Source organism: Seriola aureovittata, chromosome 21 (assembly GCF_021018895.1).
Source record: "Seriola aureovittata isolate HTS-2021-v1 ecotype China chromosome 21, ASM2101889v1, whole genome shotgun sequence".
Classification (NCBI taxonomy): Eukaryota; Metazoa; Chordata; class Actinopteri; order Carangiformes; family Carangidae; genus Seriola; species Seriola aureovittata.
In genome coordinates, this window is record NC_079384.1 from 6,500,470 (window position 1) to 6,572,558 (window position 72,089).

Sequence of the window (72,089 nt, forward strand, 5' to 3'; positions counted from 1 at the left end):
CTGTAGCTTTATATTTAGCAGAGATATGAGTATGGTATCAAATTTCTCATCTAACTCTTGGCAAGAAATGAGCTCATTTCCAAAATGTCAAATTATTCCCTGAACAAAAAGAAAAACAAACCGTGGAAAGCTCATTGTCATGCCTGGGGTATTACATTTATTACATGAATTTGTGTAACAGCTGTTTTTGTTTCCACCACACAGTGACTATGCCCTGCTGTCTCCCATCACTCTATCTGTCTGCATGAAAGCTAAGCTGAAAAACAGGTGTCACTGGACAGTGGGAGAGTGTTCGGAGCCACGCCTTCCACCTTGGGCTATACATTCCTCCACATAAGCATGAACTGGAGACCTGACGAACAGCAAGACCTTGTGTGGGTCTCAAACCCCTGCTGCATTTCCTTCCTGCTACACACACACATCAGACACACACCAAACACTCCAAGTACACACGCACATGTGGATGCTGCCATACAGCCCCCACACCCAGATGAACAAATGTGAACATATGCTCACAGATATTTCCACACATACACACACACACACACACACACACACACACATTATGTCTATACTGTACACATGTATGCAAACACTGGGAGAACAAATGCTCAGCAACCTTGAGAAGTCATGAAACAGAGACTTATGGAACATTATGGAGAGATATCATATAACATCAGGCCAGTTGTTATATAGCACCAACATATTAGGCCCGATGTTGCTATAAAGCTGCATATTACTGTGTGCATGTGTGTAAATGTACGTATCTTTCTGTGGTTAATTCCTGCTTTAGTGGACAGATACTGAGTAGATCATGTTTTATTCCTGTGAAAGGTCATCTGAGCCCAGCAAGAGTCCTGGCTGGAGTTTAAACAGACCACACTGTCTTCCTCCACAGACGCTACCACCACTCAGAACATACTGGCTTCATAGCAACTCCCAGCTCCATGGCAACGGCTGGCTCTGTCGTCGCCGTGCAGCGAGGACTCGGCGTGAGAGCGTGCTGTGTTTCAAATTCGACCAATGTCCTGCTCTGTATGTCAAGTTTAGCTAATGTGGATTAATATTCATGGAAATTCAATGCAGAGCTAGTTCTAGTTATTTTGATGCCTGGTTTATTTTCACGTTTAAAAGGCTGTACTGTGCGGTTCCCACATTGATTTCTTCTTTTTCTTTTCCAACCCACTGGCTGAAGATTTTTGTGTAATTTTAGCAAAGATAAGCATAATGGGACTATAATGGGACATACTGACGCTCTGCTTTCTCCACAGTGCTCTACAATAGCATGTCCATTTCTGTTATCACACATTCACATCAGGAGCTCCACATAGCATCCCACTCACCCACCCCATCCCATCAGCCCTCCGTTTCAAAGGATGCCTTGAGAGGACTCTGAGGAGCCATTCGCCATATACGACGGACCACAATGCAGCAGGAAAGTTGAGCAGGAACATGTTATAATTATGTAGGATTAACCTACTCAATTAAATGGTGGATATTGTGAGGCCGAAAGAAAATCCTTGGAGTAATAAGAAGAGGAGGAGGAGGAGGAGGAAGAGGGTGGGGGGCTTTTTTTTTGGGACAGTATGGTGATGGGGGAGGATGGTGGTGGGTTTGGTAAGGAAAAAAACAGGAAACTGGGAGATAAATTGCAAATTACATTCCATGTGTGTCGTGTGGGCTAAGACTGGAAGGATCCAGAGCAGAGAGGACTCCGAGGGCAGCAGCAACTGCATTCGGGTCTTTGTCCCCATGGCTGGTGTTGGTTTACAGTTGGGTCTGGGGAATACACAGTTAAAGGCCAGAACTGGGACTTTTTTTCTCTCTTCTGGGCAGGGACTGAAAGGGAACTCTACTCTTGTGTGAAAAGTTATCAGATACAGAGTCTGGTACTTTCTGATTACTAAGCAGGTCTAGTATGAGTATAGAGCCATAACAGTGTTTTACACTGCAATTACACGCCTCGTGGAACTACACTACTCTAGAGAAGAACATTGTTCGTCTGTATCATCTGTCACTTTTCAAGAGTGACACTTTTCAGTTGTTGATGGGTGGGTCTAAGACCTAGAGGGGTTAAGGATCAGGTGCTCTGCATGAGAACTGGTCACACAGAACGAAATAAGTGTGGAGGTCAGATTGCTCTTCTATTGTGGTTTGGTTGCTTTAAATTCCCCTCTGCTAATGTCTCTCAAGACATTTGTCTAGTGCCGAGTCAGGGCAGCCAAGATCTGTCTTTATTTGTACAATCGCAAGGATCTGTTCAGTGTCAGTGCTGTGCCAGATGCATGCCTTGATAAGAACACAACAGGATGTTGACACTGTATACATTGGCATGTTGTGCGCTCACCTTTGGGCTGAAAAGCATTCACTTGCATGATAACATGTGAAATAATAACACAAAGTTTAAGCCTGGATTAACTAAGAAAAGGAGTTCACATGTACAATCCAGGGTCGTTAAATTATAAGGAAGATTTGCATTGTTTTACACTCCTACCTGCTGATTTCTGTGTGTTTTCACTTTGTTTTGTTATATACATACTTTTTGTTTCCTGGAATCAAAAGGTTGGGTCCCATATAATGACAACTTTAAAATAGAAACACCTGAGCAGAACGTGTTTACGAGCATCAATCCCTCTTAATACAGAGTCAGTGGAATGTGCACAGTGAACTACATTCCCCATTGGACATTATTTCACTTGGGATGGAGGAGAGAGCGTGAGGAGATGCAGAGTGGGAGCTCAGCTCATCAATTAGAGGAGGTCAGAGATGCCAGATTTTAGCTAAGAGTCAGCCAATAAAGCCGACATGATGAAAGATCGCACTCTGTCTGTGGAGATACAAGCGAACGGGGAGGAGAGGGAGCTGCAGTTGGTCTCTCGACACCAGGGGGTTCCAAAGAAAGACAGGGTGGAAAAAATAAAAAGTGGGCACAGGGGGGGATTCATGGAAAGGAAAGGATACTTTTAAAAACTCTGGCCTGTTCCTTGAACTCTCTAAGGGGATTAAGGATTTAATGAACTGCCCACTGGAAGCCAGAAGTTCGAGCGATAGGCAGGGGAGCAGGGAGGGGGGGGTTGCTGTCACAAGAGTGCTCATGTGAGGGCGGGCCATGCGTCTATTAGTGGGCTTGGAAGTCTTTTATCAGGGGGGCTGACTCTCATGATATAGACCCTCCTACACCAAATATCTTGCACTGAGGTAACTCAATTAAAACATTGATAATTCAGTTCAAAAAAGCTTCTCAGTGCTTCTTCTTGAAGGTGATGAGTTTAATATTTCTGAGTAGGAGACACTTTCCCACAATCCATCTCTGTCCTGATGTTTCTTACATGTAACATGTAATGATGTGAATTTACATTTAAATTGTTGTTTAAATTGATGTTGCTAGTAAAAAAAATAGGCCAGTTGAAAGAAAATTAATGTTTGTTTGTTTTTTACATTAAATTTCAGCTTCAAAAAAGTCGGATGTTGTTTACATTGAATAGCCATCAGTACAGAGTTACCCTGCAAACAGTAACTTCATATGGTAGCTTACAACAAGCTTTATGTAACTGTGGCACTGTGCGTGCTCCTGCCAGTGGCATTGTGATGCATTATTTTCAGCATTGTTTTCAATATCGACACCCTCTTAAAATAATGGCCTAAGTCATTTTTTCAGGTTTTTCAGGAAACACAAAAAACTCAACAAAAGAGTCACACTTTTGACATAGGCCATTATACAACCGGGGGTAGAATTGCATGTTCCCCTCAACTGAGGATTCAGGCGATTTTACCAGAGGTGGCCAGCATCATGAGGGGGTGATTTAGGCAAAAAAAACATTTTTGTCAAAACATGACTTAGGCCATTATTTTAGGAAGGTGACAATATATTGTTGACAAAATACGCGCATCAATAATAGTTTTAGTTGTAGTTATTGTGTTGCCTTCCAGTGTAAGTTCAGAGCTTCAACAGGTGGAAAATGTGCGTGTGAGAAACAGGGAGGGAGGGAGAAAGAGAGAGACGATGGTTTCACACGGCTAACCGCAGATCCACGGAGTGAATGCTGAGGCGATGAAGTGCACTTGTTTCAAATGGGTGTGGAGGGCAACGAGGAAGGAAGGGAGAGCGAGGGAGGGCAGCAGGGGGAGGCAGAGGGAGGCAGACACCGACACCTCGGCAGTAACACTCTGAGTGCGAGGGGGCACAGGCGGCTCTCAATGGGGAGGTCTCAGTGAAGCAGCAGTCTACCTGTTGGAGCTCAGTGCGGGAGAGTGCCGTGCCGGACCCACGCTGATCGTGGATCTGCGGGAAGCCCACTGCACTTAGGAGGCAAAAGCAGCCTAAACAATGTCTCCGAGACTGTTACTCTGCGCTGTTTTGGCTGTGTACCAGGGGACGCCAACCTGCACCGGATTTAATGTAGATGAACGGTTTCCTGTGATCAAAGAGGGGAAAACCAAAGGGAGCTTCTTTGGATTCTCAGTCGCTCTGCATCAACAGACGGGGGGCTCCAAAAAATACCTGTAAGTCACCAGCTGCGCATGTCAAAGACAAAAACTCCACTTCTTTTTTAATTCAGAGGTTAAAATAATGTCCGCAGTCAAACCGGCTACGCACCTGCTTTAGACCGGGAGGCGTAACGAAAGAAAAAACAACCATTGTGTCCGCTCACTGAGCTAAAAACCCCGCGATGAAGCCTTTGGAGTGCACAGCCTTTTATGTTGCGTTTTAACACCTATATCTCCCGTTTGTAAATTGCGCTTCACACACTCCTTAAACGCTTCGGAGGGTTTCCTTCGCATCACACACTTTCCTTTTCTCCACGCAAAGTAGTTCCTGAAGTCCACCTGTTATACCGGAGCGGTTCAAATCCGTGCGGATGTATTTAGGCCTGTATACCTCAGAAACAATACAAATCAAAATATGTCAGATAGGTTTTTCTGCAGCCTTTTGTGTTTCTGTCGTAACAGAGGAGGAATCGCTGTAATTTGCCCGTCGGAGGTTGTTACCTGGGTCATTATGAATAAAGTTAGTAGGCTACGTCGTGCATTTCCGATAAGACGTCAAACAGACGTCAAACTGAGTGTTTCAGTTTTACGCGAATCTCTCTCTCTCTTGTTTTGACATTTCTGTCGTTCATCTTCCATTCAATCATTGCAGCAATCTTTCCCCCAACCTTGACTGACTCCTCTTGTTAAAAATGCATACATGGCTGAATGAGATACGTCATAATTCCCATTACACACCTCTTTGAACTGGACTGTATAGCTGCGGGTGCAACAGCTGCATCAGGTGAACTGTGCAGCAGCTTGGGGCTTGTCTGGGCTGTAGCTTCTAAAGTGACTCAATGCTATTATGCCATGGGAAAATTAAGTATTAATACTGTGCATTTAGGAGTTCAGTGAACATATCCAGCCAGTGTGGAAGGAATGCACAGAAAGTCCTGACATAGCCTGCTCTACTTTCATTCCTCCTATCCTCAGGCTATTACATTCACCTGAGACACAAGTGAGCTTGTGTTTCGCAGTAAAGGTGTTCATTGGCCTGTAACACTCCTAGGTTGTTATTACCAATGACATGAATGCTCGTGTGGATTTAACAGTGTTTGGGAGGATTTACATAAAAGTAAATGCTTTTGTTTTTTTTTAAGGACTAGTTCATGTTCGAGGACAAGAATGTGTGCATCTTTCCTGTCTATAATGAAAGCTCCTCAAACTGTATCATTGTTTAGGGTAGGATTTCCCTCAGCCAATTACCGCCGAACCCCCCCCCCCCCCCCCCCCCCCCCCCCCCCCCATCCTTCCGCATCCATGATCACACAGCATGTTCATAACTTGCTGTTATCTGTGTCCTCGTTCTGCTTTGAAGAATATTGCAGGAAGAAAATTGCAAACAGGGGCCCACTTCCTCTGTCTTGTCACCCCAGTGAAGTGAATCTGCGTGTACGGCTTATCTGCCTACTCTGTGAACGGGTGGATTGATGTGCAGTACAGAGATTTTCCCCAGTTAATAGAACTGATAGCAGTGTCCATCTGACACAAGATCAATGTGCCATCATGGCCCTGTCCCCAGAGGGAGGGAGTCACTGTCCACAGACTGCAACCCAAGAAGGGGAGCACATGGCTGTGGTAATGAGACTCTAAGGCCTATAGGGAAAAACAGTCTGTAAAAAGCCTCATTGGTCAGCTGCAGTTCTGTTTTATAAGGATATATATTTGACACTAACTCCCCATGAACCTGCCCTGCCGCTGGCTGTAGGTTCCTATTTAGTGTACAGTTGTTAAACGTTCCCCTTCAGTGTGGTTGTGAACCTCTCCCACTTATTCTGAATTTCATGAGAAAAAAAATGTTTCTTGTGAAATGTGTCAAGTGTAGTATGTGTTTTTCCTTCGGCAGTGCCTCCTGTTTCACCTGTGTCCTCTCTATCAGCCTGAGCTTGTAATCTGTGGAGACACCAATGCTCACTAAAGACAGTCTTTCCGTACTCAGACCTAGCTGAGCGAGTACTCTGTGATACTGTTAAGGCATATACAGTAACAACGTCCTGATGGTGTGTCCCATGTTTGGACTGGTTTTACAGTCCTGTCCGTTTCCTCTGTGTCGTCTGGCTTCTTTTGTGGCCCCAGATTTGTCTCACTGCACCTCAGAGCTGTTTCTCACAGGTTTTCTCATTACTGGTGCGAGCTGGAGTGTGAATATTTAAAAAATGCAAGACCTTGGCATATAAACCAGTCGTGACATGATGAACATGTACATGTTTCCAAGAGGCCGTCCTTTTGTGCGTGCATTAGTCAGACAGAGTCTAAGATAAAAGTCAAGGCAGGAGGTTTCCACTCCCAGTTGTGCAATTAAGTGAGTGCAATAAAATTTTTTCTTAACCTCTTAAGATGCAGGCTATTATCCAATTAGTCTGAATCTAGCAGTGTGTCTTGGCTCGGCTGAAGCAATTTAAGAAATTTATTTTGAACTGGGGGGGCAGTTGTATATGGCTAATTAGTATACCAACTTGGTTGTGGGAGGGCCGCTCCTGAAGAATCTAGAAGCTACCTGAGGCCAATTTGTACAGGGTATTCACCTCTCCACTCCCATTCTCTTTGAATCACCCATTTAAGGTCTCCAAGAGGTTTTTTTTTCCTGAGAGGGCTTTTTTGTTCTCTGTTGTAGCAGGGAGGAGGGACTGGGCAGTCAGCTGGCCACCTATTGGCTCTTCCAGTCCCCTGACCCCATGGTATGCCTGGAATGTATTACCGCTCTCTGCAAAGTCACAACCTGGCAGGTTTCAGGTTGAGACAAGACAGGAGTGAGAATGATGACTCTGAGGACTGTTGAGGAACACGTATAATCTTACCAAAACTCTCAGATTTAACCTCATTCTGTTCCCTCTGCGGAAGACAAAAACCCTTTGTTTTATAGATGGGAACCTCTGCGACCTGAGTAAAAGAATTTAATTCCTCTGACTGATGAATACTTAATCAGAGTTGAAGTGCTTTTGCTTTTCCAGCTCATCTCTGTCTGACTGCTGTGGCCTGAGGCCATGAAAGTCAGCCATTTAATTTGACGGGGCCTTCGCGTTTCTGCTGTGACGTGCAGATTAGACCGGTCGAATTGCTGGAAGGTTTATAGTCACGAACAGTCTGATGTTCAGTTTGAATATGCACAGGCGCAGGCTCTGCTTTTTCTTTACAGTGATGGAATTAAGTATCTGATTTGCAAAGTGAACAATAATGCAACAGATGAGGATGGTGTGCTGCAGAGAACCTGCATAGTCATCTTCTAGTATTAAACTTTGACTTTCATCATGTTAAAGACAGGGATTAGTGCCCTGGAACGACACCAAGGTGAAGCTCCATCCAAAACATTTGCTCCCTTAACTTTGTAGAGAACAGCTTCAATTCATGTCAGTTCCAATGTTTTCCAGTGGCTGTGGGTTTGCACAGCAGGAAGAAGTATGAATGTGTGTATACCCTGGTATTTTTGCTGTATTGTGTGCTGGGCTGTGAACTCTGAAAAGTCGTTCAGCGGTACTGTGAACTTTAAATATCTGATGCAGTGTAGACACTGAATGAGGACTCCCAGCACTGATACTCAAAAGTAGATTTTGGGAGTATAACTTCAAATGAATGACCTAATGCATTATATGACATTGCATTCTGTAGTGCAGGCTGATGTAAATGATGCAGGTGGGTATGTCCAACTTGGCCATGATCCAACATTCCTTGTCATGTGAATACTAGTGGGCTTTGTCTGTGAAGTAGCACTATCAGAGCACTAGTGTCGGGCCACAGTGAAACATTTTCAGATAAGAGTCCCGTGTTGTCCATTGGACCCTCATACATGTGTTACATGAAAGCCAGCTGTGGTTGTTGTTACTGACGTGTCTGTGGGAAAAGTTACAGTTTTTTCTACATTGTCCTGCTATTGCATATGCACTGAATTTAGTTTTAGATCTGTTGAAGATGTATTGCAGCTAACTATATTTTATTAAAACATAATACTCCTTTTACTATGTTAATGTGTAGTAAACAGCATGAAATATTGTATATCTCATACTTATTACTTATTACTGGTCACATGACAAAAATAATGATAGTATGAATATGTTGGATTTGTTTGATTTGAAAGGATTAAACTGAAAGAGCAGAGATTCAAGTATATTAAGCAATACAATAATATTTAGCTGGTAGGTCAATCAGTCAGTTTGGCTTTAATGTTATTGTTTTTATTGTCGGGTACTTTTTCACTCACAGAGGGTTTATACCGTGAGTTGTAATTCATCAATGATTAAAGCGATTAAAGAAAGGATGGCTTATTAGCAAGAGAGAAAGCCATAACCAACCTGCCAGTCGGCCCAAAATCCATCAGTTACATCTTATAAATCCTTTATAAACGTGTATCCCAGCAGTAAAAACTATGAAATAAAAAAACTGTCTGACAGGCAGAAACTCCAGAGGCTGTTGTGAACAAAGAGGTTTGTTGGGAGTTATTAAAGGTTTCAGGCCAAGCCACTGCAGCAGCACCAGACCTCACTAAAGTTACATGCAAGTTTGTCCACGGTGACTGGCCCTAATCTTTAAGCTGTTTATTGCCTGTATCCAATCAGTTGGTAATGGCATGAGTTGCATTTTGTGTAGCGGCAGAATGAATGACAGCTTCTAATAACGTGTTGAAATGGATCCCAGCGGGACCCCGGGCCTCCTGCTAATCTCCACAGAGGAGATTCTCTACGGTGGGGCTTTCACTGGAAGTACCTGCAGTGAAGACTGTTTCTATCCTAACAAAACTGTAAGAGATCCCTTTTTTCTCTCCCCTGGTTGTACAAATGCCCCCAAACGGCATGTAAAAGAAGCTGGCGTAGCTGGCCTCTGGGCTAATGAGGGTTACCTGTAGCTAGAAAAACGACATGCTTCAATTCTTTTCTCTCTTGATCCCATTTATCACCATCAAGGGGAAATGGTGAAGTATTGGTTTACACTTGTTCATGTGAATGTGGAAGTCAGTGTTTGTCTGTCCTTAGCAATACAAATCCTGCTGAAAATGGTTTTTAAAATGTCCTCTGACTCTTTTCTACACAGTTTGCTAATAAAAGTAGAATCTGGGGAGATTTTCCAGGCAGGTGAAAACAAGCAAAAACAGATGTTTCATACCCGCTCTGCTTTTATATAACCATGCAGGCACGCTAACAGTGCTGCAGTTGGCTCTGTTACAGCTGTGAGGTAGTCCACCTGTAACCCCCCTCCCTCCCCCCCTCCTCACCCTTAATGTACAGCAGGGTCAAATGTTAATGGGAACACTGTTACTGATACTGTGAGTCTCTGGTGTTTTCTTCTATAGCTGCATGGTGTGAGTTTGAAGCATGGATGTGTGCTGGTGTGGCGTCCAGCTGTGTGTGTGTGTCTGTGTGTGTGTGTGTGTGTGTGTGTGTGTGTGTGTGTGTGTGTGTGTGTGTGTGTGTGTTTCTGTGCATACATTTGTGTGTATTTCTCCCTGTCAGCTCGGTGTGTGTGGGGGGGGTGGGAGCCAGTCTGACATCATTCATCCAGCGACAGCAGACACTGGGTGGGCTTAGTAAGCGGACCATCCTACAGACATGAGCCAACATGGCATTGTCCTTGTCAGGTTTTACTCGTTGCTAATGAAAAGTGAGTTAGCTTATTATCAGGGGATGACCTGCCATGTTTAATTTGTCACACTGGGTTTAAATGAGTTTGCTCTCTTGTTACTGTTTCACTCAGGGCAGATGGTGGGCTTCAAACAGGATGTTTGCCCAGCTGAGATACTCTGGTAGACCTGCCTTCATGTGTGTCTATCTAGAACATAGGGGGACAGTAATATTTCATTTTATTTAACACTACCCAGTTGCTCTGTGCCGTTTCCTCTTTAGATCAGCAGTAATGCATGCACTGCATTTCATATCAGTCATATGTTTTTCCCTTAGGACTAAATTACAATTTATCAGATTGATGTCAGCATTTCATTCCCTCTTTTTATAATTTCTATGCATAGTCTGCTTCGCTGTTTAAAATCTCTTGCGTCACCATCAACAGCGACGGTATGAAAAGTCATACCAGGCTGAACTGAAGGGCAAGGACTTTTAGAAACAAAAGAAGAGATTGACTGTGATGGGCTGCTGTTCGTGAGATTACATTTTAACCACAACCGCCCTCAGTGGTGCGTATATGATTGTGCAGGTGTGCCCACAAATCACCACCAACTTCTTTTCACTTTGTGCATGTTTGCTCTGTTAGTTTACGCCCTCTGACAGTTATACTGAAGGATTTGTCTTAATAGAACAGGTATAGTGCGGGTTTATTCCCCTTTGGTGCGATGTAAAGCCTTAATGTAGATCATGCTGTATGCGGATGGTGGTGAGGATTACATTTTTGTGGTTGGATGCTGTTGTTTGGGATGTGTGATAGTTTCATGTTATTGTTTATTGACTTTCATTTGAATCATATTGTGGTGGTAAGATCTTATTCTACAAATAAATATTGTCCAAAATTCATCATTTGGAAGCTTTAAGCTTTAATTGTAGTTGCATAACAGTGGAACAGAGATTAGTTGGATTATTTGATGTTAATTTGCATATTTGTCTTGATATATAAATATCCTTATTGATATCTCAGTGATTATATACATATATATTGTTACACAGTACGTGAAAGCCCAGAGAAGCACAGGTGCTGTGAGGGCACGTCTGGGTGACCAACACTGTTCTACTTGCAGCAGGTCGATACCGTCCGGTCGCTGTTTGTCCAGAGACGACTCATCCGTGAGCCATGTTCTGTACAGGCACACACTGGAGTTAGTGTGTTAACAGCAAGGCGTGCTCACTGTGAATAGCCTGATAGAAATGTTCGTTCTCCCCACCCCACCTACTGCTTTGTGAGAGTGTTTCCTGGAATTACAAAGAACTGGATTTATCAGAGTGCTGCTGTAGTACAATGAAAACACACCAGGAGCAGAGCAGTTACAGGCAGAAACTCACACACACACACACACACACACACACACACACACACACACGTTCATCATACGACTTTACGTGTTCTTACCGTCAGCGCAGTAATTGTGGACCACACTGTAACACACCATGTCTATATAAACCTCGTCCTCTCATCCTTCAGTAAAGTCATTACACCGTCACTGGAGCATAAAGAGATCGCAGCCCTGGTCTCCTCTTGTTCTCATGCTTAATTCAATCTTCAAATTGAGTCACTCCATTCAATATTATCTCCATTTATTTGCTTAGTGGGTCTAAGTGGCAATGTTTCCCCGGAATCAAAATGAGTTGCCTTTAGTGCAATAGCTTTATACCATTCTTAAAAATACTGAGGATACAGTGTAGGTGAGTGCGTCTGTATATCTGTGTGTGAAATGGATTAAGGATTAAGGGTGAGGATTAATACTGTTTGTGTGTCTGTTCCTTACCTGTATTTGCTGCAATGAGAGGAAAACCACTTTTATCCTTATTCTGCTTGTTTATTCCACTTATATTCTTCAACAACAACAACATCTAATTACACAGAAAATAACCAATACCAGTAAGATATAGTAATGGCTAAGGTCTATTTCTCACAAATATTTGTCACCCAAACTGCTTGTATATACAGTATAAAGGACTTCCCCTTTTTCAGTTCTGTGTGCTCTCATTTAGAGGCCAGCGTGGGCTTCATCTGTATGTTATCAAACTGTGAACACGCACTCGAGTGCCTGAATCAAATCTTTCACAAGCAGCAACAACGTTTGGCAAAATGACAAACCGTCTCGTGTGCAGAGAGTTCATGCATTGCCAGAAAAAAAACCATACAACAGTTAAAACTTCCGTCTCCCATTCACATCACTGAAACTCCTCAGAACTGTCCATCCCCATCCTTATACAACAACACCTCGTTACCAGGGGCAACATCCGCGTGTGTCTACTTGTTTCCAGTGGGTCTGACAAAAGCAGCCTGAAGCATCACATTTTTAATTGCACAGGAGGTAGACCTGGGGCTGCCCTACATGATGCATCAGAGCAGAGTCGTGACTGGATCAGATAACTGTGTTCGTTGAGTTGTTAAGAATCCACATCCTGAGGATGTGGCTCGATTTACCATATCATCACCCGCAGTATTTGTCTACTGCTCCATACTGTATTATACGGAGAGTGACACCGGTAGAAAGATAGAAAAAATTGTAACTAATTTAACATAGAGTAATCTGAGTAACTGTGACTTCTTACATCATGTGTTGTATATATTGCATATTTTTCCCAGAGGTAAAGGAGTGGCCTTTCTGACAGTAAAACACAGGCCCTGAGGTTAGATTCTGTTTCTTTTTCTCTGCCCTGGGGGCCACAGCCGCACCCTGTGACAAACAGGTTGCCCTAAACTGTATCTGGACGGATGATCAATCTCGTGTGTACGGCTAACTTACTCAAACACACTCACAGCTACATACTGCAGTATGTATACAAGTACATAAATGCACACTTGGAGCGAAGGTTGAAGCGTTAAGTTCTCGCTTTTGCTCTTAATCTTACTCCAATTTCCCTCTTCCATCTCGGCCTCTTTGTCCCCCACTCACTTTCCCTTTCATGAATATTTACACAGGGAAGAGCCAGCAGGGTGAGAGGTTGTGTGCCAGTTACGTGTCATCATGATCGTGTTCAGACTGGATCCAGATGAAGATGAATGAGATTGCGCTATGGTCTTCTGCAAACGTGACTGACTGGCCCTGCTTATTGTCTCTTCTTGTTGTCTTACAAAAAGCCCATGAGATGGAGGAGAAAATGTCATACAAAAGGTTTTTAGTTATCTTTCATTTAGTTTGGTTATTCAGAAATAGTCAGGTAGGAGGTGAGAGGATGAGAATCTACCTGACAAGGCGCGATCACCCTTTTTTGCCCCTCTTCCCTTGCCACTCACTCCCTTTTTAATACCCCCTCCCGCTCCTCTCCTGTGTTCTGCCCTCAGTCGGCGCTGATTAAGATGACTAGCTGAGCTCACCTCTGCTTAAACACCGCTGATACGCAGCAGTTCACCTAACTCCCTTCTTCAGAGAGGAATGCAGCCACGCTCACCTTGGCTGGGTGTGTTTGCCACAGTAAATGTTTGGTTTAGCCAGCCGTTCGGATCACTTCATAGGCAGAGGGGGCGAATTTCAACATGTCCTCAGAGGAGGAATGCAGCAGCCCCTCTTCCCTCCCATTCCCTTCCCTTCCCTTCCCTGGGCCTTTGACAGCATGTTTATGAGGAGGTGATGAGCAGGGAGGTACATAGGAGGAGAGCACACATTGTTGCGTTTGGAACAGGACAGGAAATTAGATGTGCTGTCATGGCTGAGTCAACTGTTTGTCACTCAGGTTTTGGTCGTTTTGACGCATGGGTCGAGACAGAAATCCTTTCAAATCCAAACCGAAGAACCCGAGGCCAAAAATCTGAAAAACAGTTTGTTTTTTTCCTGATTCCAACTGACCACAGCGAAATGAAGGACAGGCTAGTGATAGTGTTTGATCTAGCTGGCTATGTTTTGCATATTTAAAGAATGGTATTCTGTTATTATGGCAGCAAAGAGACTTTATGTCAGCTGTTTCCCCTGCCTTTAAACTGACTGGCCGCTGCCTACACTTTCATATTTAGCGTACAGACATGAGAACTGTATCAATCGTCTCATCTAACTCTCCGCAAAGATGTATTTACCAAAGTAATCGAACTATTCCTTCGGTTGAAATGTTTCCTTTAAAACTGTAACACCAGCTTTACTCTGGCTGAAAATGCCACAGCTCAGTTGTAAAGCTGTGTGTCCACTGTATGTCAATCCTGGTGGCATCAATCTGAAGTGTTGAATTTCCACAACAAACACAGGTGGCCCCACGTGGTTCTGCTGAGACAGTAAGACGACGATGAGTATGTTTATGAGGTCGATCCTTTTGTCCTTTTGCTACATAAAAACACTTCCTGAAGCCAAGGCCAAGCCTTCCCGAAGCATGTGTGATTAGCACTGGACTTTGGGCCCGAATTCCTCTTAATTTCTTTTCAGTGTGAGCAAAGTTCACACTAACTGATCTCTAAGTGTTTTGTAAGAGTTTTGCTTTTCCTCTGGTTTGACCCTGTTCTTTCCTGCTCTCTCTTGCGCTGCTTGGTTTTCTCCCACAAGACTGGCTAACCTTGTAAGTTGGTGTTTGGAGACACTCTGTGCTGCTTACAGCTGAGAAACACATTGGGTGGCCATGACTTCTGATTTAATGTGTATGGAAGTAGAAGAAAGGCAAGTCATGTAAGCTGAAAACACACACCTACCCGCTCATGTGCTTATAGTACACTCACACTATAGATTACAGAGTAGGCCTCCACACACTCGCAGTGGGACTCCGTGGCCCTGATTCTCTACATATCTACCGGTCCTACTAACGTCTACAAACCTCTGTGGAATCTCAGATGCTGTCTACATTACTGAATGATTACCTGAACCGAGGCCACTTCCTCCCAGTCTAGCTGAAAACCGCTGGCCCACGGAGGCCATCTTGGCTCTTTCTGGTTGTCATCACTCTTGCAAGATAATTGATTCATTGCTTATAATGCACATCTGGTAGCTGAAAGAAGGGATAATTGTACCTGTTTCAAATGACGCAGGCGTAGCGTGGGGATGTCTGTTTTTCATGCATCAGTTGGAAATATTCAATGTAAAGTTTAGGGATATTATATTGTAGTCAGAGGACGCAATGTCGTCGTTTTCATGTAATTCTGGTCCAGATTATTTTTCATCCTGGGTGTAACGAGACTAGATGAAGGTAAAATTTATGCCACTACTGATGAACTAGGATTAGAAATGTTATCATCACCCATATGGTTAAGTTTCAAATCAGTAATGAGGTGTTCAATCTAAGATTAGCAGCAGGAAACCAACTCACAAGGTGGTTTTCAATGCAAAACCAAACTCCCTCAGTCTGTTCATGTGCAAGTGACGCATCAAAGAGAAAATATATTTGTCTGGGCTCTTGAGATGTTTTCATGATGAGTAGCAGGCAGTGGTGGAGCGGTGGAGACTGGTACACCACCTCATCAGGATGAAAATTCACCTCATAACTTGAGGATAACATCTGAGCACGAGTAGCTCACCATGAACAAGATTTTACAAAATCTATGCAACATTTTTCATGTTCCTCGGAGTCCTTCCGTCATGACTCAACTCAGAAACAAATAATCCATCTTCAAGTTGGAACAATTCAGGCTTGACTCATGATTTTGATTTGAAGGCACAATGACCGTACTGTTGAGGTGTCTTTTAAGTCTGCACCCATTATCTGTATTTATTCTTGCTTATCAAGGTAGCTACCCCGCAGTTGCAGTTAATATACTCACAAGCTTGACTAACACCTTGACTCACCAATTTGCACTTTTCATTATCCACCACTGCCAGTATCATGTTGGAATTCATCCAGAAAGGTCTGAGGGTTTTCTGAAATTTTGAATGTGCTCAACGCAAACCACTACACTACTGTCTGCTTTCGCTTCCCGCATAGTGCAGCAGGCCACGTCTCACACACTGAAAACAAGACTGTCTGCACCTTCCGCCTACAAAGTGGAGCTAATAAATCTCATGCTGACAGTAAATAGTGTTGTCCCAGCACAGGGCCTTGCAGAGGGGGTAATCCCTCTACTTCAAAGTTCTTGTGGTGTGTTAAAAGGTGCTGATGTAGGGAGTGTCTGGGTGAGTGGACAAAAAGATCAGGTCCATCACCAAGAAGCTAGTGTGTGTGTCTGTCTTTGTGTGTGTGGTGCCCAGACTTGTTACGGGTCATTCTCTGACTGCTCCGCTCTTCCCACGTCATGTGTACTGTGTGTTTAATACACTCATTAACTTAGGTGTCACCGTTAAAAATGTCCTCTAGTTAAATGATGGATTAAAAAAAAAAGGTTGTGCATATTGAATGTACTAGAATATGAACCTGCAGGATTCTGTTGCTGTGTTTAGACTAGCAGGATTATCTGGGAGATCGTCTAGTTTTTTTATGTTGGTGATACTGTCTCTGCGCTGTGTTGTCTAACACCATGGCACAACCCTGATATGATCTAGCGGTAATAATCTTTATCTGTCTCTCCCTCTCTTTCTGTCTGTCTGTGTGTTCAGGCTTCTTGCAGGGGCACCCAAGGAGAAAGCCCAATCTCTACAAAATGTCAATGAGACAGGTGCTGTGTACTCCTGTCCCCTTACCACACTCTCCAATGACTGCACCAGGATGGACTTGGTCAGCACAAGTAAGCATGGCGCAGAAATCTCAGATGTGATTAGCTGTTTTGGTATTTAACAGAAGAAGAGTTTCTCTGTACAGGTTCACAGTAAAGCTTCAGTATAGCTGACTGCATTCTGCACCTTAGCAGAATCCAAGATGAGGGAGAGTGTGAGAGGAGCATTGATGTAAAAAAAAATAATAATACGGCCACGCTAGCAGCTTTGTGAGGCTGCCTTCAAACACAGTGGTGCTTTGAGCCAAACGCTAACATTAGCATGCTGACATACTAAAGTTCAGTAGGTTAGTAGGTAGCCTATAAAATTTACATTGTTCACAATTGCAGTGTAGCGTGTTAGAGTGCTAACACTTGCTAATTTGCATTAGTTTTGTAGGTATTTGTTGTTGTTGTATGACCTGTATGAAAAGATGGTTGTGCTAAAGGATCAACGCAGTTATTCCAGTTTGAAATATGTCCACTTCCATTGCCTGCTTAATATTTCAAACTTAATGCCATTGGTTTTTAACGCAGGCTTTTGTTAGAACTTTGTTGCAAGTTAACTGAGGACATATTATGGGGTATTTTTCTCTGACTTACGAAAGGTTCCTTTAAAGCCACAAAAGGTATTTATACAGCTGTATTCACACTCTGAGGTGTATTCCCCATGACAAGGAAACTGACCTATGTGTGGAAATCTGTTTCCCTTTGGCAAATACAGGTACTGTTGAGTTCCCTTTTAGTAAATTATAACCTACCATGAAAATCAGTTAACTTCCTCTTTATTCACTGAGAACAGAGCTCGTGTGTCTATCTCAGAGTCTGATCCCCGGCGTGTTCCGTAGCATTCAGGATCATTTTCTGCACCTACACGACGAGCTCCAGGATATAAAACTCTGAAAAGCGCATCCTTTCTTAATTGAAGGTTATTAACTGATAGACTTACCGCTGTTCTACCTTAAGGTGAATACGGCGAGCCGGAGGCTAAAAGTAAGAACCATAATAAAAGGATTCCTCGTCTCTTTTAATGTTGAGCTTGGAGTGACGGGCGCTGCAGTCACAGAACATTTTTGAGGTTAATATCTGTCAGGGCAGGAGCCAGGCGGATCTGTTAAGGTTGGTTTTCCTGTGACTGTGATCCCCATAATCATGATGATTTTTTACATTTTACTATTCTCTAAATAAAAGACAAAACATTTCAGTAATCTGGATGTTCAACTGTATTTTTTTCTCTGTAGTTCCATGTTGATAGTTACCTTTTAAACCCTGTACATGACCCTGACCCTTATGACACATCTACAGCAAGTCCTTCTGAGATGGTGGAGGGCATGTGGCTGGGCGTGACAGTGGCCAGTCAGAGGGACCAGCCGGGGGGACGTGTGCTGGTGAGATGACATCCTGTTTTACTCCATTAGTCAGTGTCACAGGTGATGTACTGTGTACAGTATACAGCTACACTCACTGCAGCATCGACGGGATGCAGGGTGGAAATAAGACTCTTTTGTATTTAATTATCTTGTGTCAAAGATGAGCGGCATACAGCTCATCACACACACACACACTCACACACACTCACACAGGCACACACACACACACCCACAAGACATAACAAATACAGGTAGGAAATGCCATGCCAAGTCATGTTCGTGATCATGAGTAAGAGGTTATGTTTTTCCTGAGGGATTCTTTTGTTCCTTTTCATATGAATTGTTGACGCTGATGTTTCTTTTGATGTTTTTAATTATTAATATACACATACTGTACATTTTGGGGAATTAACCATTAGAATATGATACTTATTTAATTTCCAGTACTGCCAGAAGGACTTTATCGTCAAGAATGTTTTTCATCCTCCTCTTTATTGTTTCATTTTCGTTAGATGTTTTTGCTTTTGTTAGTACAGCACAGACTACAGTTAAATTAAGTTATTTATTTTGTATTATATAGCAGCGTGATGCTAACATCATACACTGTTTCAGCTGCTTTCTGTTTTCTTTCTTTAATTTTGTTATCGTAGAAGTGATAATTGCTGTCCTAAGTATGAGGGAATTACTTGGGGTTTTGATTTAATTTAATAGCCATTTAATTTAAATTTTTTTCTGTCTTAGCCACATTGTAACTTAGAACGACTGTGCAGTCCATAGCATCCTAGAATACACCCTCTTCTCTGGTGTCCAGGCATGTGGGCATCGATATGTGAAGATCATCCAAGGCGGCACAGAGGAGCAGCGGCGGATGATAGGGAAGTGCTATGTAAGGAGTAACGATCTGACCTACGACCCAAACGATGACTGGCAGACTTACAGTTACGAGGTCTGCAACCCTAGCTTTGACTTGGAGCTCGAGGGCATGTGCAACATGGGCATCTCAGGCGGCATGACAGACACTGATGTCTACATCGGCGCCACAGGCAGCTACGTGTGGCAAGGTGGGCACTGAGGAGTTAACGCTGAAAGGAGGGTTTTTGTTACTTAACATTGAAATAATGGGCAGGTTTCACAGACAGGGATTAAACGCATCCAAGAATAGCTAGTGTTAGTCTAACTCTGGGATTATTCTCTGTCTGGGAAACCTGTCCATTGTGCGTGAAGCAGATTTTAACATTGTTTTCTGATTCTGCTTTGTTATAAAGGAAATGTTCATGTAACATGGAGAGATCCGGATCCACTGAACGCTTGGGACTCGATAGGCAAAGACTTTGGCCAGCTGAAAAAGCGATACAGTTATATGGGTGAATATTACAGTCATTGTGTTTTTGCATCATATTAATTATAAGATCACTGGGGAACAGGATGAAAACCTCGCTGTCAGTATGAATAACAAGAGAATAAAAACAAAAGAAAAGCAAAGATGGTTTTTATTAGAGAATGTTTCACATTTTATCATGATATTGGAAAAGAGGCCTGTATTACCTTTACAAAGGTCAGATGACAGTTTAACAGTGAATCTCTAACGCTCTTTACCACAGGTTACTCAGTTCTCGAAGAGAAGAAGCTGCTGACCCATGACGACTACACAGTAGTGACAGGGTCTCCCAGGGATGAGTCCAAGGGCTCAGTGGTGTTTGGGACAAAGAATGACAAGGGCATTGAATCGGTGCTCACCATCCGGGGGGAACAAGTGGGCTCGTACTTTGGGAGCAGCCTGGCTGTCACCGACCTCAACAATGACGAGTGCGTTTCTACACAGCGGATATTTGTGATTGTGGAAAATTGATCAGTAAAACCTGGTTCTGTTTTAGCCTTCTCTTTTTTTATATAGTACATTTAAAATATAAGAGCATTATTTCTTGTGTGGACCTCATACTACACATGCTTGGAATCCACTATGTCTAAGTACGAGAGGAATCACAAATTGGAAGTCATTTTAATTAAAATCTAAACACTATCCTACAATAATAGGAAAGATAATTGCATCAAGCTGCAGTGCAGAGGACCAAAGCATATTGCAGATGGCATCCCATTAATTTAGAATCAAACTGTCTTCCATCAGATGCCGAACTTCAAACACAAGCTGCTCAAGAGTCTAAATTGACAGTTGGAAAAGAAGAAAAGCACGAGTGTTATGTGTGGATGCTTTAATAGATTGACTGTAACTGTATCTTGATCTTTTGAGCTGCCTCATGGTTGAATACTCCATAGCTCTGATAAGCCCTGTTATGCAGAGAATGCATGATGATGATGTTTGCATGAGCCGCGGTGAGAGAAGAAAACCCGTCCTTTCAACAGCTCAGATAAGGTGTTCATCATGACATCATGGTGAAATCATGTGCCTCCTTTAATGCAGGAGTTAAACCAGTTTAAATTTGTTACATACCAAACCCCGCTGGATCTATGGGATTTTAAGGAATACAATGTTTTGTAACGTTTTGGATGTTTTCCTTTGCCTGTTACAGCTGGAATGACCTGATTGTGGGAGCCCCGTTTTACTTTGACCGTATGAACGATCATGGTGGAGCAGTGTATATCTTCATGAATGAGAATGGATCTTTCCAGAAGAACGCCACCGTGGTACTGAAGGGTCCGTCGGCTTCTGGATTTGGGTTTGCAGTGGCTGCCATTGGTGATATCAACCAAGATGGATTCCAAGGTATGACTGTGGGTTCATTGATAGAAGTCGCTACAAAATGATGTAGTCTATGAAATGGTAATGTAGGGACTTCTTTTGTTTATGATGTGTTTCCATTGCTTTGTCTACACCCTGTATGTACTGAACTAAAAGGTGGTGCATTCACTGCCCTGCTCAGGAAAGGAGTGCAGCTGTTGTAGAGAGGAAGCATTGGGTTCGGACTTTGCATGATTGTTTTTTTTTATACAATGTTGCGACACATTTATCTCAGCAAAGAAACTAATGGACCTTGTTGCATTTCAGACGGTTGAAAAGCTGTACAAAACTGCCTTGGCTAGCAATTAACTCATCATTAGGTGGCGCAATGCTGCCACCTAGAGGGTTGATATATTCCATATACTGATTTGTTTACAGCAGCTTGTCTTCGCACATTTCCTTGAGATATTTCACTCCATTGTCACTGTCTGCAGACTTTGCAGTGGGAGCTCCTTTCCACGACTCAGGAAAGGTCTACATATGGATGGGAAGTAAACAGGGAGTCTCAGAGAGGCCCAGTCAGGTAACATCTGACTTTACGCCATGAATGTTCTTCAGACATAATCTGAATGGGCCCACAGTTATTGTATTGATCTCTCATGTGTCATTGTTGCCCTCTTTAGGTGATTGAGGGTAAGACAGTGGGCAACAACGGATTCCATACCTTCGGCTACTCCATCAATGGAGGGATGGACATGGATGACAACACTTACCCTGACATCTTAATTGGTTCTCTGGACGACCGCATTGCCCTGCTCAGGTAGAAATAAGAAAAAACATGTAATTATTGTGTGTAAAAAGGGGAACATTTTTATTTTGTTAAAGATTAGTAAATGTCTAATATATCAAGAAAGTCCTGTGAGCTATGGTGTTGTAAAATCCTTTGATAAGCCTTTGGTCAAGCAGAAAATGGTATTAAGTCAAAAGAAAAGATCAGTTTTTGAAAAGATAACATTCAAGTTTTCACCTGGTAAAAGTTCAAATACAGATTTGTATTTAGTACACAGATATGTGTACTTTCTTCATATGATGATGATGATGATGATGATGATATAACTAGTATAACTGTTTGCAGAGCTCGACCAGTCATCCACTTAACAAAGGACTTCGTAGTTATGCCTAAAATCGTGGACCCTAATCAGTGTCCTGGAGATACGCCATGGTGAGATACAGTCTCAGATCATCTCTTTCTGAAACTGGCTCATTCACTTTCTTCTCATGGTTGTTAACGTCTCTTTGTGTTTTACAGCATTACAGTGACTCTGTGTATGTCTTTCACTCTGAGCAATGGAAACAAAGACTTCAAGAAAAATATCAGTAAGCAGGCCTCCTTTTCTTAAACGACTTGTAATGTGTAAATGAATAAATTGCATAAATAAAGGCTGCAACTTTGAATCAATATCTATATCTATAGTTAAAATGTGTGGAGACACTGGGCCGCTGGCCGCTCACAGATCCTGATGTAAATTCTCTATGTTACATGAAACTGCTTTATTATCAGGTTAGCACCTGCTGCAGCGTTGTTTAATGTACTGTGTGTGTTTGCACTTTGTAAAGCGCTGAATTACACAGTGAAGGCGGACATGGAGAGGAGAAGTCCACGAGTTCGTTTCGAGAAGGGTGACACCTATAATGGCCTCCTTAGCCTGCCGTCTTCCAAACGCACATGTCACACTCTAAAGCTGTTTGTTATGGTAAGGTTTCTACAAATACAAAAAAAAGAAATGTGTTAATTGCTGTGTACGTTCATGCGTTTGTACATTTTTTCACTGAAAAGCTGCTGTTGCCAAAGTCTAGTGTTAAATTCTTGGGTGAATTTACAGGAGCCTGTGAGGGACAAACTGGAACCCGTGGTCTTTTCCCTCAACATGTCCTTACATGAACCAAAACCAAAATCCAGACGCTCCTTCCAGAACCTGGACTTCTTCCCAGTCCTGAGCCAGGAGCAGAAACTCACCCAAAGAACTGAGGTATGGTGTGGCGCATACGCCTCATTCATATACCACATTTTTAATAACTTACACAATGAAGCACATGTATATGTGATAGTCCCTCTGTAAGGTGTGATATAATCATTTTTGTTCAATTTCCTGCAGATTAACTTTCAGAAGGAGTGTGGCTCAGACAACAAATGCAGCAGTAACCTGAAGCTGAGAGCCCAGTTTGTTGACAGCAATAAAAAGCCGTACCCCAGGTGAGATGAAAATCTGAAAACAGCGCCTTCATTAACTGTAAATGGGAAAAGGGTTTATTCATTTTCTTGCCAAGAGTTAGACAAAAAGTTACGACGATACGATATGAAGCTACTGCCAGCAGCCGGTTAGCATTAGCTTAGCATAAAGAATAGAGAGAGGGATGTAACACATTATATCTCATTTGTTTACCATACAATTACCTTTGGACAGAGTCAGGCTAGCTGTTCTGCCTGTTTTCAGAGTTTATGCTAAGCTAAATGCATGTGAACGTAGTAACTGATCAAAAACAATAATTGAAAATAATTATAATAATTAAATAATACATGTTCTGTGTATCCAGGCAGGGCAAATTCCAGGTACTTCAGTTCAACAGCAATATGAGGACAGTGAGTTTGATGGTGAAGGTGACTAACATCCCTTCCGCGGGGAAGGTGGCTGAGGACGCCCATCAAGCCATGCTCAACATCACCATCCCTGAGGCACTGAGTTACTCTGGTTTCAGGCCAACGGTACGTCCACTGGAGGGCAGCAGATGACTGAGAAATGTCCATTTAATAGCTAGTCTCTCTTGCCAGATCTTAAATCCTTTTATTGAAAGCACAGAATTACACAATTACATTGTTCATTTTGTTTATCATAAAGATACAAAATAAGTTTACTTCAATTTCCACAAGAGCAGTAAACACCACACTGCTTTCTCCTTCTTGCACATGCATCCCCACTTTCCTAAACAGCTGAATCTCATAACTCACTGTTCACTGTGTCTATATGCTGACTGTGTGTTTAGGACCGTGATATACAATGCACTTTGGAAAACACAGTGATTTGTGAGCTGGGGAATCCGCTTAAAGCCAACGAGAACGTGAGTGTTAACAGCCGTCTTTTAAAGAGTTTGACTTTTTTTCTCCTCTGCCCAGGTTGGTTTGTGATTCTCCTCATTTCGTTGCTTTCATTGTCAGGTGTCACTTTCCATCATCTTTGAGACATCAGGGATTAATCTTTACACACAAGAGATCGAGTCCCAGCTGCTTCTGTCCACGTAAGCGCTTGAGATTGTTTATACTGTATCTACGGTTAAAGGGTCCATAAATTGTACCAGTTCATTTTTAAAGTGATACTGAACTTTAGAGGCTAGTTTTTATTGACGTCTGTTCAAATTTGGGTCTCAGTTTTGATTCTGCAGTAGAGCATTTTGTAGCTGTTCCTAATAGTTTTTTTTTTTACTTTTCAACTTTTGTTAGTACAAAATGTAAAGTTGCATTTTAATTGTCAGGGGTAATGTTATTGTGGACATACATTCTGGTGTGCAGTGCTATAATAACGTTTGTTCGTTTAGTGTTAGTGAACAGTTTGACCTGAAGCCGGTGCCTGTGGGCCTGCTGATCGAAAATACCATCCTCCCCTCCTTTTCCATGTGAGTCCCATTATCTAATAACCCGTGACGTGGTGTATATACAGTAAAGAGCACACAAATGCCACAGACACCGCGGAACTGAATGTCACATCACATTATCTTCCACAGCCGCACAGTGTACATTCATTTCTCGCTCTCACCCTTGTACAGAGAAAACGCCTTGGTGCAAACAAACTTCGGTGGGACAGTGATGGGCGAGTCAGCCATGGTAAACACCAGTGACGTGGGCAGTCTGGTGGAGTTCACCTTCAATGTGAGTCACCTTCACCACGCAGGCTATATTAGACCTCCACGACTGTATATTGCATTTACAGTATGTGTGCTGCTCACCCACATTTCCCTCATCCCCACCCAGTCTTTGGAGCCAACGCTTTTATTCTTCAGAAGTTTAATATTGCGTGGGGAAAGGATTGTTATGTGAGCCATGGTTTGTGGTGTAAGCATGACCATGGGGTGGATACTATTTAGGAGTCACAAAGTTACAGTGCAGCTTTGACTTTTATTTTACACCATATTGTTATTTCACACTATCGGTTTGATTTCAGCTGAAGTTCCTTTTTCTGTGCTGCTGACCGTCTGACTCTCCACCAGGTGAACATGAGAGGTCAGCCCCTGGGAGACTTGGGCACCCTGGCTGTGGAGTTTGAGTGGCCCTTTGAGGTAGCCAACGGCAAGTGGCTGTTGTACCTGACGAAGGTCGTCGTTGTGGGGGAATCAGACACGGAATGTAGACCTCCTGAACCAGTCATCAACATGCTTAACCTGACTGTAAGGCTCTGTTTTAAGCTTTGGTTTAGACCCTCAATATGCACTTTTCTTCATGTGTCACTCCACTTACAGTGTGCAGATTGAAACTGAGGCAAGGGCGTAGGTTTTTTCTCAACGCTGGTAGAGACACAACGAGTTCACTCAAATATTAGTAGTGACAATTATGTCCTCCCAAAATATAATATTCAAACCTATGCCCATGAACTGAGGTAACCTGTGAACCCAAAATAAGTGCTTAAAGATGCAGATTATAATGCACAAATCAGTTTCAGTGATTCAGCTGGAAAACCACATGAAAAAGTGACTGGGTTGATATTCAGCCTGGGACCTTTGATGCGTGTCCCGTTTTTCTTGCAATCTTTCCTATCTCTGTTCTCTGTTCTTCCATACTTTACAGCGTCCTGAAAGCGCCCACACCCCTGAAATACGCACATCCCAAAAATGTCCCATTTCTGAAAAAGCCACAAACTTGGTTGCAAATAAACAGAGGTAGAGGCTCTAATGAAAGGCCTTGGACAAAGAACAACAGTGAGAGTGTACAGCTAGCAGCTCTGTGAGGTTGCACTAAAGCACAATGGTGCTTTGAAGTAGTTGCTAACGTCAGCATGGTAACAAGCTCACAATGACACAGCAGGTAAAATTTTTTAGCATGTTAGCGCAGTAGCTTCAGCTAATTAATGCTCAGCACACCGTACAGCAGAGTCTGAGGGGAATATCAGATGTTCCCATCTCTAGAGCAAAGCAGCACGGCTAAAAACAGCGTGACAGTGTTGATTTCTCAGGTACCTTTGGGAAATGTAATAGAGCAGTTGAGGAATTTCTCTGAAGTGCACTGACACTAAGCAAAAACTGACTGTACTCAACTGACGCTGAGTGTATTGTGCTGTGTACAGACTTGTGACATATGTTGTAACTGAGTGAAGTGAAGCAGTCTGAGCAGTTGGAGTAAAACGTCAGTGTTAGAAAAGTGGTGTGAAAATGGTCTGAGAGCCAAACCACAGCTGTTCAGAAATACATTTTGGAAAAAACATCTGTGTCGCCACATTGAAACCTCACAGAGCCCCAAATAGAAAATCATAATGCGTGTGGCCTACATATAGACGGTGAAAATGACAATGCTATTCTAAGAAGAATTTGGTAATGTCTTTATCAAAACCAGTAATTACTACTAACCCTGTGATGTAATGTCTCCGTCTCCTCTGTTTCCTCCATTCATCTTCCCCCCTCTCTCTCCCTCTCTCTCCCTCTCGCCTTTCAGTTGTCAGAGCGCGGGCTGAGGCGTACTAAACGGCAGATCGTGGGGGATGATGCTCTTGATTCGACCCCGTCACAAATCATTGAGCCACAGGCGGCCATCACACTGGTCACTCACCGAAGAGACAGCTACCTGTTGGTAAGAAAAGGATCTGCCTGAGCGCTCTCGTCAGCAGCTTTCACGCGTCATTGGAAGTTAATACATTTGATCATCAGGGTTAGACCTCTCCCCTTCAGCAGACACACAGAACGACACATCAGACACTACAATATCCATATAAGTCCCAAGTACATTATGAACAGTGATGTTACGTTATTGTATACTGAGCGTAATCACGATAAATAAATAAGAACTTGTTGCAATTTTACAACTGAATGGTACAGTAAATAATAAGGAAACATGCAGATAAATTTAAATTTTTTGATTATTGGATGGTAATCCGTCCAATATTTGTTGAGACATGTTGTCTCAATACCACCAGCAATGGCCGACTTTCACTCCACATGTCCTATAGTATAGTATAGTCTCCCCTGAACTCCTATAACAGTAGAACTGGCTTTTACCGTCAGTGCTCCTAGGCTGTAGAAGTTACAGTATCAAGGATTTACTGCACTGAATACTGCTTATTCAGCTTCTGTACAACCTAAAAAGAGAAAATCAGCAAAAGCAAAATACTGTAGTTGTCCACGTTTGTTCAGTTGGTGTTCATCGTGTTTTGAAGGAATGCTCCAAGGGGACAGCGAGATGCGTGAAGTTTCGCTGCCCACTGCTCAACATGACGGATTCAGCCAAGATTTATGTCCGGTCCCGTTTGTGGAACAGTACAATGCTCGAGGTTTGTTCACCAGCTGCAGCCACACACACACACACACACACACACACACACACACACACACACACACACACACAAAAACTGGGCAGAGACCTTGTAATTCAATAGTATTTTCCAAGGTTGCAACCTTTACTTCTATGTGAAAATGTTCTGATGTTGTGTGTGTGTGTGTGTGTGTGTGCGTGTGTTCCTGCAGGACTACAGCAATGCTGAAGTTATGGTCAAAGGTGAAGCCACACTGAAGCTCATTACAGATAAACCAACCATCAGGATGGACAGTCAGACCACCACGGTGGGTAAATGGTGATGAGAATGATTACGATGATGAAAGCGATGACTTTACCTGACTGTCTCCACCTTTCTTGTAGTTCAAAGTAGAAATAAAACCAGTGGAGGGAGTGGAGACGCCCTATGAGCTCCCGCTGTGGATCATCATCTCAGCAGCAGTAGCTGGAATTGTACTACTAGGAATCATTATTCTTATACTATGGAAGGTAAGAACACAAATCATCGCTCTTGTACACAGACATGTCGTGAATCTGCAGACACAGACTTTCTCCGAATCTCTCCATATGTACAAACATCCTGTTTGGGTTATAAGATAGCTGCTGACGCATTCAACTCACGTCTACAAACTCCATATCAAGCCATTAGTCTAACCTTTGACCTACCCCTCCCTCCACATGCACCCTCCTCCTCCTCCTCTTCCTCCGTCCCCAGTGTGGCTTCTTCCAGAGGGCCAGCAGGAGAGAGATGTATGAGGCCAAAGCCCAGAAGGCTGAGATGAAGATCCAGCCCTCTGAGACAGAGAGGCTGACTGAGGACTACTGAGGCCCCCATGGGTCCCCAGACAGCACACACCAGTGGGGCTTATGGGTAAAAACACCCCTTCCAATGGATTTTCTATGGACTCTTTTAGTGACAGCACTAAGCTTGGGGTGTCACTCAACTTACCGCTTCACTTTCTGTCTCTTCACTTTACATTAGCTTCTTGTAGTTACTGTAACTAACATTTATTCTGTTTCCCTTTCAGGCTAATACTGTTTATGGCGCTGCTGATCGCTTTCTATCACTTTTGTTTTCACTACTTTATCCATCTTTTTCATCTTACTCAGTAGGATATTGTGGCTTTCTCTGTTACCTAACCTGATTTTCCTCAGCCTCTGAATCCTAAAATCTTCTTCTCAACCTGTCAACTGTCCCAGCTCCTCTGCCACTTCAGTGCATCCTGTTTAATGTCACCTCCCTCTCTCCCTTTTCCCTCCAGCTTGGATTCTTTAAGCGAGCCATCTACTACCGGATAATGCCAAAGCACCAGGGGGTGAAAATTCGCAAGGCTGAGCGCTATCAGTTCAATCTGGGATTTCAGCCTGAGGAGCCACAGAAAAAGTATTGGATCACCAGCTGGACAGAGATGCAGCATTACTACTACTGAGGCCTTTACCTTGAACCCTGAACCACTCACCGTCACACTGGCACGGGACAAACAAGGAGCACTGGGTTCGGTCGAGCCGCATGGACTTTGCAGTGCATGGACCAACTGTGGATAAAGCATTCAATTTGAAACTTCTTTATCTTTTAGTGTTTTTCATCAACTCTTTCAGTGCAATATACTGAACTTTTTTTTTTTGTTTCAGAGATTGTAATTTGTTAAGTATTTTTGAAGAATGCAGTGTTGTACATTGGAATTGGGGTTGCATTCAAGAGTAATTTGTAAAATTGTTTTTGATTACGTTGCAGGTTTTTACTCAGTGTTGCATGTATTCTCTCATTTCTTTCCATTTTGTTCTTTCTGAATCCTCTAAGCAAATCTACTGGTCATTCGTCATGTTTTATTGCCACCATGTCTGTGTCTCCTCTCTAATCAGAAGAATGAGTCCATTGATTTTCTCTGTGATTGTATATGCCCTTCCTGCTCTGTCTCCAGGCATCACTTTGTGGTCAGCTGGTGTAGGTTATGTAAAGGTTTAAAAACCTACATCTGTCGTTTTTGGAGGTCATTTTCCAACTGCACTTAAAATATGTTGACCAGAATCCGCTCTGTGGCGAGTGAAGATGTGTCTTTATGTGATGTGCATGTCGGTGCGTGGTTGTGGCTCTCGTATGCAGAACCTGACTTTGTGATTTTCAAGCTATGTAGAAATATTACATCCCTGACAAAATACAGACAAGTACAGAGAAAAAAGTGGCTCTCACTGGTGAATGAAATATTTTAACTGCCTACATTAAATTCCATGGCAAGAGTCGCCTGAGCAACCCTGCAACAAGTTGAAAAGCAATAGGTTCTTGTTTGTATGTAGAATTACCCAGCATTTGATGATGATGATCATGGGAGCACACTTGATTATTATTTATTACACTGTCCTGTGTTATTACAGTAAAGAACCTGTCTGAATATCGTTAATTATATCGCATACAGGGAGTCACCACACTGGATTAAAGAATACATGGTACTGTATCTGTCTGGAGGCTTGTTGGTATCGTAAACTCCAGCATAGATAGTTATGTCGTATATTGTACATAGTGACAAGTTATGTTGAATTGACTATTTGAATGAATGCATATGTCATTGGCCTTTTTTGTTTCACTGACCCTAAGCTTTGTATTTTTGTACGAGACAGTAAGCTGACACTTGGATTGTTTCCACGCCATTGTGGCCAACCTGCAGCACTGAAGATGTAGTGGATCAGGAGAAGACAGTCGCCGAGCGGTCTTTGATGGGACTAAGTGTTGTGTTAGCACTCTAGTTTGTGCTACCTGAGAGCCCACAGCTACTCTTGTGACTTGTGACTGTGGCCTTTGCAGAGGCTCCATTGACTCTGAGTAAATAAGGGAGGGCTGAAACCAATGCACAAACTCTGTTCTCTGTGGTGGTGTTGTTGTTTTCTGTTTTGTTTTTTACTGTGCAGTTTCAAGTAATTAAATTGTTTTTAACAGCCTTTGGGGTTCAATTACTACCAGGAGACATTCTGTGTTTGCTACCATGTCTTGTTTGAACACAAAGGCAGAATACATATTTAATGTCTTTATTGTAGAAATGCAGGATTCAACAAAAAAAGGAACAAAATCAAAATATTAAAAAATGCTTACACAATTAACGGCTTTACATTCATTTTAAAACATTGTCTCCCTAAACATTCAAATATAACAAATAAATTACAAAATAGCAATGTTCTTTTGCATAGGCAAAAAATAATAATTTGACTCCAAGAGTATACAATAAATATACAAGACTAGATAGGGAGGCAGACCAAAGAGAAAAGCAAATTTGATCAGATGTACAGTACAGTACACAAAAACACTGATGTTCACATTGAGGTTGGTACTGTGTTAGCTACAGTAAGTCCGGCCTTACTTTAGCCCTTTAGCCGTCACTGTCGATTAGTCCTTTTGCTTGAGCTCCATCGTGGATAAGGACTTTTCAGGCCTTCTTGACTTCCTGTACTTGTAGGCCAACAGGATGGTGGCGAGCAAGAGGACCAGGCCGATGACCAACAGGACCCACTGGCCAGCTAAGGCAGCTGAGCTGTCCACACTCATACCCAGGAAGTCCACTTTATTAGCTTTAACTTCACCTGTAGCTGGACACAAACATGAAATACTGAGTAAATAGATTGTTTTTCACACAGAAACTCACTCATTCACAATTAGCAAGCTGCAACTTCTCCACAAGGGGGAGCTGTTCAGTAATTTTCAGAGCCGTTCCACATTTGTGGAAAGAAAGTAAAAGCCACAACGATTCACAAGGAACGCAGAAGGAGATATTTTTTATATCGCCACCTACTGGAGAGAAAACAAACGCTGCAGTTTCACACATGTGCCACCTGCAGGCAATGAGTATTACATCTACACATCAATGTGTGTGTGTGTGTGTTTTGAGGTTTTTACGTTTTGAACTCCACCACCTGTCAGCTAAATAATTTTATTTATGAGAACTGAACATCAGTGGATGTGACATAAAATTCAGTCTGTGGCTTATTTTCTTTTTTTTTTAACATGACAATGACGTAAGCTTCACAGTGCCAGATACCAACACGTAAATCACTTCAGTAAAACCCAAGTTTATAATCCAAATATTTAACACCAAAGAACCCACAATGAAAAACAAACTTTCTCTGATCTTTTCTTCTGGCCTATGCATCACACCGCCATTTTTTTTTTTTTTTACATTTTGTCCCCACTTTGTCTGCAAAGTCCCAGGAGGAGGATAGAGGACACACAACGCCACTCAGACTAATATGACTTCTGTACTCTTCAACAGAAAACACTTTTGTAGCTTTATGATGTAAAACCTCAAACAAATGAACAGCAGCTAAAAACACAAAAAGTGCAAGTTTGAATACTTATTGCCTGATAAAAGTATAAAATTGACACAAGATATTACTCTTCCTACCTACAGATGGCGTTAGAAATTAACATGTCTAAATCTCAAATCTCTAAATATGAGGCTCATTGCATAAAACTGTTGATGCTGACACTCACAAAATAATCTTAAAATATGTGTCTAAAAAGTTTCTGTACTGTTATTAATTCCACATCACAAAGGTAGGGCTCCCTTTTAGTGTAAAGAAACAAAACGTCACCTTCTTTTTCCTCCTTTATATTATTTCCACCCTTATTAATTCATTTTTACATCTAAAGTCTATATTTCTTTCTTGATCTCACCAACAACAGCTCTGTTCTCGTTTTCTCACTATCTCTTCCAGGCTCTCTCTCTCACTCTCTCGCTAAGACCCTCATCAATCTAATTTGTAAACATCCTTTCAGCAGGATCTCATCAGTAAAACAAGAGGAGCAGGAGATTGGTTTCACTGTAAGACGCAGCAGAGGAGAAAAACAAAATGAATGCCCCTGTGAGAAGCTAATGTGCATTTTCTTTATAGGAAGGAGTTCAAAAAACATTTGGCTTGAAGATTGGAAAATGTATTGAACACAAACCTCAAGCGAATAGCCTTGTCTACATGCATGTGTCTGTATTAAAGTATGTGCATATCTCGAATGTATTGGACGTACTTGAAGGTTTCCAGTCGTACTCAGGCCACCCGCGAATATCGTTGTTCTTGTTGTTCTCTTTCTCAAGCCAGTCAATGAGAGGTTGGAAATACTGCATGAGTGGCTGGGCACTCATTTTGGGCTGGCCGGTGATCATGGTCATCGCCTCGGGCCAGGGCTTACTGAAGCCCAGCTTCATCACGTCACTGCAGACAACAACACAGGTCAGAGAGGAGGTCAGGGGAGACGAGGATCAGTAGCAAGAGTGTGTTGTAGAGATAATTACACACATGGCATGAGGCATGTTTTCTTCACCCGCTGCCTGCACTTACAGACACTATAATCTTTCTGCTGTTAGTGTTACAACCATGTCTGTTCTTTATTGACCAAAAAAAAAAAACATCCTAGGTCATTTCCAGTATATATATAAATATATATATATATATATATATATATATACTGGAAATCATGTTTAATGTTGAAGAGAGTTGATATTTTATTGTTGTGATGTTTTTCATGTCACAAATGCATCATGAGTTATGGATGTTACATAAAATATATATTTTTTTGTGTAAAGACTATTAGTGTTTTGGTAGGTGTGTGTGTACTAACCCCAGCAGCTTCCCAGCGTCTGTAGATTTGTAGATATCGCAGGTATGGAGAGGCCCAACATGGTTAGCAGCCTCACACAGAGCCTTGTGGAACTGGAATTGGACGATGAAGCTGACAAAGTACCTGATTGAAGATCAACAAAGACAAACTGTCATAACTTGGCTTCAATGCCGGCAGATAAAACAAGCTGATACTTAATGGCAAATGATTATTTTTTCAGCCACGTGACTAAGTGCACATTATGTTCCGCTACATATTTATCTTATCTACCCATAGTTGATTAGAGTGTCTTGACGAAGTTAACAGGCTGTCTGTGCTTAATTATCAGGAAAGCTGTTTGTTCTGCCAAATCAGGAAAATTTACCTGACGTAAGGCACATTAGCAGGGATGTGGAACTTTGCACCGGGGTCGAAGTCATCCTCAGTGCGGACTACAGGTGGACACAGTCCCTGATACTTCATTCTGCAATACAAAGAAAAAGAAGAGTTTAATCTGATTGTTATTTCAGTAAAATCGCTTACAAATTCAAGGAATTATTATACAATCAATCACTTGCTCATTAACTTTAAATAATAAATATTGTACATGGTAATCATAAAAGTGCTGATGAACTTTACCTGAGGTTCCACCACTCTTTATTGTACTCGTCCTGTGGGATGCGTCCATCAAATACCTTCCATCTCCACTGGTCCATCAGGTAGCCAAAAGGTAGGAAGGCGATCTTGTCAAGCGCCATGCTCATCAGGAAGTTGATTTCACTCTCTGGAGGAAGGGACAGAAACACAGAAACCATGAGCTAAATACTGTTATAACACTACATGCTTCTACAGAACCATGTCATGGTCAGGGTCACCCACCGGCGTTGGCCTCAACTTTGTCCAAGAGGCCGATGCTCTGCAAATGTTTGGGCGTGGACACAGAAAGCGCCAGTACATCACCGATGGCCTCATGGAATCCGGGGTTGGCTCCATCACGGAAGGACACAGGCTGGTCTTTGTACTGCAGGAAGTACTGGACGTGGCCCATCTCATGGTGCACCGTGATCAGGTCATCCATAGTCACAACAGTGCATTGTTTGATCCTGGAGACAAAATAATAATTACAGCAAAGAACCCAGACATCTTACACCTTGCTGGCTTCCATACACTTAATGCTACTGAATACAAAGTAATACATTTATCACTTATCAAATCCAAGAAAATCAATAAAACTGTCAGAGCAACAATGATAAACTACCAATCAGTTAGGTTCAGTACAATGGAAACTGAGGATTAACCTGAAGTCTTTTCGGTTGTAGAAGTCCCATGCCGAGGCATGACACACCACCTGGCGTCCGTCAGACGGCTTCACTAGCATGGACTTCTGCCAGAACTCCTCTGGCATTGGCTTCAACCCGAGAGAGGTGAAAAACCTGTCTGACTCCTGGAACATTACGGTGGCGTTCCAGTTCTGTGCGGAGATAAAATAGAACATCAGTGAAGATGTTTGTGGCAAGTTTGTCAGACAGTGAGATATTCCACATGTGGAGAAAGCAACAGCTACATCTATAAAATAGATGACGGCACAGAGTGTAAACAAATTTTACTTCTAAAAGGACAGAAGGAAACATATGGTCCCCCCTAAAAATATGTACAATGTTTAACATCTTCATGCATTATGTATACTTCACGTAGTTATGGATGACTGCTGCTTTTTGCTGCTTTAATTTAGTGCAATTAAAATCCTCTGTGTTTACCATCATTCATCCTCTGTATTCATCATTCTGTTTGAGCCTCCACTTTGGCCCACATCCAAGTCTTATTTTTACTGAAATTACCTGATGCTGGCCCTTCTAAAGCTGCAATGTGAGTGGTATATGAAGTAAGAGTGTGTGTTTTTTGTGTGTGTCTGTGTATTCATGTGTGCAGATGTAACAGCTGGTTTATGTGTTCATTCACCTTTGCCACCATAGCTGGCGTGGCGTCAACCTGTGTTGCGCTTGGGAAGGGCATGACCAAATCCATTATGCCAGACCACGTCTGTGCCCACATGTTGCCTGAAACGACACAAGACAGCATACATATGTCATATTTCTAAGTCTAAAAAGTTATGGGGGCAAATCATCTTCTGCTCTGCCAGTGTTTAACCAAGTGGGATTTGTGACAGTGAGTCAATCCAATCTCTAACCGTGTGGAGCTGTCACACACAATCTCACGCTTGACGCCTCTGAAAGCAAATTAAATCCTGTCTAAACCCAGATGCATCAACAGCCAAAGACAGAATATTAATGGGGTATGCTCCCGCATAAAAGAAGAGTTTTGGCTGTAGTGTTAGAATCCTTTGCATTCCAGATTGAAATACTGGCTGAAGTGACCTCAGCCTGAAAGTCCTGAAAACCAAATTTCCCATGTATTTATGTAATAGGTTTATATTTCACCAAAAATACGTTACTGTGCAGAATTTATTATTTTCCTTGTATATATTTCTTTTTATGTGTCTTTTGGGGAGCTTTTATTTTGGTAATTATACTTTTGTTGCGTGACCTTTGACATTTTGACCGTGTCACTTCCTGTCCGCTCGCGCTGTTCTCCTCAGTCGCCGTCAGGTAAGACACTAACACTAGTGCTCTTGTCAGTATCGTGTAAAAACGTGGTAAGAGAGCTCAACACAGACATGAATTTCAGTATATACAAGTCATAAACACTGGTCCTTGTTGTTATAATAGTTGTTTATATATATAAGTGTGTTTATGTACTTTTATCATGTACAGCATTTTTTGGTAGCATGCTAGTTTCTCGATATCAAGCTAAGCTAATGGAGCTCGGAGATGGTTTCTCATGCGGTTCACCGCTCTCTCCTTTTCTCCTTTTAAAGGTGTGTATGTAGAAACCTGGTAAATTGGATCTGTATCGATAATTTAGGTATGATATAATGTATGTTTTAATGTATGTTCATATATTTTTTAAAACATTTTATGAAATTGATGCTGGTGGGTGAGAGGATACTTTTTTGAGGAATATTGTAAATTGGAACTATATGATCAAACATGATGTATTTTGCTTATTGATGTAAAAGAAAGTAGTAAATGTAGTAGTATGAGCTGCGCTGAGGAGAGGTGTGCATTTAGGAAACCTGGTCGTGAGAAGTTGCTGTACTGATATTATTGTGTGACACACTGCCCGCAAGAATAAATCTTCCCCCCTGGCTGGCAAGAAAACAGTTGTCCTCCTTGCATCTTTTGACATACACCGACACAATGCAGAGCTCATGGCAAGTTGGAAGCGCCAGGCCGGCTACATACACAAAGTGTAGTTAAATGAAATCCAGCACAAAAAGCTGCAGCTCTTTAAGAATCTGTCCTTGTTACTTACCCAGCAAGTGAGCAGGAATGGGTCCCTTAAGGTTGATGTACTTGGGACCATACTTTTTGTACAAAGCCCTGCGAACATAGGCATGTACGTTCTGATAGAGAGGTTCCAGCTCCTTCCACAGGCTCTCCAGGTCTTGCTCAAAGGTAGGGGTTTCATACAAGGAGCGCCAGAAAGCCCCATTGTCAGAGTGACCTACAGAGAGTACCAGGGGTAAAGAGCCAACAGTGAGGAGTAGTTTCTCAATGAAGTTTGTAATGCAGGCAATGCATTGCAAAGCAATTGTAATTTATTTTAAATAATTAAGTACTTAATTAAAATAATGAAAATAATAAACAGCGGAGATTCCAGGGAGTTACTGGTCCTGACCAAGAAATAATCTAGCACATAACCACCTGTAAAACGGCAAAAAACTTTGGTTTTTGTGTGTTTTGAAATGAACAAGGTACAACTTGTTAATTAGCTGTAGAGGTACTGGTAGGTACATTTTGTAACCACTGGACAGAGCTACTCTAGCTGTTTCCCTCAGTTTCCAGTCTTTATGCTAAGCTAAGCTAACCATGCAGTTTCTTGTAGTGGTTTTATTTTTACAGACATGAAAGTGATATCAATCTTCTCATCTAACTTTCGATAAGAAAACAAATTAGTGTGAGCAAAATGTCAACTCTGTGTGGCTAAAACTAAAAAGTCAGCCACTTGCCATTGTTAGTAAGTACTGATGGAACAGTGTCAAAAGTGGCTCATTGGCTATACCAGTTTAAATTGACCAATCAGATTATCTTCACCTTCATAAAAGCTCTGATTCTGAGAAATGAGATTAAAATCAAGGCTGAGCTTGATGCATTTTTCAAGCAAAAGTGATCGGAGAGAAGGTGGATTTACAATAATCCATTTAAGGTCATACCATTTAGTGTGGCTGCTTTGTTGGCCAGTTCAACATATCTCTTGTAATCCTGACGAAGTACTTTTCCAGCAGCATCTCTCCATCCTTTCCAGGCAAATAATAATTCATCATAATCCCTGGACTCTGCCATGATCTTCTGGAGATCTGAAACACAGCACATTCATTTATTATACCAACTTACCTTCTGTACACTGTCTTTCATTTGATGTTTCATTTTGTCTTGTTAAATACTTAGCGCAAGATGATAGTTATTGCACCTATTAAAGTTATTCAATTATTTAATGCTAACTAAATGTAAATCCATTCATCACTTACCAATAATCTAACAATACTTTACCATTAACTATGGTAAGTATTAAGCAGTTACTGCACTGTTTGCTCATATGTTGTATTTGCTTCATTATTCAATTTATTCATTTAACTCCTCATATTAGATTGGCATATATTCCACAGTTTTACCTGGATCCAGAGGGTGGCATGTCCCGTTATCTCTGCAGACCTCAGCCACACTGTACTTGGTCTCCATGTTGGACAGGAGAGTGTTGTACTGAAAAGGTAAAGGCGTCCACCGTGCATTAGATCACAATGAAACCACCAGCAATCCTCTGTTTTTTTGTATTTCTACAGGCACTTTCTACAGCTGCTCAGTTGGACTGACAAGGGTAAGAGCATGTGAAAGCAACAGGAATATATTGACAGTTCATATGTTGATAATGTCTGCATTTTGCTCATGGCTACAGGATTTTGAATGGAGCAGCCTTGAATTGGCTTAAATTTGTTTGACATCAACTAAACTGCTTTGTGTTATGCTGCACTGCATTCCCATCTGCACAGCTCCTGGAGCTCTTTCTCAACTCCCAAAAAAGTTGGCAAAAAGCATAACACGTACACACAATCAAATAAATTCTCAGCAGCTGGCTCTTGTAAGGTGCTCCTCGAACTTGGAACCTTCAGGTTCCAAAACAAGCCCAAAGTATTTGTCCCTCTTGTGCTTACAGTATATTTAACACCTTTAAATGAGGTCTCTGTACTATATTCATATTGTACTTCATTGGATGGAGTTTAATCACAGCACGTTAGCCAAGAATTAACCTAAGTTGATAGCCACGGAGCTTTAATCAAAATGCAAAGAAGAAAAATATAATAGCATTAATGGCCTTGAAAAGTCTACAGCCTATAATGTTGGACTAGTTTGATTGGCTTCTCTAGACAGGCTATATGCCTTTTAGTTGATGTTGATGGAAAATGCATCAAGATGTCTTAAAATGCTTGAAGTTATTCCTGCATACACTTCCGGCATCTGTTATAAATTTGTAAAGACATCTGGAATATGTCCAGCCTCTTATATTTGATGTCAAGAATTTCAAACAGCAGGAATTTCATACATGCTATTGTTGCTAGCATGAGTGAAGCTCAGCCATGCTGCATGTTCATGGTCTGAGACACCGTTCATTTCTGAATATACCTGCAAGATCTAACTTTGTGTATTCTGGGTTAGCCGCCATTTTTCTTGTTAGCTAGATTATGTTAGCTAGCTAAAGTGAGTGTGAGCAAATGCCACACACAAATTTCCCTCTAATAATGAATTTTACAGGTTCCCAGAAAGTTGTTCCATCTTTGTTCTACGCTGTCATTGTAGTATTGTGTTTTCTGTGTCCCCGTAGCATCCACAATGACCTATGTGGTTTTCTGTCTATTACTGTCTTGGAAGAATAATTTAGGATTTCTCCTTGTGATGCAGCACAACCAATAAAACTATTCCTGCCCCCAGAGCAGTTCAGACTTGAATTAAGATTTATAAAACTAAAACCATTTCGTCCTCACCTCTTCCAGCTGTGTCGTGGGCAGTGCGGCCCGCTCGATGTCGCTGAGTTTTTTGATGATGCGTTTGACCGAGGGGTCCTGGAAGTCAGTAGTGTCGTACTGACGGGCCTTCTGTCCGTACTTCAAGGTGTGGGCTGACATCTCCAGGTTTTTCTTAAGCTAGAGAGGAATAATGAAAACTCTTTTAATTTTCCTCTTTTTACATTATGTGTCAATGGAAGCAGAGTGATTGGATGGGTGGATGGATGGATGGATGGACAGGTTTAAGATACAGAGATTTACATAGGTTTAGTTAAATAGGTAGAAACATGCATACATGGGTCGATTAGTGACTCACTGACTCAACCTATTATTCATTCATTGACACATTTTTGATTAAGCAATCATTTTATTGATTTACTGATTTAATGCAAAAAAAATCAATATAAGGTGCAGCCCTTCACGTTTGATGATGACAGATGATGCTCGAACAATATTATGGTGATCTCAGTGAAGTCGGTCAGTCAGAGGGTCTCACCATTTCCTGCTTATTGGCTTCATTGATGTCAGTGTTGTACTTCCAGGACGCCTCGGTGTAGGCGTTCCACACCCCCTCAGCTGTACTGTTGTACTCGTCCAGAAACTTCTTTGCATCGAGCTCATCTGTATTCTTGTCTGGGTAAACGAGAAGGAGAATTTCAGCTCGAACGCAGGATACATACTGTCAAAAAAGTCATGTACTTTGTATTCTGAAAAATACTATCACATTTTAGCTGAATTGTGATGTGTGATTCATAATAATAATATACAATATATATAATATAATGTGTAAACACCAGAGGTTGTCATGATTTTAGGCATTGGGGATTTTTCTGTTTGTGTACGTGCAGAGAAAAGCTTGGAACCAACATCTTAGGGGAAAAAAATATTCTTGCCAATTTTGCTTTCTTCTCTTGATATTCTGCTGTTTGTTTACCATTCATTTTGACCACAACTCTCTGTTATGTCCACATTTGCTCTTACCAATATCTCCAGGGTAGCCCTCAGGGACGGGTGGGACCCAGTTGAAGTCAGGCCATCCCAAGGTCTCATTTACATTTTGCTTTTTCAGCCACTGAATGATGGGGTCAAAGTATTTCATCAGCGAGCTTGCATCCATCTTGTTGGTGCCAATAGCCTCCTGGAGCACAACAGGCCAAGGTTTGGAAGAGCCAGCCTGGAGAACTTTCCTGGAGAAGGTAGAAGGAAATTGTTTCACACCTTTATTGCTTCCATAAACCATTACTGTGCAGAAAAGAGGTCCAGCAAGATTACATACTTCAAAATAGCGCCTGCTTCTGTGGAGCGGTAGATGTCGCATGTGTGCAGAGGACCGGTGTGGTTGGCTGCTTGGCATAGTTTTTCATGAAACTGGAACTGCAGGATGAAGCTGACAAAATACCTACAGAGGAAAGATTGTCATCTCATCAGTGCGTCACATTTACTATAGTATTACTTCAGAATATTTGATCAAAAGTACAAAAAAAAATATATAATGAGACGTGGTTAGAAGATCTAGAAGCAACACAAAAAGTATACAAGCAGAGGACATCTTATAAAAGATCAAAAACAGCTGATTGTTACAGCCAAGTAAATGAAATTAGTTTTTTGTCCTCTACTTTTTTATGGCTATTAAAAATTTCCAAACTTCTATACACTGACTAGAATTACTGAAATGTTTAAATCATAAGAAAGTGTTTGTCAGTTTAACTAAATGTGTGTCTAATTAAGTGTCCTCCCCCACACTTCTAAGAAAAAAGGGGTTAGATTATTTTCTTACAAGCCCACCCTGCCTCTGCAACAAGCTTCCTGCTATTGTGGTGTGACTGTATTGTTAAAAACCACACTCCAATGCCAGGGATTCAGTCCAAATTACAGCACACAGTACATTAATCCCCAGCTCACTGGGCATTCTTGCATACTAATTCCCTCCACTATTACATACTTTATATACATGCACTGGCTCCATTTAATGGGATTTGAAATTTTAAAGCTGTTGCAGTATGTCTTTGATCCTCTGCTTTACAGCACTTTGTGACAAGTCTGCAACGTTAATCAGACAGCTAGGAAAATACAAATACATGTCACAAAAATATCAATAGCCAAAGCTAATTGTCGTTATCCCTTCATCTTCACAGTGGTGTGGCTGATGCTACCTAATGTATGGCGTGTTTCCAGGGATGTGGTATTTTGCGCCAGGATCAAAGTGTTCCTCTGTACGTCCGGTGGGTTGGCAGATGCCTTGATATTTTGTCCTTTAAAAAAAAAAAGAAACATTGGCATGAGGTTACATAAGACATAAGTTCTGGAAAGTCACTCAGCCTTTAATGCCTTTTTCATCTTATTAAGTTTAAGTGTCAGCTGGGTATGCGTGCTCTTTTTCCAGCAGCAGCTCACATCACACAAACACACACACACACACACACTCTCACTCAAACAGTCTGAATGCTAGCCAGCACAACCACTGTTTTCTACTGTAAGAGCAGCTAACCTTTAGGGCAGGGACTCCCTAACCTCACAAACACTCCCCGCTCAGTATCCTTTTGTTATCAGCCGAGCTTAATGGTGCGTTTCAAGTCTTTTAATCGGTCCAGCCTTCAATTGTGTTTTATTTCACTCTCGCAGCTCTCATACTTTTGTTTTTACTGTTTTACTGTTGCAGCTGTTTTCAGCACAAAAAAAAGCTCTAAAAACCCACTTGTTTACTGCCTGCTCAGCAGTAAACAAGCAGACAGAGACAGTTAGCAACTAGCTGGTGAACATAGTGGAACAGAGAGTGAATACTGGACTTAAATTCATCAGGTGGATATAAACACAGATCCCAGTGAATGATCATGTTGGTCTGAAACTTCAGGATGTGCAGCTTCATATTTACTGTATAGACATGAGAGTGGTTTTGATCTCATCAAACTTTCAGGAAGTGAAATATGTGTGTGTCCAAAAAATATGTGAAATGTTTTGTAAGTGTATTAATCCTGTGTGTGAAAGCCCACCTGAGGTACCACCACTCGGAGTTGTACCGCTCTGGAGGAGTGCGTCCACTGAACACACCCCACCTCCACTGGTCGATGAGGTAGCCAAAGGGAAGGAAGGCGATCTTCTCCAGAGCCATCTTCAACAGGTAGTTGATATCAGTTTCTGATGGAAAAAAAAAAAAATCAAGATTTTATTTTTGAAACATTTGTTCATAAATATTTAAGAAGTCATCATTCGGTTCTGTGAGAGGGTATTTATGTCTGTCTTATTCTCTTTACCTTCGTCAGAGACCACAGATTCCAGCAGTTTAATGGTATGCAGATGTTTGGGTGTGGAAACGGACAGAGACAAAACATCGCCAATAGCCTCGTGGAAGCCGGGGTTGGCTCCACGACGGTAGCCCACAGGCTTGTCCTTGTACTGCAGGTAATACTGGATGTGCCCCATCTCATGGTGTACGGTGAAGAGCTGCTCCATTGTCACTGTGGTGCATTGCTTGATCCTACAGAGGATCAAACATCAATATATTCATTAATATGTGATTAATAACTTTAACAACATTCAGATTCATTTCAAGGATCTTTATAGTCACTGCCTGTAAATTTTTTTAATCCCTTTTAAGTAAAACAGCTACATGTATGAGTCCTACATGATTCAAAGATTTTTATCTTCAGTGTACAATAATCACAATATATTTGTATTATATTTATATATATTTATTTACTTTGTATGTTTGTGCAACGCTTGTGCTTTGAATGAAGTGTCACTCTAACTCGCTAAATAATTGACTTGCAGCTGCATTAATAGATTTTACCTGAAGTCCTTGCGGTTGTAAAAGTCCCAGGCAGACGCATGGCACACCACCTCTCGGCCTTCGGGCTTCTCCAGCATCGACTCATCCCAGAACTCCTGAGGCATCGGCTCTAAACCTAGAGAGGTGAAGAACTCCTCGGCTACATGAAACATTCGTGTGGCGTTGTAGCCCTGTGAAGAGGAAACAATCAGATGTTTGACCTCAGTGCCCTCTAACAAAACTATAATCACCTAAAAACAGAAAGAGTTGGATTCATGAGGTTTTCTGATTTATGTTGGCTTTTTTTTTTTCAATTCACCCCCCCCCCCCCCCCCCCCCCCCATATAACATCCCATCCCAGTAGCATGAAATCTTTCCAACACACTTACTTGTCTGACCATTTCATCAGTCACATCCATGTTGGGTTTGTTAGGAAATGGGATCATCATACCATAAATATTGTTCCAGGTCTGGGCCCACATATTTCCTGAGAGTGAGGAAGAAAACACACTTAAGCAACAATTCTGACTTGTTATGGGACATTGCACACATCAAGCACTATAGGAAATGCCTACATGCAGCATGTTCATTCATGGTAAAGAGATAAGCACGCAGAGCTACGTGCCCTGGTGTGTCCGCATCTTAATAGTTGTATTGTCCCTGGTGTGTTTGAGGCCCTCATTAAATAATGGCTGTTTATGCTGGGGATTGTATGAAAATTCCTGGGGTGAAGAGGAGGGCTGAATCTTATCGTTGACTTTTTGAAAAGGCATTACCCTTGCCAAAGTTAATAATGTTTAGTTTGGACCTTCCACTTGACTTGACTTGAAAAAAACACAACTACTGGATCCGGTTCCAAGTTGGTAAAATACTCCGATTCGCTACGCTCTGCGGCCAACAAATTCCTTAACGAAGCTGTCATTCACAATATGTCTTTGAAAGTATCTTTTTCTTCTTTCCTCTCTGGGCATCTGCAATGAAAAATGAACTGGAGACATATGCGAGGTAGGTCTGTTGCAGATAACAATGCGCCATAAAGTGACGGCTACTTTGAGCTGGGAGAAATGGTGCACTCTTCACATGAATGTTCGCTATTAGCTACAAGGATTTGGTGTTTGTTAAAACTGACACAGCAACTAGCAAACAAAGCCCTGATAAAGAATCATGATTTTTGTCTTTTGCATATTGCAAAATACATCTATGACACACACGGGGCCTTTTTCATGTAACCATTTTGCAAGAGAAGGGTGATATAAAATATAAATCTGCCCCCCACCCCATCAAAAAGACCAAAACAAACAGTAACAGTGAAACAGACTCCAGTACCTTTTGCAAAAAAAGATAAAATACATAATCCCCTTTTCTGACCACTCCTACCTAGCAATAATAATAATATACCCCTTATATGTAATGCATGGCAGGTAGCAACATAAAATGTTCTTTTGTACCTAGTAGGTGGGCAGGGATAGGTCCTTTCAGGTTGATGTACTTGGGACCGTACTGTTTGTAGAGCTGGCGGCGCACAAAGGCATGCAGGTTCTGGTAAAGAGGCTCAATGGTTCTGTAGAGTTTCTCCAAATCCTCCTCAAAGGTCTCAGTCTCATACCAAGACCGCCAGTCAGCTCCAGTGTCGGCAAATCCTAAACAGGACAAAATGTTAAGGTTTTTTTCATTTAATTTCTACTCCTGGACTCTCCTCATTCTTTCATTATGTCATTCTAATCAAATGAATGAAATATTTGTAGGCATTATTAACCTTGTGCTCTCAATTACAAAAGTCACGAGAAAGTTCTTACCATCAGCTTGAGACGCTTTGTTGCTGAGCTCCACAAACTTGGGGTAGTGCTGCTTGAGAGGTACGCCTGACGCATTGTGCCAGCCCTCCCAGACGTACAGCAGCCTCTTGTAGCTCCTGGAGTTAGCCATGATATCTGTGAGATCTGCCAAATGAAAAAGAAATGCAACCCACCCTCAGTCATAAAGGTTATGAAATATCAAGGAGCACAAACAATAGGTGTCAAGGTTTTCCTCAAACAATTCAGAGACATTGGTGTTTAGATGACTCTGTGCTCTATCAGCAGGAAAGTGCCCAAACAGACACATTATCCAAGAGATAAGCTTTGAGTTATGGCAACTCCATATTCATGTAGGCCTCATGTAAAACAACATTTGTCTTCAAAATGCCAGCAAGGGAAATGAAGGTGAGAGCTGAAGACACATTAGATATTTGGACTGGTGGGGAAACATTTGGTTTGTTATTTTTAATGACAGCAGTGCTCTCCAGGTGAAGGGATGTGCCAGATAGTTTGAGTAATCCTGTTCCAGGGTGTTTCCTAGATTACGAAACCAATAGTTATTATGTAGATTTCACCATGATAACAGTAAATAATCTTATGTTTAATGAGCATTTATTTCCAGTGGTATTAATGGTTTTTGCTTTAATCGTTGTACTGTGTGTGTTGGCAAATATTTTCTCATAATTATGTCTGGCGGAAGGTTGCTGACAAAGCACAGGAGGCCATTGTTCACAATACATGGCTGTAGCGTTAAAAGCTACTGATGATGTTTCTATAGCTTTTTACTCAACACTCACGGGCACATCCTTAACATTTCCTGTGGAGACCTCTCTAAAGTCATTTTGCCCATCCTGTTACTTTCCAAGAGCCGATAAGATCTTAACCACTTATAATTGTTCTTAGACTTCCCCTCCACATTGTTGTTTATATAATATACCTCAATGTTGCTCTGTTCCTGTTTCTTCCAATGAACACCAAAACATCTGTGTCATATAATGCATGCATTTTCAGCCACAAACTGAGTAGTCAGTATATATTTACTTACGAGGTTCAAGGCTCCAGCTTATGTTTGGTTCTGGATGCACCTTGGCGGTTGAATAAATATTATCCATGGTGCTGAGAATGGTGTTATACTGCAAGAAAAGAGATTGGAAGTTATTCTTTGGTGCTCAAAAGACAAAGACACAATTACAAGAACTCACAGCCAATTTTCCATTAGAAGATATAAAACAAACCTCCTCTCTCTCTTTCAGGGGCAGATTGGCCGTTCCCAGTGTCATGATCTTTTCCATCAGCTTCTTGTGTTTGGGGTCGGGGAGAGAATCGAGAAGCTCCCGAGTGAAGACCTGCTTGGCCTTTAAACCCCAGGCTTCAGAGAACGCCTGCTCTTCAAGGGATGCTTGTATCTAAAGGTGAGAGGAGGAGGAAGCGAATGACAGTGATATATTGAATTGCTCCACTTCTGCAATAACAGTAAAGAAACAAAGAGCTGTCATGAGGCGGCAATGGATATGTAGCAACAGCCATTTTAGCTTCTTCATGCCTTCAAGCATGTTTTTAGAAAAGCAGGCAAGATATATATTTTATTATTTAAAATATTTTCCTATGTAGTCGATCATTTTTGCAATCGTGATCTGCATCAAGAGTAGACGGTGGGCAGAATGGAGAGTAGCAGTATCAGACTTTTTGACACATTTTGGATGGATTGTCATGAAATTTTGCAGAGAATTTCACGCTCTCCTTTTCCCCTTACACAGATCACCATGCTATTTAGGCTTTTTGAAATTTGATCATCCTCTGACTTTTTATTGGGGACAGAATTGTGCAATACTTAAGTTTTCCTTATCCAACTGTTTGATTTTCTTATGAAAAAAAAAATACAGCTTCAGTCTTGTTATTCCACCCCCATACATCTTAGTTTGAGGCTCATTGTTTCTTAACAGCTGCACCAAAACGTCTTCCTTCTGGGATTGATAAAGTGTTCATCCATCTATTGGGGCCAAGGACGGAGCAGCAAAATAACCCTCGCCCAAGAATCATATTTTAACAAACTGCCTTTGTCACTCTCTCTGGAATGTCATGGACATATTCGCCTTTTCAGTATACAATGACAGTGCTGCAAGAATGGATGGAGTCAAGGCTGCCATACAACACCGCATGGATTATATATGTGCTGCACATTGATTTGCTCCTATTCAACATGATGAACTACTGTTGTATGCTGTGTACTGCATATATACTGCACCTTTGTATTTTAACCCAAGACATAAAAATGGTGTTTTATTGTGTTGCAACCCCCTCACTACATGTCATGTTAAATTGAAGCAAGCTGAATTAGTCTCACTTCAATATATATATATATATATATATATATATATATATATCTGCACACACCCAAATGTTGATGTAACCGGAGCAATGTATCAGTTTGTCATCACACATCCTGCTAAAAGTGGTAAAACAGTAGCTTCATTCCACTAATGTTTTCATTGAAGCCTTTCTTGTCTTTCTGTCCCCAGCCCTCGCTGAGATAAGAGGCTGCAGGAGGGAAAACTGGTGACAGTGAGCTAAAGTATTAACTCTGACCTTTGTGCACTTCCTCTCAATCTCTGTCTTTTTCCTAATCGTTTTTTTCCCTACAACCACCCATCCAATCAGACAATCACGTCGTCAGCAAATAATAAAGATAAGGCTGAAATGCCTTTCAGCTGAATTTCTTTCACTCGAGGTCTTTACGTTACACAGGCTGCGATGTGTGTTGTGATGGTTACGGTGTTACAGTAACTTGTCTGTTAACGGTTCTACTTACTCATTGACCCTTTATAAACATAACCTGTGTGTGTATCTGGACTTTATTCCAGTTCTCCTTTCCCATTACACTCTTTGACTGTTAGCTTCTAAGGTAAGTAAATCAAAGTTAGTATTTATATAAAGGGGTTATTTTGAAGATATTTGCATCTGGAATAGTTGAAACTGAAAAAAAAAACAATATTATTTGGTATTTGGTATGTGTCCAAAATGATTTAATAGTACTTGAAATTTCAAAATCAAAGTCGCATGGAAAAGCAGTAAAATTAAAGATGGAGCCTCAGGTCAGGTTGGGACACTTGACGGCAGCTGATGTTTCACTCTGAGGTTCCAAGGACAGCGGTCACTGATATCCACTCTCATCAGTTTTTATTCAGCATGATTAGAAGCATGTGAACTGATCCTTCATTCTCTTTGATCCTCTACACCCTCACCTCTGAAGGTGCAAGGGCTGAAGAGGAAGAGATGTGTGTGTGTGTGTGTGTGTGTGTTTCTGTGTGTGTGTTTCTGTGTGTGTTATGATTTTTTTTCCATTCCTGTCCAGCACTACATCACTGCCAGGTTATTTTACTAATTTTACTTACAGTGCAGCATAAGTTGAATTCCAACATTAGAAAATATCACTGTCAGGCTGAATGGTCATGCCCCCCACCCTCACCCCCACCCGTCCCTGACTGCCAGATCAGATGGAGCTCAGTGCTCTGATTCACTTTGATCCCATCTTTGAACTGTCCAGGAAAAAAAAAAAAAAAAAAATCATGTTCATACACGGCAACTATAACCCTACTCATCTTTCAGCTTACATCCTGGACACATTGTGGTGAGCAAACCACATTCTGCAGCCTGACCCTGTTGACACTGGTGTGGTTTTACACCTGTTCGGTGGATCAGGAGACTAGTTCCCAAAGCCTGGATAGTGTAGTGAAATCCTGCTGTGACAGCTGTCCAAGCACACAAAGAAAAGAAAAATCCCAGGCTTCGCACTGAGTATGTCCATTTGACAATTTACTTTCCTGAGTCTGCGTATGACTGAGTGAGCTTGTACTGTTCGCACATACCCATGAATATGAGTGTGTCGACTGCTGCGCCTGAAGGCAAGTAAACACTCTTTCACACCTCTACAGTTTCATTGGCTCCTTCAACCTCCTGCCTGGCTGTACTTTTATTGCCGGCGTCCACTCTCCCTCATCTTCAGTGTTTATGCAAATGTTCCTCAGTCATATGGAGGGATGAAACTCTAAAACCATTGCAATTTACTATTGCTCTAAGCTCCATTTTGAAATTCCTGCAAAACTGAGGCATTTTATTGACTGCAGTTATTGCAGCGTTGGACCATAAAGACTATCAGCGTGTGTAAAACCGCTTGCTATAGCGGGTGCATCCATCTGGAGAAACTGTATTAAGTAGAAAATATCATAAAACAGACAGTTAAACAAATAAACAGCCAACATAATAGCACGAAAGACCCCCTAGAAATTTATTCAAAACTTGAAGACGTTCACACCACAGGCATTCAGATCTATTTTATATTTCCAGTGACACACAAGCTGAGTTGGCTGTGCTGGGAGGAAGCTGAGCATGTAATTCTGGAGGGAGATGAATAGGGGTGATCTCCAAATCATGCAGGGCTCAGCTACACAGAAACCCTTGACCATGCATGCATTTGCGGTGACGAGGTGCCAGTACTGGCAAGAGCGGATCAAAATGGGCCTCAAAATCATACCAGCATGACAGAAAGGTTCAGCCAACACGTCACCCTCGAAGCCCAATGAGTTGTCCTACCTGAAGCTTGGAGTTGTGGTCTGTTAAGTTGGTGTTGTAGTTCCAGCTGGCAGAGACGCTGTGGAATAACACCTGCTCGGCAGTGGTGTTGTAGTCACTGAGGAACTTCAGTGCATCAGCCGTGGTATTTGAATATTCCCCTGGAAGCCAGTTTGATGGCGGAGCCACACTGAGTCCTGAGACTGGCAGCAGCAGCAGCACAGACCACAGAAACCTGTCCACAGCAGTGCCCATGGCTAGTTTCCACCACAGGCAGAGTGGAAGAGAAAAGCTGAATGTTGAAGAGTTAGAAGGAAGGGCTAAAAATACACTTTCTCCAATGAAGTGAGAGTACACCTTTCCCCTGTAGCTGTTGTCTCATCTACTCCTTCACTGCTCACTCCTTAGCCTCTCAGCCTGGCTGCTGGTGAAATACACAGAAGCCAAAGCGAGCTTCTTTTTAAGTGCCAGTTTAACCCAGCCCACACTTCTCTGCAGCCTTCCCTCTTACCACTTTACAGCATTGGGCATGTTTCCCCCCCCAGTTCCCTTTCCTACTACTCCTATCTCCTATCTCCTCTCCCTCCCTCCCTCCCCTCTCTATTTAGCAGCCTGCCAGGATTACGACGGCTGGCTGTATCTTTGATCAGATCTAAGTTTCTATAACTGTTGAAGATGAGAGATTAGATGTGACACACCGGCTCAGTGTGCCTGTGTGCCTGTTTGCCTGACTGGAGAGTGGCGGCTCCTCAATAACCAGCACTGGAGTGTCTGGGGAGGGACTCCACATACTTTGCTCTCAGTTCCCTCCTTCAGCTTAGTGACAACAGAGGGAGGGGGAGTTATAAAGACAGGGGGAATGAAAGAGAGAGGGGATAGGGAATGAACAGTAAGGGTTGAAGAGGCTGTGAGAGATTTGGAGAAAAAATGAGATGGAAGCAAAAAACAGGGAAAGGGACTCAACTTTTATGCAGAATGCAAAAATAAACAGTGTATTTTCTTGAACATTTACCTCACAGAGTCTGCAAGAACCCCAGAAAAATCATTTTAAAAGGGAATGTCATTTACTGTTCGGGTTAACTGCAGAGACAGCTGACATGTCTTTTTTCAAGAACGAAGGGGATCACGGCTGTCAAGCGGTGGAAGGAATTTCAAGCTTACTCCATTCTTGGCATCTTTATGGTAAAAATCCACTGGGTATAGTCCCACTGTACCGTACCATGTGGTATGCTCTATTTCTGCTAGCTATAGCACAGCCTATAATGTCTGACTGTGTAGTGTACAGTCAGATTAGCAGAGCAGAAACAAACCACGGTTTATTTCCTCCATTTGAGGGAATACGAATCATCAATCTTGTCATGTGTAAATAAGCCAAGTTTACTGAGTTGCGAGGGTAGTTCAAATGTTACAGTACACAAACGCAGATTTAATGAAGGGATATATAATCCTACACTGCACATTATAGATCGCATACAAACCACATTGCCATATGCAGAGTTAAAAGCAAATCATTTGTACATTCTGAAACGTGCATTTACTGGTATTGTGACCATTTAAAAGCAACAGACACAATCTGTAAAACCATATTCTGACCTTTAAGTGACCTTTAGGTGAACTTGTTTGCAAATGGTTGCAGGAGAATCAGCAATCAATTGTGAAGTCATGTTTCTGGCCCCCTGATGCTCTGTTTTCTCTCCACCAAGAGAGATATCTGTTAAAACACAGCTGAGGGGATTTACACATGATGAAATGATAATTCTCTGTTCGTCATCACAAGCGACCTCTTTCACATTACACATAGTCATTTGATGACATTACACATAGTCATTTGATCCATTGCTTTAATAAAAAATATTGATCATAGTAGCTTTAGTTTCTTTTGCCTTAGTCTAGTAATATCAAGAAGTCAATGACTGTCACTGTTATCCTGTCACTTACTGTTATTCAATATGGTATCAAGCAAACATTGAGTCTGAGGTTTTAATGTGACAGATGCCTCCAATTCCAATTCAGTGCATTTATCCTGCTAAAGTCTGCAGAGCTGCAGAGCTGTCCGTAACCACGTGACCTGGTTCATTGCACCGTTTCATTCATTGCAATAAATACTATATTCAGTCAGAGAGATTGAGTGTCCTCCCAGACGTCACCGACCGAGCACAAACAAGATGGTGCTCCTGTGAACTTAATTAGCTCTCTGTCACATTCACCCTGAAATCCCTTTCATGTTTTATGATGCCACGATCAAGCACTGTCAAAATCCTTCCTTCCTGCTTCTGTTGCTACCAACCAGCTAATCATTACCCCAACCCTGGACCCTGACTGGACATGGTGGTCAAACTACTGGACTTACACTTTCAACAAGGATTAAAATATAAACCACCACCAGATAATATGTGCCTGGTTTCTTCCCTCTCTTTATTTTTTTGTAATGTTCAGTAACAGTTTCTTCAAATCAAACCATCATTTATGTTTCTTCGTATGACAAAATCATATATAAACATTGTCACACAGTCTAGCTAGACAAACATTAACACAGACCTGCTTTTTGGTCATTACATGAACTTAGTTAAGAAGAAATCTGTTGAGCATTGTTAAAAAATCCAGGTAGCGTGTCTTTGCTTTGACTCTCACATACTTTTTCAGTAACAGTTTGGTTTATATTATTTTATTTTTTCAACACTCAAGCATCAATGAAAAATGAAATCTGACAATTATTGGTTGTTTGAGCTGCAGCTTATATTTCCCAGGTTCATGTCAATCTTCAGGCCCCTGGCACGTTGATCTACACTGGTCAGTGATAGGAACGAGTAAGTCAAAGTGTCTTTTAACCTTGGTATTTTCATGATTACAGTGAATTAATTCTTATTGTTTTATTATGTTTATCATGTCTATGTAATAGATCCTTATCATTCAGTGAAGGTCTCAAAATTGAAATCCACTCAAGAACATAATGTCTTTGATGTTGGAATATATGGTGTTTCTGCTGATAAGGAGTTTTTCACCTGCACAAGATAAAAGCTGTAATTTTAATGATGCTGACATTTTACTTTTAAGGTAAATGAACTCTAGATAACTTAGTCAGACACACACAAGGTTGGGCTGAGAGCCTATTACAATTCACATCAATAAACTGATTGTTAAAGTTAACTTTAGTGAATTAAGTGAATTAACACTGAAATAGTGACTTTGATGTGATCTCTGTACAAACCACTGAAACCTTTGAAATTCAGTCTGTTCAACTGAGTGGTCTTTGTCAGGTCAGAGGAGAAGGGTTCATTATCACCTCACAGTGAGGGTCGCAGTCAGTTCAGATTTGGATAACAGGATTAAACTCACAACACACTGTACTGCGGACGACCCCTGTGCTGAGATCTGCCTCAATCAGGCCACCAGGAGTCTTCTTAGATATCGATCAAGCCATATAGCATCTAGAGAAAAACAAGATAACAGTTGTTGCTGCAGACGCACTTGCTGGTGTCTCTGGAAACGTGAGGCACATGTCAAACATGTGAGCCACCTGGAGGGAGCTGGCTTACTTACTCACAGAGTACATCCTGGCTGGGCTGATAGGAGCGGATGATGCATTCTGATGAAGTGATCAGGCAGTGGAGGGTGTTTCTGACTTTTCACACTCTTGTGGCTGATGATGCCTGGTCATGACAGGGTGAAGTCAGAAAACCAACGATCTGTATAAAGTGTGAAGAAAGATATCATGTGCCAAAAATAATTTCATACCTTGGATGAGACAAGAAAATATATGATGAGCTCTTTGTTCTGCTTTTCAAAGCCAGCGAGTCATTAACTGGGGAAAATTTGAGGAAAGGGCAGCAGGTGCCTGAAGACTAATTGGAATTGAGTTTGCAGTTGTGTGTACCCAGAGACAATAAAACTGTCCACAGAGTGTTAACTGCTGTCTTGTTTTGTGTGTCAGTGTCAGTGTCAGTGTGTGTGTGTGTGTGTGTGTGTGTGTGTGTGTGTGTGTGTGTGTGTGTGTGTGTGTGTGTGTGTGTGTGTGTGTGTGTGTGTGTGTGTGTGTGTGTGTGTGTGTGTGTGTGTGTGTCCTCTACAATGTAGTTTTCCTGCAGTCTCCGGCACAATAATTGAATTTGGCTTTTCCTTTAATGGAAGTCTGTGAAGTGTGGAGAGGCTGTGATAGCCCAGAACATCCAATCTTCACAAACAGGCATATGTTGCACACCATTGGACATGTATGCTGCGGGGCGGTATGTGTGTGTGTTTGTGGGTACTGCAGGATCTAAGATGACATGTTAAAATGTGTAGTTTTCTTCACTGGTTAATAACTTAAATCCAATGCACACAATTACTATTGTTCCAATTAAATCTACATTCACTTGCTAAATCCTTTTTGTGATAATGCTCAAAGAGTCAGAGTCATGCCTCTGTAGAAGACAGTAAGAAGGGATTTAGATGGCAGAAATATATCTTAAATTATTTCCAGAAAGACCAATGGATTTTGAGGATTGAATAAAATGCCCATAAGCTGCTGATTCAAAAAGGAATTCACAGGAGCTGACCACTGATGGTCAATGCTGAGTAGCTGATAAGACACTGACAGATTTTATCCAACTGTACACATCTGTCCAAAGAGCCTTACTGTTTCAGTGTTTACAGTATGGTTAAATCATTAAGCCGAAATTTGAATGTGGAAACTTCCTTTTTTTGCTGCTGTCATCAGGGCAGTTTGTAAAAAAACATTATTGTTGTGTTTGTGGTATTTTTCTCACGCTCATGTCTTTTCTGTTGATCCTCTTATGGTACGACAACATAAACCTTCATGACTGTTATGTTTTTTATGGCTTTTGGGGACATCACATAACTTGATCAAAGGCATACTTAATAATAACTTTGCAAGAATAACTGTGCAGGTGTGCAGGACTTGTCGTTTCAGACCAGTGATTTCAAGACAAGGAGGAAAGCTGTGATTCTGGCTCTGCAATCTGAGGCTGTCGAATTACTGATGTTCGTGTTTGCTGCTGTCACAAAGATAAAAAAAAAAAAACCTTAGTTTGATATTGATGTAGTGAAAGAATAATTTCTTTCACACCTTCAGCTAAATATAACTGAGGGTGAAATCACATGTCACTACTGGCAAATCCCAGTTGGTTTGACACTTGGATAGTTACACTGTGTAAACAAGACCATAAAACAGCACTGTGCTGTTCATGTCCTGCTGATATGCATGTTGGATTTGGATTTCAGTGCAGCTAATCTGTAACAGGAGGGGGGCCCTTTGATAAAGTATGAAAAAGATTTGAAAATATCTTTCAGTTATTACTGAAGACTTTTCATTAACGCAATCTTGCCAATATTTAGATTCCAGAGGATAAAAAGCAGCCAAGTAATCAGTATGGGCATAGAATAATAATTGTATGAGTAATTGAGGATTGCAAAATCTTGGTCGCACATTTAAGGCTTATGAAGAAAAATGACATAATGTCTGAGGTCAGTGAGAGAGCAGGAAGGCCAGTATAGAGTTCTTCCATTCCTCAGCTGCAGTAGGTGTCTTTACAGTAAATCATATCATCAGGCCATGTCTGGAGTATGCTGAATCATACTGGGCTCTGTGTTAGTACCAGCTGCATTAAATCATGCAGAATAACAAAAGCAAGGGGCTGATCACAGTTATTTGTCATTGCCAGAAACTATGAAGTTTAGTGCTGCATAACACAACACACCAGATACGGAATTTGTGTCCTGACATGCAGAGAAATAAATCTGCATCTATTTATCTGTCAGTTTCTTCATTCCAATAAATGTAGAGTTGGTTCAGCTGAAGCAAAAGGCAGCAATAAAGCATTTTATGTAACAGTAATCAGTGTTATCATTATTGTTGATGGACAATCTAAAATTGCAAACAGATCAGGTTTCCATTTGTGAAAAGAATACAATTTAATTATTAATATGTTAACACAATATCACTTGAGATGGTGCTGAACATAGAGAAAAGTAACATTCCATAAAGACATAAAGTCATCTATCCCTTATCAGTAAACAAGGATCCTGCTGATTATGTAATACAAGCTACAAAAAACTGATAACAGTGCACACTGTGGCAGAAAATCACTGTAACTATCAGTCACGTGTCATATCTGATGAAATGCTTGGATTACTTTTGAAGGCTAAGTGAACTAGTATCAGATTCTTAAAAGAATTTTTCTTGGCGATCATTTATTAAAAATGAGGAGATAATATTGTAGTGGGATTTGGTTGGACAAAAAGGCGAAACATGAGAGGAAATATGACACACACAACAGAGTCAAGGATGCTGTTGAACTCAAGTTGTTTTTGCAGGATATTTTGAACAATAAAATGTATTTTGACTTGGCTGAGCATTTTGTAATTATATTGCAATTTTCCACTGAGAAGTGAAGTATTATCCAGAGCCTTTCATCATCATCATCATCATCATCATCATCCTCATCATCATCATCATCATCATCATCATCCACAATGCACAGTGTATTGAGAGATACTTTTCTCAAGACTGCACTGACCTCTAGTGGATGGTATGATTAGCACAAGTTTTTATGCCTTACTATACTGTCTGTCATACACTCTCCTGGTATCATATTCTCAAGGGCGCAGGTTTGCATACGGGCAATATTTTGGGAGGACAGAATTGTCCTTACCAATTTTTTAGTGAACTTGTTCACACTATGTGTGAAGTGAAGTCATATTAGAGCATTCCAATGTGCACTCCAAGAGGCTATGTCTCCAAGACAACTGATTTAGGCAAGCTAGCATTTGACTGACTGAAAAGACGGGGGTTTATCTGAAGGCTCTAGTTATGCGAGAATGTCACAGTGGTACCTAGCGTCAGCAGAAAAATATAAACTGATGTCACTTACCCGTGTTAGCTCTTGTTAACTAGCAAGTTAACCCCAACTTCTGACTGTCTCTGTGGGCTAGCAGTTAGGCTACTAGCAGGAATGAACATAAAATAGTGGATATATCAAAGTATGAGTTGAATTTCAGATGAGAAATCCCATGAAAGTGTCACCAAGAATACTATGACTTTGTTCCTGACCTTTATAACTTACCATACTACCTTACTATACTATGACATTTTATGCCTTTCAATACTAGGACGTTTTTTCATATTTTCATGCCATACTATACTATGACGTTTTTGGAGATTTGTATAACTTACTATAACATGTTTTCCTGACATTTTATACCTCACTATACTATGAAGTTTGTCGACATTTTTTATTCCTTACTATACTATGACATTTTTTGACATGTTTTTCACCTGACTATACTATGACGGTTTTTTTTTTACATTTTTGATGCCTTATTATACTAGAGTTTTTATGCCGTGTTATACTAACTGTAACAAATGACATGTTTTGTGGTACAGTGGTTAGAGCTGCTACCTTATAAAGATAAGGTTCTGGGTTAAAATCCCATGTCTCTCGCTCTTCTCTGTGGAGTCTGCATGCTCTCACAATTATTTTTTCATGACTTATTATAGTATCACTTTTAATCATCTTGGACATTAACTGGAAACATCTTTGGCACACTGGTTAAAACTGTTGCTTTACAATAAGGAGGGTAGTGGTTCAAATCCAGGCCTTGGCACACTTCTCTGTGTAGTTTTGTCAAATTCCCTTTTTATACTACACTATGAAATTTGATGCCTTATTAAACTATGACATTTTATGATATTTTCTATGCCTTACTTTACTATGATATTTTTTGACTTTTTTTTTTGCTTTACTATACTATGACGTTTTTTGACATTTTATGCCTTACTACAGTATGCCTTTTTTTTTTATGCCTTACTGTACTATGACATTTTTTGACATTGAATGCCCTACTATATTATGACATTTTATGCCTTACTGTACTATGACATTTTTTGACATTCTATGCCTTACTATATTATGAAATTTTATGCCTTATTATACTATGACGTTTTATGACATTTTATGCCATATTGTACTATTTCGTTTTTTGACATTTTTCGCCTTACTATACTATGCCTTTTTTTTTTTATGCCTTACTATAATATGATATTTTTGGAAAATGTATGCCTTACTATACTATGTCATTTTTTGACATTTTTCATGCCTTACTATACTATGACATTTTTTTAATTTTTATGCCTTACTGTATTGTGTCGTATTTTGAAATTTTTTGTCTTACTATACTATGACATTTTTTGACATTTTTTGCCTTACTATATTATGACATTTTATGCCTTATTATACTATGACGTTTTATGACATTTTATGCCATACTGTACTATTTCGTTTTTTGACATTTTTCGCCTTACTATACTATGACGTTTTTGGAGATTTGTATAACTTACTATAACATGTTTTCCTGACATTTTATACCTCACTATACTATGAAGTTTGTCGACATTTTTTATTCCTTACTATACTATGACATTTTTTGACATGTTTTTCACCTGACTATACTATGACGGTTTTTTTTTTACATTTTTGATGCCTTATTATACTAGAGTTTTTATGCCGTGTTATACTAACTGTAACAAATGACATGTTTTGTGGTACAGTGGTTAGAGCTGCTACCTTATAAAGATAAGGTTCTGGGTTAAAATCCCATGTCTCTCGCTCTTCTCTGTGGAGTCTGCATGCTCTCACAATTATTTTTTCATGACTTATTATAGTATCACTTTTAATCATCTTGGACATTAACTGGAAACATCTTTGGCACACTGGTTAAAACTGTTGCTTTACAATAAGGAGGGTAGTGGTTCAAATCCAGGCCTTGGCACACTTCTCTGTGTAGTTTTGTCAAATTCCCTTTTTATACTACACTATGAAATTTGATGCCTTATTAAACTATGACATTTTATGATATTTTCTATGCCTTACTTTACTATGATATTTTTTGACTTTTTTTTTTTGCTTTACTATACTATGACGTTTTTTGACATTTTATGCCTTACTACAGTATGCCTTTTTTTTTTATGCCTTACTGTACTATGACATTTTTTGACATTGAATGCCCTACTATATTATGACATTTTATGCCTTACTGTACTATGACATTTTTTGACATTCTATGCCTTACTATATTATGAAATTTTATGCCTTATTATACTATGACGTTTTATGACATTTTTATGCCATATTGTACTATTTCGTTTTTTGACATTTTTCGCCTTACTATACTATGCCTTTTTTTTTTTATGCCTTACTATAATATGATATTTTTGGAAAATGTATGCCTTACTATACTATGTCATTTTTTGACATTTTTCATGCCTTACTATACTATGACATTTTTTTAATTTTTATGCCTTACTGTATTGTGTCGTATTTTGAAATTTTTTGTCTTACTATACTATGACATTTTTTGACATTTTTTGCCTTACTATATTATGACATTTTATGCCTTATTATACTATGACGTTTTATGACATTTTTATGCCATACTGTACTATTTCGTTTTTTGACATTTTTCGCCTTACTATACTATGAAATTTGATGTCTTATTATACTATGACATTTTATGACATTTTTTTTCCCTTACTATACTATGACGTTTTTTGACATTTTTATGCCTTACTATACTATGAAATTTGATGTCTTATTATACTATGACATTTTATGACATTTTTTTTCCCTTACTATACTATGACGTTTTATGACATTTTTATGCCATACTGTACTATTTCGTTTTTTGACATTTTTCGCCTTACTATACTATGAAATTTGATGTCTTATTATCCTATGACATTTTATGACATTTTTATGCTGTACCATGAGTTTTTATGCAATGTTATATTAAATGTTAAAAATAACATGTTCTGTGGTACAGTGGTTAGAGCTCTTACCTTATAAAGATAAGGTTCTGGGTTCAAGTCCCATGTCTCTCCCTCTTTTCTGTGGAGTCCGCATGCTCTCACGATTGTTTTTTCATTTCTTATTATACTATCGCTTTTGAGCGTTTACTATACCATGGTCATTACCTGGAAAGCTCTTTGGCACACTGGTTAAAGCTGTTGCTTTACAATAAGAAGGACGGTGGTTCAAATCCAGGTCTTGGCACGCTTCTCTGTGTAGTTTGCTTTTACTCAAATTCCCTTTTTATACTACACTATGAAATTTGATGCCTTATTAAACTATGACATTTTATGATATTTTCTATGCCTTACTTTACTATGACGTTTTTTGACATTTTTTTTGCCTTACTATACTATGATGTTTTATGACATTTTTTATGCCTTCCAGTACTATTTCATTTTTTGACATTGAATGCCTTATTATAGTATGACGTTTATGACATTTTTATGCCTTACAGTAATATGATATTTTTTTACATTTTATGCCTTACTATATTATGACATTTTATGCCTTATTATGCTATGACATTTTATGACATTTTTATGCCATACTGTACTATTTCGTTTTTTGACATTTTTCGCCTTACTATACTATGACATTTGATGCCTTATATTAGTATGACATTTTATGACATTTTTATGCCTTACTATACTATGACATTTTTTGACATTTTAATCCTTATTATACTATGACGTTTTTTTGAAATTTTTTATGCCTTTCTATATAATGACATTTTATGCCTTATTATACTATGACGTTTTATGACATTTTTATGCCATACTGTACTATTTCATTTTTTGACATTTTTCGCCTTACTATACTATGAAATTTGATGTCTTATTATCCTATGACATTTTATGACATTTTTATGCCATACTATAATATGACATTTTTTGACATTTTTTTGCCTTACTATACTATGACGTTTTTTGACATTTTTTATGCCTTACTATAGTGTGACATTTTATGCCTTATATTAGTATGACGTTTTATGACATTTTTATGCCATACTATACTATGACATTTTTTTGAAATTTTATGCCTTAGTATACTATGACATTTTTTGACATTTTTATGCCTTATTATACTATGACGTTTTTTTTTACATTTTTATGCCTTACTATATAATGACATTTTTATGCCTTATTATACTATGACGTTTTATGACATTTTTATGCCATACTGTACTATTTCGTTTTTTGACATTTTTTGCCTTACTATACTATGAAATTTGATGTCTTATTATCCTATGACATTTTGTTACATTTTTATGCCATACTATACTATGACATTTTTTGACATTTTTTATGCCTTACTATAGTGTGACATTTTATGCCTTATATTAGTATGACATTTTATGACATTTTTATGCCTTACTATACTATGACGTTTTTTAATATTTTTTATGCCTTACTATATAATGACATTTTTATGCCTTATTATACTATGACGTTTTATGACATTTTTATGCCATACTGTACTATTTCGTTTTTTGACATTTTTCGCCTTACTATACTATGAAATTTGATGTCTTATTATCCTATGACATTTTATTACATTTTTATGCCATACTATACTATGACATTTTTTGACATTTTTTATGCCTTACTATACTATGACATTTTTTGACATTTTAATCCTTATTATACTATGACGTTTTTTTGACATTTTTATGCCTTACTATATAATGACATTTTTATGCCTTATTATACTATGACGTTTTATGACATTTTATGCCATACTATACTATGACATTTTTTGACATTTTTTGCCTTACTATACGATGATGTTTTTTTGACATTTTATGCCTTATTATACTATGACGTTTTATGACATTTTTATGCCATACTATACTATGACATTTTTTTGAAATTTTATGCCTTAGTATACTATGACATTTTTTGACATTTTTATGCCTTATTATACTATGACGTTTTTTTTGACATTTTATGCCTTACTATATAATGACATTTTATGCCTTATTATACTATGACGTTTTATGACATTTTTATGCCATACTGTACTATTTCGTTTTTTGACATTTTTCGCCTTACTATACTATGAAATTTGATGTCTTATTATCCTATGACATTTTATTACATTTTATACCATACTATACTATGACATTTTTTGACATTTTTTATGCCTTACTATAGTGTGACATTTTATGCCTTATATTAGTATGACATTTTATGACATTTTTATGCCTTACTATACTATGACGTTTTTTAATATTTTTTATGCCTTACTATATAATGACATTTTATGCCTTATTATACTATGACGTTTTATGACATTTTTATGCCATACTGTACTATTTCGTTTTTTGACATTTTTCGCCTTACTATACTATGAAATTTTATGTCTTATTATCCTATGACATTTTATGACATTTTTATGCCATACTATACTATGACATTTTTTGACATTTTTTATGCCTTACTATACTATGACATTTTTTGACATTTTAATCCTTATTATACTATGATGTTTTTTTGACATTTTAAGCCTTACTATATAATGACATTTTATGCCTTATTATACTATGACGTTTTATGACACTTTTATGCCATACTATACTATGACATTTTTTGACATTTTTTGCCTTACTATACGATGATGTTTTTTTGACAGTTTATGCCTTACTATATTATGACATTTTATGCCTTATTATACTATGACGTTTTATGACATTTTTATGCCATACTGTACTATTTCGTTTTTTGACATTTTTCGCCTTACTATACTATGAAATTTGATGTCTTATTATACTATGACATTTTATGACATTTTTATGCCTTACTGTACTATGTTGTTTTTTTAACATTTTTTGCCTTACTATACTATGCCTTTTTTTTTTTATTTATGTCTTATTATACTATGACATTTTATGACATTTTTATGCCTTACTGTACTATGTTGTTTTTTTAACATTTTTTGCCTTACTATACTATGCCTTTTTTTTTTTATTTATGTCTTATTATACTATGACATTTTATGACATTTTAATGCCATACTGTACTATTTCGTTTTTTGACAGCTTATACATCACTGTACCATGAGTTTTTATGCAATGTTATATCAAATGTGAAAAATAACATGTTCTGTGGTACAGTGATTAGAGCTCTTACCTTATAAAGATAAGGTTCTGGGTTCAAGTCCCATGTCTCTCCCTCTTTTCTGTGGAGTCCGCATGCTCTCACGATTATTTTTTCATTTCTTATTATACTATCCCTTTGATCGTTTATTATACCCTGGTCATTACCTGGAAACCTCTTTGGCACACTGGTTAAAGCTGTTGCTTTACAATAAGAAGGACGGTGGTTCAAATCCAGGTCTTGGTACGCTTCTCTGTGTAGTTTGCTTTTACTCAAATTCCCTTTTTATACTACACTATGAAATTTGATGCCTTATTAAACTATGACATTTTATGATATTTTCTATGCCTTACTTTACTATGACGTTTTTTGACATTTTTTTTGCCTTACTATACTATGATGTTTTATGACATTTTTTATGCCTTCCAGTACTATTTCATTTTTTGACATTGAATGCCTTATTATAGTATGACGTTTATGACATTTTTATGCCTTACAGTAATATGATATTTTTTTACTTTTTTTTGCCTTACTATACTATGATGTTTTATGACATTTTTTATGCCTTCCAGTACTATTTCATTTTTTGACATTGAATGCCTTATTATAGTATGACGTTTATGACATTTTTATGCCTTACAGTAATATGATATTTTTTTACTTTTTTTTTTCCTTACTATACTATGATGTTTTATGACATTTTTTATGCCTTCCAGTACTATTTCATTTTTTGACATTGAATGCCTTATTATAGTATGACGTTTATGACATTTTTATGCCTTACAGTAATATGATATTTTTTTACTTTTTTTTTGCCTTACTATACTATGACGTTTTTTTGACATTTTTTATGCCTTACTAGAGTATGCCTTTTTTTTTTTTATGCCTTACTGTACTATGACATTTTTTTACATTTTATGCCTTACTATATTATGACATTTTATGCCTTATTATACTATGACATTTTATGCCTCATTATACTATGACGTTTTATTACATTTTTATGCCATACTGTACTATTTCGTTTTTTGACATTTTTATGCCATGCTATACTATGACATTTTTTTGAAATTTTATGCCTTATTATACTATGACGTTTTTTTGACATTTTATGCCTTTCTATAGTGTGACATTTTATGCCTTATATTAGTATGACATTTTATGACATTTTTTTGCCTTACTATACTATGAAATTTTTTGACATTTTAATCCTTATTATACTTTGACGTTTTTTTGACATTTTATGCCTTTCTATATAATGACATTTTATGCCTTATTATACTATGACGTTTTATGACATTTTTATGCCATACTGTACTATGACGTTTTTTGACATTTTTTATGCCTTACTATATAATGACATTTTATGCCTTATTATACTATGACGTTTTATGACATTTTTATGCCGTACTGTACTATTTCGTTTTTTGACATTTTTCGCCTTACTATACTATGAAATTTGATGTCTTATTATCCTATGACATTTTATGACATTTTTATGCCATACTATACTATGACATTTTTTGACATTTTTTATGCCTTACTATATAATGACATTTTATGCCTTATTATACTATGACGTTTTATGACACTTTTATGCCATACTATACTATGACATTTTTTGACATTTTTTGCCTTACTATACGATGATGTTTTTTTGACATTTTATGCCTTACTATATTATGACATTTTATGCCTTATTATACTATGACGTTTTATGACATTTTTATGCCATACTGTACTATTTCGTTTTTTGACATTTTTCGCCTTACTATACTATGAAATTTGATGTCTTATTATCCTATGACATTTTATGACATTTTTATGCTGTACCATGAGTTTTTATGCAATGTTATATTAAATGTGAAAAATAACATGTTCTGTGGTACAGTGGTTAGAGCTCTTACCTTATAAAGATAAGGTTCTGGGTTCAAGTCCCATGTCTCTCCCTCTTTTCTGTGGAGTCCGCATGCTCTCACGATTATTTTTTCATTTCTTATTATACTATCCCTTTTGAGCGTTTACTATACCCTGGTCATTACCTGGAAACCTCTTTGGCACACTGGTTAAAGCTGTTGCTTTACAATAAGAAGGACGGTGGTTCAAATCCAGGTCTTGGCACGCTTCTCTGTGTAGTTTGCTTTTACTCAAATTCCCTTTTTATACTACACTATGAAATTTGATGCCTTATTAAACTATGACATTTTATGATATTTTCTATGCCTTACTTTACTATGACGTTTTTTGACATTTTTTTTGCTTTACTATACTATGATGTTTTATGACATTTTTTTGCCTTACTATACTATGATGTTTTATGACATTTTTTATGCCTTCCAGTACTATTTCATTTTTTGACATTGAATGCCTTATTATACTATGACATTTTTTTGAAATTTTATGCCTTACAGTAATATGATATTTTTTTACTTTTTTTTGCCTTACTGTACTATGACGTTTTTTTGACATTTTTTATGCCTTACTAGAGTATGCCTTTTTTTTTTATGCCTTACTGTACTATGACATTTTTTTACATTTTATGCCTGACTATATTATGACATTTTATGCCTTATATTAGTATGACGTTTTATGACATTTTTATGCCATACTATACTATGACGTTTTTTTGACATTTTATGCCTTACTATATAATGACATTTTATACCTTATTATACTATGACGTTTTATGACATTTTTATGCCATACTGTACTATTTCGTTTTTTGACATTTTTCGCCTTACTATACTATGAAATTTGATGTCTTATTATCCTATGACATTTTATGACATTTTTATGCCATACTATAATATGACGTTTTTTGACATTTTTTATGCCTTACTATAGTGTGACATTTTATGCTTTATATTAGTATGACGTTTTATGACATTTTTATGCCATACTATACTATGACATTTTTTTAAAATTTTATGCCTTATTATACTATGACATTTTTTGACATTTTTATGCCTTACTATACTATAACGTTTTTTTTGACATTTTATGCCTTACTATATAATGACATTTTATGCCTTATTATACTATGACGTTTTATGACATTTTTATGCCATACTATACTATGACATTTTTTGACATATTTTATGCCTTACTATAGTGTGACATTTTATGCCTTATATTAGTATGACGTTTTATGACATTTTTTTGCCATACTATACTATGACATTTTTTTGACATTTTATGCCTTACTATACTATGACATTTGATGTCTTATTATCCTATGACATTTTTTTACATTTTTATGTCATACTATACCATGACATTTTTTGACTTTTTTTTTGCCTTACTATACTATGACAGTTTTTGACATTTTTTTGCCTTACTATACTATGACGTTTTTTGACATTTTTTATGCCTTACTATAGTGTGACATTTTATGCCTTATATTAGTATGACGTTTTATGACATTTTTATGCCATACTATACTATGACATTTTTTTGAAATTTTATGCCTTACTATACTATGACATTTTTTGACATTTTTATGCCATACTATACTATGACGTTTTTTTTGACATTTTATGCCTTACTATATAATGACATTTTATGCCTTATTATACTATGACGTTTTATGACATTTTTATGCCATACTGTACTATTTCGTTTTTTGACATTTTTCGCCTTACTATACTATGAAATTTGATGTCTCATTATCCTATGACATTTTTTGACATTTTTTTGCCTTACTATACTATGACATTTTTTGACATTTTTATGCCTTACTATAGTGTGACATTTTATGCCTTATATTAGTATGACATTTTATGACATTTTTATGCCTTACTATACTATGACATTTTTTGACATTTTAATCCTTATTATAATATGACGTTTTTTTTACATTTTATGCCTTACTATATAATGACATTTTATGCCTTATTATACTATGACGTTTTATGACATTTTTTTGCCTTACTATACTATGACGTATTTTGACATTTTTATGCCTTATTATACTATGACGTTTTTTTTGACATTTTATGCCTTACTATATAATGACATTTTATGCCTTATTATACTATGACGTTTTATGACATTTTTTGACATTTTATGCCTTACTATACTATGACATTTGATGTCTTATTATCCTATGACATTTTATTACATTTTTATGTCATACTATACTATGACATTTTTTTGCCTTTTTTTTTGCCTTACTATACTATGACAGTTTTTGACATTTTTTTGCCTTACTATACTATGACGTTTTTTGACATTTTTATGCCTTACTATAGTGTGACATTTTTATGCCTTATATTAGTATGACGTTTTATGACATTTTTATGCCATACTATACTATAACATTTTTTTGAAATTTTATGCCTTACTATACTATGACATTTTTTGACATTTTTATGCCATACTATACTATGACGTTTTTTTTGACATTTTTATGCCTTACTATATAATGACATTTTTATGCCTTATTATACTATGACGTTTTATGACATTTTTATGCCATACTGTACTATTTCGTTTTTTTTGACATTTTTATGCCTTACTATATAATGACATTTTTATGCCTTATTATACTATGACGTTTTATGACATTTTTATGCCATACTATACTATGTCATTTTTTGACATATTTTATGCCTTACTATATAATGACATTTTAAGCCTTATTATAGTATGACGTTTTATGACATTTTTATGCCATACTGTACTATTTCGTTTTTTTGACATTTTTCGCCTTACTATACTATGAAATTTGATGTCTTATTATCCTATGACATTTTTTGACATTTTTTTGCCTTACTATACTATGACATTTTTTGACATTTTTATGCCTTACTATAGTGTGACATTTTTATGCCTTATATTAGTATGACATTTTATGACATTTTTATGCCTTACTATACTATGACATTTTTTGACATTTTAATCCTTATTATAATATGACGTTTTTTTTACATTTTATGCCTTACTATATTATGACATTTTTATGCCTTATTATACTATGACGTTTTATGACATTTTTTTGCCTTACTATACTATAACGTTTTTTTTGACATTTTTATGCCTTACTATAGTGTGACATTTTTATGCCTTATATTAGTATGACGTTTTATGACATTTTTTTGCCATACTATACTATGACGTTTTTTTTGACATTTTTTTGAAATTTTATGCCTTACTATACTATGACATTTTTTGACATTTTTTGACATTTTTATGCCTTACTATACTATGAAATTTGATGCCTTATTATACTATGACATTTGATGTCTTATTATCCTATGACATTTTATGACATTTTATGACATTTTATGACATTTTATGACATTTTTATGCCTTACTATACTATGACGTTTTTTGACTTTTTTTGCCTTACTATACTATGACATTTTTATGCCTTACTGTACTATGACGTTTTTTTTGACATTTTTATGCCTTACTATAGTGTGACATTTTTATGCCTTATATTAGTATGACGTTATATGACATTTTTATGCCTTATATTAGTATGACATTTTATTACATTTTTATGCCATACTATACTATGACATTTTTTTGAAATTTTATGCCTTACTATACTATGACATTTGATGTCTTATTATCCTATGACATTTTATTACATTTTTATGTCATACTATACTATGACATTTTTTGCCTTTTTTTTTGCCTTACTATACTATGACAGTTTTTGACATTTTTTTGCCTTACTATACTATGACGTTTTTTGACATTTTTTATGCCTTACTATAGTGTGACATTTTATGCCTTATATTAGTATGATGTTTTATGACATTTTTATGCCATACTATACTATGACATTTTTTTGAAATTTTATGCCTTACTATACTATGACATTTTTTGACATTTTATGCCATTACTATACTATGACGTTTTTTTTGACATTTTATGCCTTACTATATAATGACATTTTATGCCTTATTATACTATGACGTTTTATGACATTTTTATGCCATACTGTACTATTTCGTTTTTTGACATTTTATGCCTTACTATATAATGACATTTTAAGCCTTATTATAGTATGACGTTTTATGACATTTTATGCCATACTGTACTATTTCGTTTTTTGACATTTTTCGCCTTACTATACTATGAAATTTGATGTCTTATTATCCTATGACATTTTTTGACATTTTTTTTGCCTTACTATACTATGACATTTTTTGACATTTTTATGCCTTACTATAGTGTGACATTTTATGCCTTATATTAGTATGACATTTTATGACATTTTTTTGCCCTACTATACTATGACATTTTTTGACATTTTAATCCTTATTATAATATGACGTTTTTTGACATTTTTTGCCTTACTATATAATGACATTTTATGCCTTATTATACTATGACGTTTTATGACATTTTTTTTGCCTTACTATACTATGACGTTTTTTGACATTTTTTATGCCTTACTATAGTGTGACATTTTATGCCTTATATTAGTATGACGTTTTATGACATTTTTTTGCCATACTATACTATGACATTTTTTTGAAATTTTATGCCTTACTATACTATGACATTTTTTGACATTTTATGCCTTACTATACTATGAAATTTGATGTCTTATTATCCTATGACATTTTATTACATTTTTATGCCATACTATACTATGACGTTTTTTGACTTTTTTTGCCTTACTATACTATGACGTTTTTTGACATTTTTATGCCTTACTATAGTGTGACATTTTATGCCTTATATTAGTATGACGTTATATGACATTTTATGCCACACTATACTATGACATTTTTTGACATTTTTTTGCCTTACTATACTATGACGTATTTTGACATTTTTATGCCTTACTATAGTGTGACATTTTATGCATTATATTAGTATGACGTTTTTTTTACATTTTTGATGCCTTATTAAACTATGACATTTTTTTGAAATTTTATGCCTTACTATACTATGACATTTTTTTACATTTTATGCCTTACTATACTATGAAATTTGATGTCTTATTATCCTATGACATTTTATTACATTTTTATGCCATACTATACTATGACGTTTTTTGACTTTTTTTGCCTTACTATACTATGACATTTTTTGACATTTTTATGCCTTACTATAGTGTGACATTTTATGCCTTATGTTAGTATGACGTTATATGACATTTTATGCCATACTATACTATGACATTTTTTTGAAATTTTATGCCTTACTATACTATGACATTTTTTGACATTTTATGCCTTACTATACTATGACGTTTTTTTGACATTTTATGCCTTACTATATAATATATACATTTTTTTACCCTTTTTTCGCCATACGATACTGATATTTTTTTAAATTTTATGCCATACTATACTATGTCATTTTTTGACATTTTTTGCCTTACTATATTTTGACATTTTTTGACATTTTTATGCCTTACTATACTATGAAATTTGATGCCTTATTATACTATGACATTTAATGACATTTTAAGCCTTATTATAGTATGACGTTTTATGACATTTTATGCCATACTGTACTATTTCGTTTTTTGACATTTTTCGCCTTACTATACTATGAAATTTGATGTCTTATTATACTATGACATTTTTTGACATTTTTTTTGCCTTACTATACTATGACATTTTTTGACATTTTTATGCCTTACTATAGTGTGACATTTTATGCCTTATATTAGTATGACATTTTATGACATTTTATGCCTTACTATACTATGACATTTTTTGACATTTTAATCCTTATTATAATATGACGTTTTTTTTACATTTTATGCCTTACTATATAATGACATTTTATGCCTTATTATACTATGACGTTTTATGACATTTTTTTTGCCTTACTATACTATGACGTATTTTGACATTTTTTATGCCTTACTATAGTGTGACATTTTATGCCTTATATTAGTATGACGTTTTATGACATTTTTTTGCCATACTATACTATGACATTTTTTTGAAATTTTATGCCTTACTATACTATGACATTTTTTGACATTTTATGCCTTACTATACTATGAAATTTGATGTCTTATTATCCTATGACATTTTATTACATTTTTATGCCATACTATACTATGACGTTTTTTGACTTTTTTTGCCTTACTATACTATGACGTTTTTTGACATTTTTATGCCTTACTATAGTGTGACATTTTATGCCTTATATTAGTATGACGTTATATGACATTTTATGCCACACTATACTATGACATTTTTTGACATTTTTTTTGCCTTACTATACTATGACGTATTTTGACATTTTTTATGCCTTACTATAGTGTGACATTTTATGCATTATATTAGTATGACGTTTTATGACATTTTTTGCCTTACTATACTATGACATTTTTTTGAAATTTTATGCCTTACTATACTATGACATTTTTTTACATTTTATGCCTTACTATACTATGAAATTTGATGTCTTATTATCCTATGACATTTTATTACATTTTTATGCCATACTATACTATGACGTTTTTTGACTTTTTTTGCCTTACTATACTATGACGTTTTTTGACATTTTTATGCCTTACTATAGTGTGACATTTTATGCCTTATGTTAGTATGACGTTATATGACATTTTATGCCATACTATACTATGACATTTTTTTGAAATTTTATGCCTTACTATACTATGACATTTTTTGACATTTTATGCCTTACTATACTATGACGTTTTTTGACATTTTATGCCTTATATTAGTATGACGTTATATGACATTTTTTGACATTTTTTGCCATACTATACTATGACATTTTATTACATTTTTATGCCATACTATACTATGTCATTTTTTGACATTTTTTGCCTTACTATATTTTGACATTTTTTGACATTTTATGCCTTACTATACTATGAAATTTGATGCCTTATTATACTATGACATTTTATGACATTTTTATGCCTTACTATAGTGTGACATTTTTCGATATTTTTATGCCTTGCTATACTATGTTGTTTTTTGACATTTTTTGCCTTAATATACTATGACATTTTTTTGAAATTTTTATGCCTTACTATACTATGACATTTTTTGACATTTTTCACCTTACTATGAAACTTGATGTCTTATTATACTATGACATTTTATGACATTTTATGCCACACTATACTATGACATTTTTTTTAATTTTATGCCTTACTATACTGACATTTTTTTACGTTTTTTATGCCTTACTATACTATGAAATTTGATGTCTTATATACTATGACGTTTTTTGACATTTTTCATGCCTTACTAGAGTATGATATTTTAAGCCTTATTATACTATGACATTTTATGACATTTTATGCCTTACTATACTATGACATTTTTTTGAAATTTTTATGCCTTACTATACTATGAAACTTGGTGTCTTATTATACTATGACATTTTATGACATTTTATGCCACAGTATACTATGACATTTTTTTGAAATTTTATGCCTTACTATACTGACATTTTTTGACGTTTTTTATGCCTTACTATACTATGACATTTTATGACATTTTATGCCATACTATACTATGACGTTTTTTGACATTTTTCATGCCTTACTAGAGTATGATATTTTAAGCCTTATTATACTATGACATTTTATGACATTTTATGCCTTACTATACTATGACATTTTTTTGAAATTTTATGCCTTACTATACTATGAAACTTGGTGTCTTATTATACTATGACATTTTATGACATTTTATGCCACAGTATACTATGACATTTTTTGAAATTTTATGCCTTACTATACTATGACATTTTTTGACGTTTTTTATGCCTTACTATACTATGAAATTTGATATCTTATTATACTATGACGTTTTATGACATTTTTATGCCTTACTGTATTGTGTCGTTTTTTTGACATTTTTATGCCTTACTATAGTGTGACATTTTATGCCTTACTAGAGTATGATATTTTTATGCCTTATTATACTATGACGTTTTTATGCCGTATTATACTATGATGTTTTATGACATTTTATGCCTTACTATACTATGCCTTTTTTTATGCCTTACTATACTATGCCTTTTTTTATGCCTTACTATATTATGACATTTTATGCCTTATGTTAGTATGACGTTATATGACATTTTATGCCATACT

General features: G+C 38.3%; 2 protein-coding genes and 1 long non-coding RNA gene across 4 annotated transcripts; 2 read left to right on the forward strand and 1 right to left on the reverse strand.

The window, feature by feature from the left end:
* Nucleotides 1-4,084: 4,084 nt before the first annotated feature.
* Nucleotides 4,085-30,196, forward strand: itga3b (integrin, alpha 3b). Of its 2 annotated transcripts, XM_056365274.1 has the most exons (26): nt 4,086-4,503; nt 16,592-16,719; nt 17,992-18,074; nt 18,868-19,117; nt 19,322-19,420; nt 19,658-19,862; nt 20,585-20,778; nt 21,228-21,316; nt 21,417-21,553; nt 21,869-21,955; nt 22,043-22,110; nt 22,351-22,487; nt 22,617-22,763; nt 22,890-22,987; nt 23,329-23,497; nt 23,776-23,850; nt 23,948-24,027; nt 24,325-24,402; nt 24,553-24,655; nt 24,994-25,170; nt 26,429-26,563; nt 27,147-27,260; nt 27,454-27,549; nt 27,626-27,751; nt 27,978-28,133; nt 28,525-28,665. In XM_056365274.1, exons 1-25 carry the CDS (start codon nt 4,328-4,330, stop codon nt 28,086-28,088), a joined length of 3,162 nt encoding a protein of 1,053 aa, XP_056221249.1. In that variant the 5' UTR covers nt 4,086-4,327; the 3' UTR covers nt 28,089-28,133; nt 28,525-28,665. The 2 variants fall into 2 exon arrangements, with proteins under 2 accessions (XP_056221248.1, XP_056221249.1); XM_056365273.1 differs by lacking the exon at nt 27,978-28,133 and having other exon boundaries at nt 4,085-4,503; nt 28,525-30,196.
* Nucleotides 30,197-30,269: 73 nt separating this feature from the next.
* ace (angiotensin I converting enzyme (peptidyl-dipeptidase A) 1) lies at nt 30,270-49,638 on the reverse strand. Its single transcript, XM_056365265.1, has 25 exons — nt 49,111-49,638; nt 45,756-45,926; nt 45,566-45,653; nt 44,521-44,664; nt 44,173-44,364; nt 43,114-43,211; nt 42,746-42,915; nt 42,210-42,433; nt 41,949-42,093; nt 41,112-41,210; nt 40,235-40,357; nt 39,940-40,145; nt 39,455-39,591; nt 38,938-39,096; nt 37,573-37,660; nt 37,114-37,257; nt 36,213-36,404; nt 34,800-34,897; nt 34,139-34,311; nt 33,720-33,943; nt 33,480-33,624; nt 33,226-33,324; nt 32,862-32,984; nt 32,271-32,455; nt 30,270-30,838 (listed from the first exon to the last, which is right to left on the reverse strand). Exons 1-25 carry the CDS (start codon nt 49,342-49,344, stop codon nt 30,639-30,641), a joined length of 3,861 nt encoding a protein of 1,286 aa, XP_056221240.1. The 5' UTR covers nt 49,345-49,638; the 3' UTR covers nt 30,270-30,638.
* Nucleotides 37,572-47,329, forward strand: LOC130161939 (uncharacterized). The gene is made up of 8 exons (XR_008826204.1): nt 37,572-37,668; nt 40,028-40,154; nt 41,094-41,180; nt 41,944-42,076; nt 42,219-42,357; nt 42,727-42,868; nt 45,774-45,932; nt 46,464-47,329. It is a non-coding gene; the product is annotated as an uncharacterized LOC130161939 (long non-coding RNA).
* Nucleotides 49,639-72,089: the final 22,451 nt, after the last annotated feature.

Bases quoted from the DNA above. Each gene is read 5' to 3' on its own strand.
- itga3b (XM_056365273.1), top strand. From the start codon at position 4,328: ATGTCTCCGAGACTGTTACTCTGCGCTGTTTTGGCTGTGTACCAGGGG. The intron at 18,075-18,867 runs GTGAGATGACAT...TCTGGTGTCCAG, and splicing joins AGCCGGGGGGACGTGTGCTG to GCATGTGGGCATCGATATGT. The intron at 24,656-24,993 runs GTGAGTCACCTT...ACTCTCCACCAG, and splicing joins TGGTGGAGTTCACCTTCAAT to GTGAACATGAGAGGTCAGCC.
- ace (XM_056365265.1), bottom strand. From the start codon at position 49,344: ATGGGCACTGCTGTGGACAGGTTTCTGTGGTCTGTGCTGCTGCTGCTG. The intron at 42,434-42,745 runs GTAAAATCTATT...GATCCTCTGTAG, and splicing joins TACAACCGCAAGGACTTCAG to GATCAAGCAATGCACCACAG. The intron at 42,094-42,209 runs GTAAAGAGAATA...TTTTTCCATCAG, and splicing joins ATCTGTGGTCTCTGACGAAG to AAACTGATATCAACTACCTG.